The 63,245-nt window shown below is 35.3% G+C and overlaps 2 protein-coding genes across 2 annotated transcripts; one reads left to right on the top strand and one right to left on the bottom strand.

Annotated features, from left to right (window-relative positions):
- Positions 1 to 39,136: 39,136 nt before the first annotated feature.
- LOC133796636 (uncharacterized) lies at positions 39,137 to 41,924 on the bottom strand. Its single transcript, XM_062234237.1, has 3 exons — positions 40,784 to 41,924; positions 40,043 to 40,172; positions 39,137 to 39,924 (listed from the first exon to the last, which is right to left on the bottom strand). The coding sequence occupies exons 1-3, from the start codon at positions 41,528 to 41,530 to the stop codon at positions 39,446 to 39,448; spliced, it is 1,356 nt and encodes a 451-aa protein (XP_062090221.1). The 5' UTR covers positions 41,531 to 41,924; the 3' UTR covers positions 39,137 to 39,445.
- Positions 41,925 to 49,759: 7,835 nt separating this feature from the next.
- LOC133796637 (flap endonuclease GEN-like 1) lies at positions 49,760 to 58,432 on the top strand. The gene is made up of 8 exons (XM_062234238.1): positions 49,760 to 50,161; positions 50,435 to 50,611; positions 51,236 to 51,406; positions 55,937 to 56,121; positions 56,239 to 56,482; positions 56,593 to 56,728; positions 57,110 to 57,576; positions 57,816 to 58,432. Exons 1-8 carry the CDS (start codon positions 49,967 to 49,969, stop codon positions 58,065 to 58,067), a joined length of 1,827 nt encoding a protein of 608 aa, XP_062090222.1. The 5' UTR covers positions 49,760 to 49,966; the 3' UTR covers positions 58,068 to 58,432.
- Positions 58,433 to 63,245: the final 4,813 nt, after the last annotated feature.

Raw genomic sequence — 63,245 nt, forward strand, 5'->3', positions numbered from 1 at the left:
TTCCCAAACACCAATAATTCATGTCCTGTTACCCTTTTTACTCCCGGCAACGTTCTAATCATTAAAACATCCCGAGACTCTCCCCGAGCCTCGAACTTAATCCCGTTATGACTAAACCGCTACTTTAATACTTAAAGATCGTCTCATGCCGAATAGCTCGAACAAATCCACATTATAATGTGGCCTTAACAATATATCACTGACATGCATCCAAACAAACAATTTACCCTCAATGGGCCAAGTTACCATCACACCCCTGTAATAAGAAATATGGACTCACATGCATGCATTTCACATCATATTATAATATAATCAACACATACATGCATTTTATCAATTAATAACATAATTAAGCAAGTATGGCCCTCCCGGCCTACTATTCACGCCGTTAAACACATCGGAGAATTCGGGGCATTACAATTCCTGCCTTCTAAGGTGTCCCTTGATCTTAGCAAATTTCCACAGAGAATACACCACAATACCATTGTCCCAGAAGACCATAAATTCTCATTCAAATAATCCCTTGAATGCTCTGTTCATCTGATCCATAAACACTTAGCGCTAAACAAATTCTCAAAATACAATCCAGCACCTCCCAATGCTTTTATCTGATATAAACACAGTCTTTTGCTTATTCTTTTCCCCTGATCCCTAACTGGTACTAACCAGATCTAAGATCAACTTTTGAGAATTCCATCTTATTCAGTATCTAAGCCTCGAGTTCTTACAAATCTACTAAGCCATTCAATATAATGCCCTCAATTCAACTCTATCCCTGGCACTAATCAAACCACCATTTTATCTCTTCATATAAAAGAAACCCTGTCTAATCCCCTGAAAACACATTCAGGAACTCACAGACTAGCCCAACCTGTCCTGATCCCACTGGCACAATCTAAGTGGTATCCATCACACTAGCTAGGAGTTCTATGCATTTCCCCGCCATAAAACTCTAGCTCTCAAGCCCAAGAGATGCTATTCTTTCCTTACCGTTTAACATTGCCATTCGAAACCAGCTTTATCAAAATCACTGATGAGTCATTTCCGTAACCCAACTTATTTCTTAAGTCACCAATATAGTATCATCTTCCCATCACAACATGACCATGTGATCATCATATCAACTTTATGTCTCTCTATATATGCAACAAACAAAGGAACTAGTCTCGGTCTCAGACTCTGACTGCTCTGGAATAAACACTCGAGTTGGAATCGAGCTGTCTATCCTCTTTTTCTCAAGCTCTCTTAGCCTTGGGCAATCCTTTTTGAAATGCCCGACCATGTCACATAAGAAACATGCACTTGTTCGGCATTCTCCCATATGACGTTTCTTGCATCGAATGCAAATTGGACGAGTCTTCCAGCTTTCATTCTTACTTGCCCCAATAAGTGGAGATACCACTATCTGAGCTTCGTGCTCTGTGGCACTCTTCTTCTCATCTCTGGTGCTTTCAACAGCAAGAGCCTTCTCTACCACCTGAGCATAGGTAGAGACTTCATGCACTGGGGCAACTCTAATGCCCTGAGCTATTCCAGGATTCAATCCTTGAACAAACCTTTCTTTTCGAGCCATATCTGTGGGTACCACGTCTAAAGCAAACTTGGTCAACCCATTAAATCTGTTAACATACTCGGACACCGATGCCTTTCCCTGAATGAGATTCAGAAACTCATTCATCTTAGCGGTCTTGGCTACATCACAATAATCCTTCTCATTGAACAGCTGCCTAAATTCCTTCCAATCCATCACAGCTGTGTCTCATGTCTGGGATATCACTTCCCACCATGTCCGGGCATCATCCCGCAGTACAAATGTCGCACAGATCACCCTATCATGACCTACCAGCCCCATACTGCCAAGAATGGAACTAATCATGCCCATCCATTGCTCAACTCTAAATGGATCTAGGCCTCCCTCAAAAACTGGAGGGTAATATTCCTGGAATCTTCCATAGAGAAATTCTCATCTGCTCTCAACCCTAGGCTGAGCCAAACCTGGTGCAACCCCTGGCGCAACATAGGAAGAGGTGCTCCCCAACAAATTCTGCTGTTGCCTCAAACACTTGATCTTTTCCTCATGCCTCTGCAATCTTGATTGCAAATCTGTGACTATCTGTTGAAAACTCTGAGGGGCACATGAAGAACTCAACCCCTGGCTGAAACTCCCAGCCTCTGTATAACCACCACCAGGCCTCATAATCTTCCTTGGCTATAAACCTGCTCTGCAGTCAATAACTTGACCCATTAGACACAATGAGCATATCATGATTTTTCCCCCACTGAGTCAATATTACCACACCACATTCATAAATCACTACAGTGCTATAAACATTCCCATGGAATTCATACATCAATCAGAATCCCTGCTCTTCCAACATTCACACCATGCCTCAACTCCAACATGCAAATATCACAGTTATGTAATCATGGAGCAGGTAATCAAATGATCATGTTCATAAATATATTCACGGAGCATATAATCAAATAGTCAAGAGCCAAGCTCTATCAGAATCTCATGCTCCCTAATACAATGTGCAGGTAAAGCATTCACAATCTATTTAAGCAGCTAAGCACATAACTACATAAATAGTCACCATCCCTTGAGTGAAGCTATCTTCAGTGATGGGTGTACATGCCCAGCTTGTCTTCAGGAACACATAAACCTTGGCATGCTCTGATACCAAAATTGTAACGCCCCAACTCCAGAGACCGCTACAGTGCACATTGCAAACAGTGCTAAACTCGCTAATCGAGTCATTTGGCCATAAACGTGTAACTAAGTATGATTAGCGGTTTAGGGATTAAAAACTTTGGTTAAGATATAACGTCTCATTATAACGTTTACTGTATACATTGGGATCCCCAAAAATATAATTTTAGAGTCTATTACAAGAAAATGTTTACAACAGGTCGTTCTAAGCGGCAAAACAGGGTTAAACCTTAATTCCACTTTCAAACCTCGCCCAAGTATTGGTCGAGCAGCTGCATATGTACACATCATCACCTAAGCTCTCCAACTCAAGGATGGTCCAGCTTTCTTTTGCCTTTACCTGCACCACAAAGCACCTGTGAGCCGAAGCCCAGCAAGAAAACTCATATGCTCATAAACAGTCATATCATGATATCAAATCATATCTGGCATGCCTAGCAAACACAGCTTTATTCAAGCATGCAAATGAATTCAAACCAATGCTGGGGTATCCAGGATAAGAAATCCTGCCCTTCTGATTGGAGGACTATCAAGTCAATCCTAATTAGATGAGTGTCGCAACACTTGAGGTTCTGGTAAACCATGTTGAGTGACTGCCAAACAAGTCACTAGGGGCTCAGATAAGAAATCCTGCCCTTCTTATTGGATGACTATCAAGTCAATCCTAATCAGATGAGTGTCTCAACACTTGAGGTTCTAGTAAACCATGCTGAGTGACCAACAAGCAAGTCACTAGGGCCTCAGTGCCCAAAGCCATGCATATGATGATCAAAATGATCATATAGAGCTCACAGCTCTGATCAAATGAGTGAATATCACTTTGAGGTCCTGTTAAACCATACTGAGTGAGTGACAAACAAGTCACTAGGAGCCCAGTGCCCATAGCCGTGTAACGACACCGTCACCTAGGCTTTCCTGCAATGGCTCTTATCAAATGAGTGATTGACAAGAATGTCACTGAGGGCCGGTGCCCATAGCCATGTGACCTAACAGTCATAGGGCTCGCTGGCCCTGGCTCTAAATGACTAGCCTTTGGCTAGATAAGTGCTTGTTTGTATTCATCGAACTTGAGGTTGGTCCTGCATTAATGCTCTTTGAGTTATTCAATGCAGAAGGTCGATTAGGTCTAATCGACATGGCTTACGTTGAACACGCTAAGGCCGTCCTGACTAGTGAGTCAGCACAATGTGACCAGTGCCCAGTACCACTGCCAAACTTGACTAGTGAGTCACAGCTTCACAGTTGATACTAACACCTTTGCCAAATCTGACTAATTAGTCTGTGCCATGCACAAGTAAGCAATGCTATCAATATGCCATTCATCCAAGAGTAGAACATTCAGCATGCTTACCTAACAGTTGTGAGCATAATATTGATCAAGCACAAACACAGAGACTCAAGCTCTGACCAATCCCATATTCACCGTTCATGGCATGCCCTAATCACATGTTTCTCGTGCATCACATTTAACCATCCAGCATGCCTCAATAATAATCATATGCAAATGGGCAAGACTGCCAAGCATTCATTATGCAATCAATGTTTACATTTAAACATCCAACATGCATCAAACATAACCATGCATGTCACATATGGGGTGCAATTTTCTTACCTTGGGTTCAAGCAAAAATGATTAAAAGAACGACCCTTGAGAACGATCAACTTTTAGTCCTTTAGCGGTCACCTAGTCATAACCAAATACGGGACACCATTAATAAAAATAATCAACATAGGTTCCCAAACCAATATCTAGCCTCTGGGACATCAATCCACACTTAATCGGGTAGTAGGATCGACCCTGAGGCCTAAAGCTAGCATCCCCAAGTCAAAAACCCATTTTTGGCCAAAACTGCCTCTATGGGCCGCGGCCCTCCCTAGCCATGCCACGGCTCACCTTCAGACAGAGGCAAAATCCTCCCCAGAAACACACGCATGCCGCGGCTCACCATAACCAGGCCGCGGCCCTTTACGCAAACCAGCAAGCCACCAGCTTGCTTCCCCTGCGTTTTTCCTTGAAATCAATCCTTCAAACCAGTCCCAAACCTCATCCAAACACTCAATCCAACCCCTAAACATCATCTATATCAAACCCTCATCAAAACCCAAGTAACGAAACTCAAGAACTTCCATTAATTCTCAACTAACACATCAAAATCCTCAACTGAAAACTTAATAGAAAAACAGGGTATATAAGATTTTCATGACTAAATTTCCTTACCTCAAGCTTGATTTAAATCCCCTTCAATGATTGAACCAAATTCCTAAGCTCAAACCTTGATTTCCTAGCTTATTCCTTCAAATTGGCTTCAAAACTCCAAAGAGAGAAAGAGGGAAAATGGTGCACGGTGAGGGAGAGAGATGAGGATAATGATGCTCTGTTTTTTAACAATTCCACAGCCTTCTAAACTCAAAGGCTGATATATATCTTAGGGGTGAAAAGACCATTTTGCCCCTAGGTCAAATAAAGGCTTCTAAAGTCTCCCAAGGGTAAAACTGTCCTTTCCCAACTATCTCGTTAATTATAATTAACATCCTCAAAGTCCCGCTATTCTCAATATTCTCAAATGCCAATAAATCATACCCCATTACCCTTTAATTCCCGGTAATGTTCTAATCATCGAATTAACCCCGAGACTCACCCCGAGCCCCGAACTCAATCTCGTTATGACTAGACCGAAAACTTACATTTCATGATCGTCTCATGCCGAATGGCCCGAGCCAACCCACATATAATGTGGTATTATTTATAATTCACCCATATGCATAAAAATACACGATCACGCCCCCAATGGCCAAATTACCAAAATGCCCTTTGCAATTAAAATATGAACCCATATGCATGCATTCACCATCATATAATAATATAATTCACATAAACATGCATATAATCATTAAATACCATAATAAATCAATTATGGCCCTCCCGGCCTCCTAATCAATATCCAAAACCTTATTAGGAAATTTGGGGCATTACACTTACTCAATAATTACTAGCATAATTAGGATCATGCATAAACACAGAGGCTCAAGCTCTGAACAATTTCATACTCAATATTCATAGCATGCCCTAATCACATGTTTCTCGTGCATTACATGCATCACATTTAGACATCCAACATGCATAAAGAATAACCATGCATGTCACATATACACAGTGTAACGACCCAAATTTGCTAATAAGGCTTGGTGCCTTGATTAGTGTGCCTGGAGGGCAAAAATTGTTAAACTGTATTAATTTATGTGAATTTAATGAATTTGTGGTTAGAATGCATGTTTAGGTGAAATAAATATGCATGTGGAGCCCATTTGGTTGTTAGGGGCAAATTGGTAATTTTAGCTCGTTGAGGGCATAAATGAAGTATATGTGATGTTGTTGATATAACGGTGATATATTTGTGATGCACGTTCCGAGACGGTCCTAGGGAGCTAATTAGTTTAAATGTCACAACAGGATTAAATACCCGGCTCGCGAGGAGCCTAGGGGTATTTTGGGAATTTTATAAATTGGGTTTGGGGATTTTTGGTTAATGGCTAGTGGTATTCTAGTAGCTTGGGTAACCATAGGTAACCATTGAGGATGGTTACTCTAAGTGAGGAAATGGTATATTTGTAAGAAGTTAGGAAAGGTCTAAGTTGTCCTTGAGGACTAGTTAGAGTATGGGTTAGATGGAAGGGTAATTGGGTCATTTGGTAGCTGGTTGTGATGGGATAAGGCTGAGGGAATCTTAGAACGGTTTAGAAAATAAAGGAAAGAAAGAAAAACAGAACTTCTCAGCTCTCTCTTCCTTCCATGCGATTTCTTCTTCATCTCTTTGGTGATTGGAGACTTGCTGAGTTTTGAGGATTTTGGGCTAGTGATTTGGAGGAATTTGGCTGCTGTGGCTAGGAAAGTTAGCTCAAAGGCGTGCCAAGGTTAGAGGTAAGGTGTTCATCTCTGCTTTGTTTGGGTTTTAAGCTTGATTTTGAGAGATTGAGGATGAAAGCTGAAAGTTGGTTTGTGTGTGTAATGCCCCGAATTCTCCGTTGTGTTTAACGGCGTGAACAGTAGGCCGGGAGGGCCATACTTGCTTAATTATGTTATTAATTGATAAAATGCATGTATATGTAGATTATATTATGATATGATGTGAAATGCATGCATGTGTGTCCATATTTCTTATTACAGGGGTGTGATGGTAATTTGGCCCGTTGAGGGTAAATTGATTATTTGTACGCATGTTGGTGACATATTATGAGACCACATTATGATGTGGGTTTGTTCGAGCCATTTGGCATGAGACGATCAATGAATGTTAATTATCGGTCTGGTCATAACAGGCTTAAGCTCGGGGCTCGGGGTGTTTTAATGATTAGAGTGTTACCGGGCATTAAAGGATAACGGGATGTGAAATATTGGTGTATGAGAATATTGAGATTAGCGGGAGTTGGGAAGCGTTAATTATGATTAACGGAATAGGTGGGAAATGCCAAAATTACCCTTGAAGTGGTTTTAGAAGCTTTATTAGACCTAGGGGTATATTGGTCATTTGGGATTTGGATATACATGGTTTTAGATGGCTGTAAAAACAGAACCAAAAACAGAGTTTACTTCATCCTTCCCGTACGTTCATCTCTCTCTTCTTCCTCTTTGGAGTTTTGAGCTCAAGGTGTGGAATTAAGCTAGGGAACTTGAAGGTTGAGGTTGTAGACATAGCTCAGCCATTGAAGAGGGTTTGGTTTTGAATTTGAGGTGAGTTTTATCCATTATTTTTCTGGTTATACTCTGTTTCCGTTTTAAGTTTTCAGCTCTAGATTTAAGTGTGGAAAGTTGGAATAAAGGGGAGTTTTTGTGGTGTTTTAATTGGGTTATGATGATGGAGAGTTATGGGTGATATTTGGAGGTTTAAATGGGTGTTTGGAAGAGGTTTTGAGTTGGTTTGAAGGGCTGGTTCTAAGGTTAAACGCAGGAGGATGCTTGCTTGTGCGTGCTGAATTCTGGGTAATTTAGCATAATGAGTAGCGGCCTGTCTAGGGTGTGTCGCGGCCTAAGAGGGCTTCAGAGGTGGAAACGCCTCTATCAGGAGGGTGAGCCGCGGCCCAACAGGGCAATTTTGGCCAGAATAGTGTTTTTAGCATGGGGATTCAAACCTAAGGCCTCGGGGTTGAACCTACTACCCGGTTGAGTAGTGTTTGATGTCTCGGAGGTTAGGTTTTGGTTTGGGAACCTTTTATTGTTCATTTTATTGATGGAATCCCATAATTGGTTATGACCAGGTAACCGCTAAAGGACCAAAAGGTTGATCATTCTCAGGGTTGTTCTTTTATTCATTCTTGCTCGAACCAGAGGTAAGAAAACTACACCCCAAGTGTGACATGCATGGATTATTCGTGAGGCATGTTGGTTGTGTAATATGGACATGAATTGAATATAGAATGTTGGGCATGCGTTGCTCACTTGTGCATGGTACTGACTTATTAGTCAGGTTTGGCAAAGGTGCTAGTACCAACTGTGAAGCCGTGATTTATTAGTCAGGTTCGGCAGTGGTACTGGGCACTGGTCACGTTGCACTGACTTGTTAGTCAGAATTGGCAAGGTGTTAGTATCAGCTGTGAAGCTGTGACTTACTAGTCAAGTTCGGCAGTGATACTGGACACTGGTCACATAGCGCTGATTTATTAGTCAGAACGGCCATAGCGTGGATAACGCAAGCCAACAGAGATTAGATCTAATCGACTATTATCATTGAATGGCTCAAAGAGCATTAATGCCAGACCGACCCCGAGGGTCGATGAATGAAAAAGCGCTTGGAGGCTAGTGGCTTACCTAGCAGCCACTCTCCCCCGCTAAGATCATGTGATGTTCACTCGTTTGTTCGAAAGCTTTATGTTCAGTGTGATTATAATGATAATCATTTGATAATGTTATGAAAAGTATTATGCTTTCTTGCTGGGCTTTGGCTCATGGGTGCTATGTGGTGCAGGTAAAGGGAAAGAAAAGCTCACCTAGCCTTGAGTGGAGAGCTCATGTGGTGATGTGTACATATGCGGCCGCTTGACCACCACGGCCAAGGAGTTCTCAGAGGAACTAGGGGGTTTACCCTATTTTCGCCACTTAGGTCGGCGGGATTGTAAATTTCAAACACTAGTGACCATTTTGTACTGAGAACAACTTGTAAACATTTCGTTTAGCTCTGCACAGCAGTTTGTAATAAAAATGTCCATTTCCTTTTTATTGGTTTTGTACCTTAACCTGTTAATTACACTTAGAGCACGTTTTTGACCAAAGGACTCGGGTAGCGAGTCAAATTTCCGGTCCACCGTTCACCGTAACTGTTCTGGGGTAGCCAGGGCGTTACAGTGTGGCTGTTTAGTGGATTCTTGGGGATGAAGCTTGCCTAGGTTTAGTTTGGGAATAAGTGGGATTTTCTTGGAGTTGGACTTGGAGAAGGCTCAGGGGCGAATTTCTACTTGAGGTAAGGGTTTTATGCATCTTTGTTATGTATTAGCTGCTGTGGTTCAAGTATCTGGTTTATTGGTTTAAGTTTTATAAAGTTTTAAGCCAATTTGTGAATTGGGGATTTGATTGTGTGTTTAGGCTTGTTATTAATGTTTTTGAGCTGTTAGAGGGTCTATGTGGGGTTTTGAATTGAATTTGGGACTTAGTTATGCTTTGGGGTTGATTTGGGAGTGTTTTGGCTCGGGGAAAAGGCAGGGGAAAACCCAAAAATCTGGGTTCGCGAAGGGGCACCGCGGCCCTGTTCTTCTGCGTCGCGGCGCTAGGTTGCATCAGGGAAGGAGGCCACGCTGGGCGCCGCGGCCCTAGGCCATTTCTGGGCAGGGGAAAATTCAGTTTTTAGGCTTTTGCTTAAGGGGCTCGGGGGACGCTTCTGACACCTTGTGTGGGGGTCCGAGAGGTCCCGAGAGCTCGGGATTGGTTCCGGGAGATGTTTTTAAATCGGTTAGTAATGGGGATGCTATTTATGTGTTGTGACTAGGTTCTCGGAGAGGCTCGGATTAGAGGACTGTGCTCGAGGGTTCAGTGCTTAAGGAGCTCGAGACACAGGTAAGAGAACCACTGTCTTCCACAGAGCTTGTATGCAGGGCTGAGCCCTATATGTTTGTGTTGCAGGGCGTAGCCCTTTGATTGATTTGTTCATAGTTGGTATTTACTTTATTGTGCTATGTATGCATATGTGTAAATGTTCGGCAAGAGTGGGGAACGGTGCAGGCCGAGGTCGGCGAGGCCGGAAATGGTAAGGGACTGGAAATGGCATTAGGCACGTGGAGTGCAAGTCCGAGAGCGACAAGGGGCCGGGAGCAGCGTTGAGCACGTGGAGTGCGAGCTGCCAGGGCGAGACCCTAAAGGATACCTGGGATATCCTCACGGTGTGGACCGCGAACCCAGGGCATGGTAAAGCGCCTGGGACGGCATGGCCGTATGTGTTTAGCCTATTGGTGACCTGTTTAACTGATAAGTGTTTGTTATGCATACGTTATCTGCTTGTGAGAGTTTTCTTGCTGGGCTTCGGCTCACGGGTGCTCTGTGGTGCAGGTAAGGGCAAGAGAAAAGTCTACCAACCAAGAGCACGGAGATCATGAAGCGGCGCGTACATGTTTGGCCTGCCTGACTGCCATGGCCAGTGGTTTTGGGAGATGATTGTACTAAAACCTAGATTTTGTCGTCTAGTCGACTTAAATTTGTAAATTATATGTTGTAAATATTTCTAAACAGAATCTTGGGATCCCAAGTGTCAAACACTCAATGATTTATAGTAAATGGAACTATTTTCATAGTTTGTTTCTCTATTTATGATTTAATTACACTTTTGACCTAAAACCTCGATTAGCGAGTTAAATGCACGTTTAAAACTCACTTAGTAACGACTCTAAGGAAGTAGGGCGTTACAACTTGGTATTAGAGCGAGCCAAGGTTTATTGGTTCTGGAGATTGACTGAACATGTACGCTCGCTGTCAGTGACAAGCTCGACTCAGGGTTGGTTGGTATGAATGATTGATATGCTTAAATATGTGTTTAAATGCTCTGTTTTTCTGCTTGTTTATATGGAGCATGATGAATGAGTTCACATAGGCATGAGACACTGATAGGGCCTGGCCCTTGACTATTGCATGATGAGATTAAAGCGTGTTGAATAACATTGTTATTGCATGTGGATGAATATTGGGATAATGGTTTGCATGTGGAGTATATGTGGTTAACTACCTAAATTGAATCGATATGATATATCTGTTTATTGGCTTGTACGAAGCATGATGAGTGTGGGTATACTTAGTTGTGATAAAATTCGGTAGCTAAATGTATGGCATTGTGGATTTGGCCTAATATGCTTTATGTATGCATGATAACTGTGGTTATTTGGATCTAGTTGTGGATTGGTTCAGAGTGTGAACCTCAGAGCTGAGGAGTTTGGTCAGTAGTGGCGGATGAACTCAAATTGTTTGTGCCTAGAATGGTTAAGTGGACTTGGCATTGTTTTGTAGGGGGATTCTAGATAATAGTTGGAGCTAGAGACCTCCATCTATCTCTGAAAACTGCAGCAGATGATCGCTAGTGTGTGAGTAAGCTGTGGAGTTTAATAGTTGAGACGGAACAGAGGAATAGCGGGCTTCTCTGGGAAAAGAGCTGCTTTGTGTGCTTGGATAGTAAGGTTACCAGTGTTGGTTTATCGTGAGGGTATGGACAGATAAGTGTAACGCCCTGGTTACCCCAGAACAGTTACGGTGAACCAGAAATTTGACTCATTGCCTGAGTCCTTTGGTTAAAAACGTGATCTAAGTGTTATTTACAGGTTAAGGTGAAAACCAGTAAAAAAGAAAGGATATGTTTTATTGATACATAAAACTGTTCATGGGCCCACAAGAACATTTACAAGTTGTTCACAGCTCAAAAAGGTCATTACTTTTCCAAAATTTCAAACCCCGCCGACCTAAGCGGCAAAAATAGGGTAAACCCAAAGTTCCTCTGAGAACTCCTTGGCCGTGGTGGTCAAGCGGCAGCATATGTACACATCACCACCTAAGCTCTCCACTCAAGGCTAGGTGAGTTGTTCTTTTCCTTTACATGCACCACATAGCACCCACGAGCCAAAGCCCAGCAAGAAAACATAACATTATATGTAAACATCATCAAATGATTATCATTATAATCACACAGAGCTCATAGCTGCCAAACAGATGAGTGAATATCACTTGAGGTTCTGATAAACCATACTGAGTGACTGACAAATAGGTCACTAATTCAATTGGAAGACTGGCTGCTAGGTAAGCCACTAGCCTTCAACAGATGAGTGACTGATGGGTAAGCCACACAAGCGCTTATAATATTCATTGAACTTGAGGTCGGTCTGGCATTAATGCTCTTTGAGTAATTCAATGCAGGATGTCGATTAGATCTAATCTTTATTGGCTTGCGTTGAACATGTTAAGGCCGTCCTGACTAATGAGTCAGCGCTATGTGACCAGTGCCCAGTACCACTGCCGAACTTGACTAATAAGTCACAACTTCACAGTTGATACTAGCACCTTTGCCAAATCTGACTAATGAGTCAGTACCATGCACAAGTGAGCAACATATGCTAAGTATTCCACAATCAACTCATGTCCACATTTACTCAACCAACATGCCTCATGAATAACCATGCATGTCACATTTGGGGTGCAGTTTTCTTACCTTTGATTCGAGCTAGAATGAACAAAAGAACGACCCTTGAGAACGGTTTAGCTTTTAGTCCTTTAGCGGTTACCAAATCATAACACATTATAGGATACCATCAATAACATGATAATCAAAGGTTCTTAAACCAATAACTAGCCTCCAAGAGATCAATCCAAACTAATCCAAGTAGTAAGGACACTCCCAAGGCCTAAAACTAGGTTCCCGGGGTCAAAACGAGCAAACGGGGCGAAAACAGGGCAAGGGCTGCGGCCCTAGCACCTTGGGCCGTGGCCCCCAGGGTTCTCTGAGGCAAGGGCCACGGCGCCCTCCATCAAGGGCTGCGGCGCCCAGCAAGCACAAAAGCCTCACCTGCTTCTTCAAGGCAGGGCTGCGGCGCCTCAAGAACAGGGCCGTGACCCTTCACCCTGGGCCATTCCCAACTGCATTTTTAACACTCCAAAGCCTCCAAAATCATACCTAAACATTCCCCAATCATCAAAACAAGATTCCCAAGCTTCCCAATGCATCAAAACCCTCAAAACCAAAGGTTCAAATGGATCGAAAACTCAACAATTCACAAAGTCCAATTCAAAGCTTAGAAACTCTAAAAACTCAAAACTTTAAACTTAGATTACCTTCGATTAGGTTGTTTTCTGTCAAATCCTTCGGTCAAGAAGCTTCTAATCTTTCCTAGGATCGCTATGCCTCGATCCTCACTTGATTCTGACTCCTAGAACTCAAGATTTCGTCAAATATGCTCCAGGTGGCGAAAATGAACTAACGAAGGGGAACGAGAGGTTTTCTATCGTATGTTCAATCTGATAAGCTACTTCAAGCTTAAGTAACCTCAAATAAAACCTAGTGCTCGGGGTCCCGAAAACACCCTGGGGACATTATAGTCAAAACCTCCAGAATTTCACCCTGATCTCAAATATTCCCAATTTATCATCAAATAAACATTTCTATTACCCCAAAATTGACCCCGTTATGACAAAACCGCTAATCCACTAAAAATGAACGTCTCATGCCAAATAGCTTGAATATATCTCCATAATAATGGAATCTCATTCACAAATCACATCATGCACCCAAATACACAAATTACCCTCAATGGGCCAAATTATCAAGACATCATAATATATCAAATGTGGACCCACATGCATGCATATATCATTATATCATAATATAATTCACATAAACATGCATATATTCATTTAATGACGTAATTAAACAATTACGGCCCTCCCGGCCTACTATTTCCGTCATTAAACCATAACGGAGAATTCAGGGCATTACAGAGTGAGTCTCAGGGTAATTTGGTAATTAGAACGTTGCTGGGAATTAAAGGGTAACGGGATATAAATTATTATTATTTGAGAATATTGAGAATAGCGGGAATTGGAGGGTGTTAATTATAATTCAAGAGATAGGCGGGAAATGACGTTTTTACCCTTGGGGGTCTTTAGAAGCTTTTATTTGACCTAGGGGCAAAATGGTCTTTTCACCCCTAAGATATATATCAACTCATGGACTGTAGAATGTTAGAGAAAAACAAAGCATCCTCATCCTCATCTCTTTCTCTCCTGTACCTCTCATTCTCTTCTTTTCCTTTTCTGATTTTTGACCTCAAATTGAAGAACCAAGCTAGGAGATCAAAGGTGGGAGCTTAGAAACTTAGTTCACTCATTGAAGGGGGGTCTAAATCAAGCTTAAGATAAGATTACATCTATGAATTTAAGGTGTGCCCTATTTTTCTAATAAGTTTTCAGTTGAGGATTTTGATGTGTTAGTGGGGAATTAATGGAAGTTCTTGAGTTTGGTTGCTTGGGTTTTGATGAGGGTGTGTTGTAGATGAAGTTTTGGGGTTGAATTTGATGCTTTGATGATGTTTGGGATTGGTTTGGAGGTTTGGTTTTCAAGGGAAATCGTAGGGGAGAAGACCAGAATTTTCTCTGGTTTGTTGATGGCGCCCCAGCGCTAGGCAGGGCAGATTCTGGGCTTCTCTGACTTTGGGGCAGCGCCCCAGCGCTAGTGCTTTTTCCAGCAACCTATTTTTAGGGCTCGGGATGACTTTTAAGGCTCGGGGGTTGGTTCCTTTACCCCGTTTGGGTAGATTGAGAGTCCCGAGAGTGTGGGATGGATCCCAGGAGTGAGGTTTTAGATTATAAACCTTTTTATGATTTATTTTATTGATGGGATTCCATATTTGGTTATGACTAGGTGACCACTAAAGGATCAAAGGATTGATTGTTCTCAAGGGTCGTTCTTTTACTAATTCTTGCTCGAACCGGAGGTAAGAAAACTGCACCCTATGTATATGTGACATGCATGGTTATTCTTGATGCATGTTGGATGTTTAAATGTAATGAATATGATGCACGAGAAACATGTGATTAGGGCATGCCGTGAATATTGAATATGAGGTTGTTCAGAGCTTGAGCCTCTGTGTTTATGCATGATTCTAATTGTGCTAGTAATTATTGGGTAAGCATGATGAATGCCCTGTATCTGGATATTTGACATATGATATATGTTTGGTGGCATTGCTTACTTGTGTATGGCACTGACTAGTCAGGGTCGGCACTGGTCGAGTATCAACGACCTAACAGCCGAGAACGGCATAGCGTCACGAACGCAGGGCCGATTAAAAAATTAGATCTAATCGATATCATCATTGAATGACTCTAAGGCATTAATGTTGGACCGACCCTAAGGTCGATGAATCTTATAAGCGCTTGACTAGTCTAAGCTAGTTACTCAGAGCCAGGGCCTAAGGCCTAGGTGACTGCTTGTCACATGGCTAGGGAATAGAGTTCCATAGTTATGACTCTAGAGTCATGAGAAAGGTTATGTTGGTGATTAGTCATCATGCACCTATCCTGTTTAAGCTAGTGAAAGGTTCACTTATCTATAAAGCCTCGGTGACCCTATCGTCACATGCCTATTGGGAATAAACCCACCTTAGTAACTATTACAACTGTCACTCTTCTATTTGGAGCTAAAAGCCCTGGATGATTATTATGATCATCGGTTGATTTGTTATACTCAACAATACGTGAATTCATTTGCCTGCTTGACTAGGGTTATATCTGTTAGGTGTGTGCCTTATGATTTTGTTATACCCAGATTTCGAGCCATAGTAAATATGACCTCGAAAGCTGAGTTCGCAATAAATGGTCTCGTAAGGATCAATGATCTAGGGTTGTAAGTCGAGCCTGCAAAGTACGATGTATGATTTCGAATGCGGTGATCTCGAAATGACCCTGATCTCGAAAGGTAGCTCCGAAAACACCTTCATCTTCAGGAACTTCGGAGCATGGTTCTTGAGCTCGTTATCCCATCTCGAAAGAAACGTTAGCTCGGGAGATGTCAGTGGCTCGCACAATGACATGAGACCAGAAATGCTGGAGACTTGAAGATACGCTATAACCACCTTGAATATCTACAAGTATTGTAAACATGAGATGTAATCCTCATTTATTGATGTAAATCCCCAAGAATCGTGGGATATTATTTAGTCAGTTATGCGTTCCCTGATCCTTGGGGGACGTTTCCTTTAATATCTGATTATTGGCATTTAAAGCCATTTATTTGTATTCACAAAAGAGTAACTACCCAAAATATGTGGGATAGTATTCTGCATCCTTCTATATAAATAGAGAAGGCATGCACCATTAAAGGGGGACCGAAATCCTAATTCTTGAGGGAGAACTCTGGAGAATTCTGGCTAAAGAATTGTTTAGAGAGAATCTTGAGATTAATAACAGAGACTCGTGGACTAGGCAGATTTAACTGCTGAACCACGTAAAAAACCGTGTTTGATTCGTTTGTTTATTTTTGGCCATTGTCTTAAATTGTTTACGTGCTCTATTCTTTTATCTGTTGACGAAAAACGGCGTCAACAGATTTGATGACATGTTATTACTGTTCATGAGCATATTGAGTTTTCTTGCTGGGCTTCGGCTCACGGGTGCTACGTGGTGCAGGTGAAGGCAAAAGAAAGCTGGACCATCCTTGAGTTGGAGAGCTTAGGTGACGATGTGTACATATGCAGTTGCTCGACCACCACGGTCGAGGTTTGAAGGGGAACTAGGGTTAAACCCTGTTTTGCCGCCTAGATCGGCTGGTTGTAAATATTTTCTTGTAATAGACCTTTAAATTATATTTTTGGGATCCCAATGTATACAGTAAACGTTCTAGTGAAACGTTGCATCTTAACCCAAAATTTTAATCCTTAAACCGCTAATCATACTTAGATACACGATTTTAGCCAAATGATTCGATTAGCGAGTTTAGCACTGTTTACAAAGCACACCGTAACGGTCCTTAGAGTTTGGGGCGTTACAGCTGAACCATATTGTGATTCTCTCAGACTCTCGTATGGCGGTTAAGGCTGTGAGGACCAATCTTAAGCCTCTAGAATGGAAGACTTGGGTCATTTTCATGAATCTTTCTCATTTAATCTGTAGTTTCATGTTAGTTTCTTTTCACTTCATTAATCGTAAGGACAATCATGTAGCCGATGGTCTAGCTAAAAGGCTAGAGTTTCTAACATACAACTTAGGGGAGAGAATTCTCCCTGTATTTCCCATTGATTTATGCTAATCAATGAACTCGTCGTTCCATAAAAAAGAAAAAGAATATATTGTATGTTATATATTTTTTATTTCTTAATAATATTGATTTGTTATATGAATATTATTAGTCATATAAATGGTATCCTTATCTTTTTTTTCTTTTGTGTTTTAGTAATATTTTATGCATTGATGAGTAAATTAACTTTTTATAGTCATTTCTTAATATCAAGTATAAAAAATTAAATATTCAATAATAATGTGTTTTAATCACTATCCATATATATTAAAAAATTAAAAAAAATCTTATACAATATTAACGTTATGGAAATATAAATTATATTAAAAAGTTAATAATGTAAAAATGCATATATTAATATAATTTATTTTTTAATAATACATATAAACAAGTATTAATTTATATATATTTAATGAGAGAAAAATAAGGTATATTTTCTTTTCTAAATTTTAATTTCTAAAATGTAAAGGATGACATATATTAAATTTTGACTTATTGAGAAAGAGTATATTTTACAAGAAAAATAATGAATGATTAACTAATTATTATATTAGAATTTTTTATTGTAAATTATATATAGTATTAATTATATTTTATGCATCCAAACAAACAAAACAACAATTAGATTAAGGTCTAATAAAAACCAATAGTTAAAAATAAAGAAAAGAAAAAAAAGCAACAAATTATTAAAATTTGATTCAACTAAACTTTTAAGTTTATAGATTAATTTGATTTTTTTAATTTATTAAATTGGAACTAATATAGGTACTTTTCAAAAAAAAATTGAAATTAGAATTATATCATATACTATAGGGTTTATACATTTTTAGATCCTGTGTTTTTCCTCGTTACTTGTTTAGACCATGTGTTTTGACAAATTATTTTTTAGATCCTGTATTTTGTAAAATGGTTCAAATAGGCCCTTAAATATGATTTTGATGAACAAAAAATTGAATATAATAACATATTTCTTAGGCAGAATAACTGTATTTTTGTTTTGAGTTGTTAGTTTGATGAATTATTTGTGATTTTAGTTCAAGAACTTTGATCAAAATCAAATTTAGGAGTCTTTTTGAACTATTTTAGAAAACATAAATTCTAAAAAATAATTTGTGAAAATACAGAATCCAAACTATATATTAGAACATAATCAAAATATCAAAATTTATGCTAGAAAAAAAAAGGCAGCACGTGCCTTGCATGTGCCTAGCACTAGTATTTATATAAATCCATAGATTGAGATGTGACCGTTTTGTCTCAACCCGATTATAATTGTGTGGTTATGTTTGATTTTATTTTAGGATTCCATGGTTATCTTCTTTTTATATATATACATATAAATCTAAACTTTTAAGCTCCAAATCCAAAATAGCGAGCTTGTGGACTTGAAAATTATTCTAGGCAAAAATAATTAATTAAATAAATAAAATATCACGACGTCGGTGGGATATGCAATAATTTGAAATATGTAAACACTAAAATTTGTTAATTAGGCTTGTTTGATTTCGTATAACAAAATAACTAATAGTCGTAATTATTAAAGAATGCTTAATTAAAGGCTTAATGAATTTAGGATTTATATATGACTATAAATTTAACTAAATAAGTTAACTTCACTATCTTTATTCATCCCAAAATGCATGACTTAATGATAATTTTGATGAAGTATTTTAATGTACGTCATAATTATAGTTATAAAAAAAATGCTCATTAATTAGTTGTAAAGCAGTTTTTTCGAGCGTTGTATTCCCTTCACATCCCTACAAGATGTGTAGTCTATGATTCATCATGTTATTATTCTCACACGTCATAAATTAACAATAATTACAAAATCGTATATAAATATATAGGAAAAAAGACCAAAGAAGATTGCAATCAAATAAAAACGACACATATGACTTATTGGTCTCTGTCACATTCACACATCACTATCCACATATCCAACAAAAGTTCAATAAAAAAAACGTGGTATAAAACTATTAATACATTTTACTCTCTCTCTTGTTATTTTCAAAATTAATCTGCGAACACACATGGGATCTAGTAGGACACATGCCCCTACTTTCCCTTGTAAATTCATTTATTTTTCTTATCTTGCTTTCCTACACATTGTTTCTTTATTTCTCAATAATTTTAATCATCTATTTATTTTTCACTTTAATTATCTTATTGCCTTTAATAATCTACACGTTAGACATTTTCATTTTATCAAATATACGTAGTTTTAGTAAATATGATTTTTTTAAAAACAAATTTATTGAAAAATCTGGGCATATTATAAAAATCTAATTATATAAATATATATATATGGCTTTCACTTGAAGAAGTTGTTACCCTAACTTGAGAATTGTTGTTGGTCAGAAAAATAGAAAGAAAACTAGAGAAAAATGAAACACGATAAAGATGATTTATGAGAATAAAATGCAAAAAATGAACTCTATATACCTGCAAGAGAAATTTATACACACTACAACAATTTTCACTTTTAATGACTCTCTATAATAACTTACACCAATGGTGTAAGTCATTAAAAGTTATTGTTGATAACTACCAAGGTAAGTCATTAAAAGTGGTGGGAGACGTTAATTGAAAAATATGAATATAAAATTATTTATTTATAAAATATCATACTTATAAAAGCATCTGACGTCTCCCCTGGGAAGACGTGCCAGACATCTAACGTCTCCCCTGGGGAGACGTGCCACATGGGACGTCTCCCCAGGGGAGACGTTAGATGTCTGGCACGTCTTCCCAGGGGAGACGTTAAATGTTTGGCCTAATATATATATTCAGTCTTTCTTTCTTCTTCCCCGAGCGCACGAACCAGAGGCGGAAAATGGCGATTTTCTGGGCGATTTCAAGGCAATTTTTTTGACGATTTTGGCCGATTTTAGGCTATAAAGTCTCATTTGAGGTAAGTTTTTATTATTTATAAGTGTTGTTTAATAGTTAGGATAATTTTCATGTTTATTGTCTCTAGTTATTAAGGAATTGATATTGAGATTTTAGGGTTTATGAGTTGCGGTTTTGGGTGATTTTTGGCTCAACAAAGTGGATTTAAAGCATATTTGAGGTAGGATTTCAAGATTAAACAATGTATTATAGTTAGAATGGTATAAAAATTTATTTTTGTGCATTTTTTTAATACGATTTGTGGGTTTTATTAGAAATATTAGTTTAAAGTATGAAAAATAATTTTTATGTATATTTGAGATACTATATTGTTTAATTTTAAGATGATACCACATTGTTTACTATTTTTAATTTTTTATTACTATTTAATCTGAAAATTATACATTTTTTAATTAATTTTTAATGTTTGCTAAGTATATATATGTAAATATGTTTTGCTAAAATGTATTTAATAATTGTCTAAAATAAGAAAAATAATTTAATTTGAATTTTACATACAAAATAGTAATTCAAGTTTATAATGTTTATAATTTTTTTTAATTTATATTATTATTTAATTAGAAAATTATATATATATTTGTAATCTTTATTAAAATTTAAGTAGGTTATTTATATATAGTTATGTTATTTTATTGATTTAGTAATCTTTTATTAATTAATTAATTAAAAAATTTAAGTTGTGGTTTTAACTGAAATTTTTGCTTCAAATTTTCGATTTCAAGCACACATTTGAGGTTTTTAAGTTTCTAAAATTTCAATAATAAATTATTGTTAATCTAATTATTTAATGAAGTTTGTTTATTAATATTTTATTTACTAATTAATTTAGTTTTGTAGGTTGTGAATTTAATAGCAAAGTGCGCTCTTTGCAAAGTGAAGTAAATCTTTTAGCAAGGACTATTAATTGCAAGTGGTACATACATTATCTTCTTTCTTGTTTTAGTATTATTAAACTTTTGTTAGAGGGGTTTAAATATCTTAAATATTCATCCATAGTGAAGTTGGTTCTGAGATTAAAATTGTGTGTTTCGGTGATAACAGAAGGTTGAGAATTGTGTGTTTTAGTGAAGTAGGTTCTGGAAAATTTGTTTGTGTGCTACGGAGCTATAAGAAAGAAACTTATTGTGTGTTATTTGAATTTTTTGACTTGTTGTTCACAGATGGTTAGATCACTATTATAGGGGAAATGTTGCTCGATTTTGTCTAGAATTATGTATTTTATTATTTTATTATTATATTTGTATTGTGTTGTACTTATTCGATTGGATTTGATTAGATTGACAGATGGTTAAGTTACTAATATAGGGGAAATGCTGCCCAATTTTTCGTATGCTTATTTAGTATTTTTTTTAGTTTAATTTTTCATAGACATAGTAAACAATTTATTTATTATTAAAGTATATATAATTAAATAATAATTAACTAATATATTTTACTTTGTATTTTTTTGTAGCTAAACACTACGCCATATACACCAGCACATATTAATGAGCTGCGACAACACTGGGCGAACCATATGCTACCGATAATTCAAGGTCATCGTCCCACATATTAGGTTTTTTTTTTACATTTTATTTCTTACCATATGTCTAGCTAGCTAGAGTAATATTTGTTAATTTTGTATGTTTAACAACAAATATTACAATTTTATATATTTAGCTAGCAAAAACATATTATATACACATTTCGGTTTTATTAATGAAAATTCACAATTTAAATTTGCATATAATTTAGATTTTTTAATTAATATATTTAATTCTATTTCAAAAAAAATTAATATATTTAATTCTATTAATTAATATATTGAAAATAAATATTTAATTATTTTTTAAAAAAAATTACAAAAACCAATGACGTCTCCCAGGGGGAGACGTTGGAAGTCTACAAAGTCTCCCCATGGGAGACGTTGTAGGTACCTATGATGTCTCCCATGGGGAGACTTTGTAGACTTCCAACGTCTCCCCCTGGGAGACGTCATAGGTTGTACACGTACACCCTATGACGTCTCCCAGGGGGAGACGTTGGAAGTCTACAAAGTCTTCCCATGGGAGACGTCATATGGCCACTTTAGATGGCTCCTGCAACAACGTCTCCCCTAGGGGGAGACATTAAATGTCTACAATGTCTCCCCCATATAGCCATTAAATGCCTATTTTGTTGTAGTGACATAGAGATGTAAATGGGGTGCGGCGGGATCGAGGATGACTCCTTTATTCCCGTTCCATCTTGAGATCAGGGCCTCATCGGGTACTCGTTTAATAAAAATGCATAATTTATTTTTCTAAAATTGATAAAATAAATTAAAATAAATAATACTTTTAATATAATATAATTAATTATACCATAGGAAATATATATTTTTATATAAATTATTATATTATATATTTTTAATAATATTTATATTAAAAATATAAATTACAATGTAAACAGGACGAGTTTGGGACAATGGTCATATTCCCCGCCCCGCCCCGCCCCATTAGGGGTGGGTCCCCACAAGGACCCTATCCCGCGTGTTAAATGGACTTCCTTATTTATACAAGAAAGCTACACTGGTTAGAATTAGACCACCAATTAACCACACTAGACTAACTACAATTAGTTACAATAAGAGACTATATTAACAAACCAAACAACATTTGTAACATAACTAACAATTCGAACAAACAGTAAAGTGATGACTAAGTGTTGTCCTTCAGAGAATACTCAATATCCCCCTTCAAGCTGGATTTAGAAGGTTCTAAGAACAACTTGTGGCAAAAGTACTCAAACTTTGGTAGTGTAAAAGCCTTAGTAAAAATGTCTGCAGGTTGGATTCCAGTAGGTATGTAACAAACATCAAGTCGCTTAGAAGTGATGAGCTCACGAACATAATGAACGTCTATTTTTATGTGTTTGGTCCTTGAGTTAAAGATTTGGTTTGAAGCTAACATCTAGGCACCCTGGTTATCACACCATAAAACGGGTCATGTAACTAAAGTAATGCCAATCTCATAAAGCAACGAATGTATCCAAACCACTTCAGTTGCAGCAGTAGACAAGGTGCGATATTCAGATTCCATACTAGAACGTGCAACAACCTTTTATTTTCTAGACCCTCATGAGACCAAATTTCCACCAAAAGTAACACAAAACCCAATTGTAGATTTTTTAAGGTTGCATGCCCAATCCGCATCAGAGAAACCTTTCAAGGTGAGTCGCGAAGCTGGTTTGAAGACTATACCTATAACGCCTTACTACCTAGGGACCGTTACGGTGTACATTTTATACAATGCTAAACTTTCTAATTGAGTCATTTGGCCATAATCGTGTAACTAAGTATGATTAGCGTTTTAGAGTTAAAATTTTTGGTTAAGATACAACATTTCACTAAAACGTTTATTGTATACAGTGGGATCCCGAAAATATAATTTAAAGGTTAATTACAACAAAAGATTTACAACCAGCCGACCTAAATGGCAAAATAGGGTTTAACCCTAGTTCCTCTTTAAACCATCGGCCATGGCAGTCAAGCAGTCGCATATGTACACATCGTCACCTAAGCTCTCCAACTCAAGGATGGTCCGACTTTCTTTTGCATTTACCTGCACTACATAGCACACGTGGGCCGAAGCTCAGCAAGAAAACTCAATATGCTCATGAACAGTAATACACATGTTACTAAATCATAATGTGCTTACTTAGCAATAATAGCCCTATTCATGCATGCAAATAAGTTCGGATAATGATGGGGGATCCTGCCCTCCTGGATGGATGACTATCAAGTCAATCCTAATCAGATGAATGATTAACACTTTGATGTTCTGATAACCATGCTAGGGCTTGTAGCCCTAATCAGATGAGTGACTGATCAGTAAGTCACTAACTTGAGCCAGATGAGTGACTGATGAGTGAGTCACTAACTTGAGCCAAATGAGTGATTAACACTTGAGATTCTGATAATATGCTGGGGCGTGTAGCCCTAATCAGATGAGTGATTTAACACTTGAGATTCTGATAATAATGCTGGGGCGTATAGCCTTAATCAGATGAGTGACTGATGAGTGAGTCACTGACTTAAACCAGATGAGTGACTGATGAGTGAGTCACTAACGTAAACCAGATGAATGACTGATGAGTGAGTCACTAACTTGGGCCCATAACCATGTGACGATGCAGTCACCTGGGCCTTCTGGCCCTAGCTTTAAGTGACTAGCCATTAGGCAAGACAAGCGCTTTTAGTTTTTATCGAACTTGAGGTAGGTCAAGCATTAATGCTCATGATAAGTCATTCAATGCTTATGTTGATTAGATCTAATCATTTTGGCTTGTGTTGAACACATCAATGTCGTTCTTGACTCTTAAGCCACTACCATACGGCTCGTGCCGATTTCTGACTCATGGGTCAGTGCCATACACAAGTAAGCAAGATTTGCTAAGCATTTGATATGCAATCAATGTCCACGTATACATCACTCAACATGCCTCAATAATAACCATGCATGTCACATATGGGGTACAGTTTTCTTACCTCTGGTTCGAGCGAGAAATAAAAAATGAAGGACCATTGAGAACGATCAATCCTTTGATACCTTAGCAGTCACCTAGTCATAACCAAATATGGAATCCAATTAATGAAATTAATAATAAAAGGTTCTTAACCTAAACCTCACTCCCAGAACCTCGAATTGTACTCAAACAATTAGTAGATTCGATCTCGAGCCTTAGGAATTGAAACCCCGAGCCAAAAACCCTCAAAATTGCCCAAAATATGCATAAAAAAGCAGGGTAGTGCTACAGTGCTGCCCCCCTAGCGCCTCAGTGCTACAGCCAGAGCTGTCTGGCCCTAGACAGCGCTGTAGCGCCCCCCTTAGGCGCTACAGCGCTAGGACTAGGCTGAAACAGCCTTGGTTCTTACTCCTTCGAGTTCTCCAATTCCAAGCTTCAAGAATTGATCCCAAACCTCATCCAAACTTCCAAATGAACCCAAATATCCACTCTACAAGTCCTAAGCATCATAACCCGAGCAACCTTTGTCAAAAACTCTCATTAATTATCACTATCCAAACTAGAAATCAAGCTGAAAACCAAAAGGAAAACAGAGCATAAACCTGAGTTTCAATGGCTAGAAACTTACCTCAAGCTTAGAATCACACCCTCTTTAATGGTGGAACACAACCCTAGACCCTCAATGCTCAATTCCCTAGCTTGAATCTTCAATTGGGATTCAAAAATTCCAAAGAAAGAAGGAGAAAAGAAGAAGAATAGGAGGAAGAAAGAAAAGACTCTATTTTCTTAAGCTTACACAACTTTCTTATGGCTAATCTCTATCCTTATGTGAAAAGACTAAAATGCCCCCAAGCTTAAATAAAACCCTAAACAGCCACCAAAGGCAAAATCGTCATTTCCCGTCTATCTCGTTAATCATAATTAACACCCTCTAATTCCCGTTATTCCCAATATCTTCAAATGCTAATGAATCATATCTCATTACCCTTTAATTCTCGATAATGTTCTAATCACCAAATTACCCCAAGACTCACCCCGAGCCCCGAAATTATCCTCGTTATGACCAAACTGATAACTTGCATTCAAAAATCGTCTGTATCGAAAAGCTCGAACAAATCCACATATAATGTGGTCTTATCCGTACTTCTCCAACATGCATGAAAATATACATATGTGCCCTCAACGGGCCAAATTACCAAAATGTCCTTATAATGAAAAATGAACTCATATGCATGCATTTATCATCATGTAATAATATAATTCACATAAACATGCATATAATCATTTAATGACATAATAAATCAATTATGGCCTTCCCAACCTCCTAATTAAGGTCCTAAACCTTATAAGAAATTTGGGTCATTACAATACCTCTGTCAAGTGTGCCCCTGAGGTACCTTAATATTCTTTTGCAAGCACACCAATGGGTTGTGGTATGAGCTTGCATGAATTGACTGAGTTTGCTCACTGCATAAGACAAGTCATGCCTTGTTAAGGAAAGATATTGTAGGGCCCCAATGGTACTTCTATACACAGTAGGATCTTCTATAGGATTACTGTCATTAAGAAACAATTTGTGACCAGGGCATATTGGGGTAGAACAAGGTTTATAATTCTCCATATTAGTCCTTTTTATAATATCCATAGCATACTTCGATTGTGACAGGTGAAGCTTAGAGTTGTCCTAGCAGCGTGCTTCAAAACCTAAAAAGTAGCTGACTTGCCCCAATGTTTTTAAGGCAAACTTAGTGTCCAAATCATAAATTAATTGTTGAATATCCTTTGAATTGGCACTTGTAATGAGGATATCATCAACATAGACAAGTTATAGTAGAAGATTATCATTTCTCTTTAAGTGAACGAAATTGGTATATATATACATATACATTAGTGAGGATAAATTCCACGCTAATGTTAGGTCTCCTCACTATAGCTAAAACGATGCGTTTCAATTTAGGATAAATTACAATCTTCATGGTAATATTAAAAAAATATCATTTTTTACAGTAAACTAAAATAATTACACATTTACAGTCAAATTTATTCTTACTTGCCGTATAACACATTTGTTCCCCTTAAAATTTATTTGTTGTCAATTCCAATATTTAGACTAATATATTATCTATATATAAATAGATGTCTATATATATTTATATAATACATGCAACTAAATAATTTTTGTTTGCTAACTGGCCATTTATAAACTGCAAAATAAATAAATAAATATATATTTATACATATATAATAATATCTCACTTATTTCACTCTTTTTTTTCCATTATTTACACTTCTGTTATTTTTTTCTCGTCACTAATTTTAGTTCATCTATACTTTTTGTATGTTAATAATAATAATTATAAATTAATTTATTTTACTTATAAATATTTAAAATGAATATAATTATTGATATTAAATAAATATTTATGCTTATATAAATTATTATATATTTAACAAAAATAATTATCTTTATTAGTAGTTACAATTTAAAAAAAATATATGATACTTGTTTAATGTAATTTAATATTTTTGTATATATTAGTTACAAAAACAAAATTATATCTTTTAGTTACAAATTTAGTTTTATATATTTTTGTTACAAATATGTTAACTTAATTCACAACTTATTTTTATAAATATTAAAATTAGTTCTGTAAACCTTTGTTACAAAAATTTAAAAAAATAGCAAATAATTATTTTATAAATGTTGTTTACAAAAATATAAAACTTGTTTACAAATTTGTAAAACTTTGTTATATATTTGTAAATGTTATTTACAAAAATATTTTTTTTACGAATCTCAAACACATGTTTACGAATTTGTAACAACTATTAACAAAAAAAATTGTATTTAATTGCCACTCCGTATTTACACTTTTGCCCTTCCGTGTTTTTCATAAAAATTCCGTATTTTTGTAGGCTACCGTATTTTTCATATATTTTTCTAAAGTTAATGTATTTTTGTGAATTTCCCTTCAATTTAGGGTTATAAGTTTAAGAAATTTTAAGAATTTTCATTACGCATCTAACTTTAGCGCCAGAATAAATATTCGCTAAACCCGTTAAAAACAATAATAATTTAATTGATAAATGATTATTTTAAAGTGTTCGGAAATATATAATTTATTAGTGAGGATTTTGAAAAATCCTCTCTGTAGCTCAACTATTAGCGAGGATTTTAATTTCCTCTCTGTTGTTGTCCTCGGTATTGCTACAGTTTGTTGTAGTGCCACCATTAGGAAGAAGAAAAAACCCACCAATAATTCCAACTAGAAAATAAATTTTACTATATAATTCAAAATCAATGCATGTACATTGGAAATGATTTTTGGATAACGTCTTACAATTCTGAAGTAGAAGTTCTAATATTACTCTTATACCTCCAATATATAAAATAAAATTTATTGTACTATTAGATACATTAATATGATGCTTGTGTTAGGATTATTAATAACTCAAGCAACGTGCATAGATATCAATATTTCAATACATAATCTCAGATCCTAATTATATTACTAAAAGTGGTTCAATATAAAATCTTAAATCATATTTTTATAGATCATTTGCTAAATCAAAAAAGAAGATGAACATGAGAGTGGAAGCACTAACTTGAAGTCGTTGTTGGAAATTTCACAAAGAGTTTAGATCTTCCAATATTATATGTATCTTTATGAGAGAATAGTCTTTATCTTTTTTTTTTCTTTGTTATGATTGTTGACAGAATAGAATGATACATAAATATAGGAGACCACAGTCCTAATTTATAATTAGTGATTTCCAATTTTGTCCATTAAAAAATTAATAATTCATTTTCTTGTTTCTACACATTAAATCAATGACACTTTAATACCTTATCACATAATTATGATTACTTAATTTTGTATCACACTTTATAATAACATTATATATTATACATAGCTGCCCATAAAATATAGGATTTTAATTCAACAGTTTGTAGTATATATATATATATAGTACTAGTATGATCCCACATAGTACTATTCTACTCATACTTTGTTTATTAAGTTATTACACGTCCGATTAATTTGTTGTATATATATAGATTTCAAACAATTTTATTAGTATCAATTAAGTAAATGGACTACTGTCATGATCATCCTTAATGTTTTTCTTATTATATATAATAGTGTTATTATACATCATAACCCCTTAAGTTATACGTCGTATGTTACTTATTATAACCATCGTCATCTCACGATCAGATGTTGTATAATGACAATTCACGTCATGGAGATTTTGGAGTGTTAGAGTGTAGACATAGTTTTAAATAACATTACATCAATATATCTAGCATTTAATTATTACATACGTACTTTCAATTTGATGACCTTTTTTTGTTGGTGAAATTTAAAATCGTTCCAATAATTAAACCAAAACATGTAGAGGGGCTACTCAGAAAGATACAAAAGATATCCCTAGGGATAGGCTACACGGGAATATCACTATAGTCGTTACCAAAAGAGGCCCATTTAACAAGATTTCGGGCACAAATTAACATTAGATTCTTTAGAAACAAGACAAAAGGAACAGCAGTGAAAAGAGTTTAATAACTTATTATATAAGTTGGGGGGCACATTTCTACTAAAATTCAAGAAGCATGTATAATTATTAATTAATGTGATATAATTTTAAAATGTACATTTATATTCAGTGTAAAAATTATATCTTAATTATTGTTGATAACATTTATATAGTGGATTGGCTGCTAACTTTACATAGTAATAATATATATTTAGGCTTTTAATTAACTTAGATGGAAGAGTTCATTAACAAATCATTACGTTGACCTCATGCAAAAGTTATATGGATAGCCTGCAGAGACATATATTAATGCTTAAATGAACACTTAATCACACGTTTTCTTAAAATATGTGTGTGCATGTATATATTTTCGAGGCCCTTCCAAAAAAGAGCTTTATAGAATATTGCAGAGAAAATTATGTATTTTTTTGATCAAGTGGCCGTGGAGCAAAAATAATTTTAAAAAGCAAAATTAATAATTAACAATGCTCGATCATTGGGCGTAATTGACCCGTAGTCACCAATAATTTTCAAGATTCTTGCCTTGAAAGACTACAAAAATGATTATTTGGAAGAAAATAAAAAAGGGGGTGAACAACTATATATAAACAATTTGTAGTTTGATAGGTTGGCATTGAGATTGAGGTGATTCTTTGTGTTTTGGGGCCTAACTAGCGCTGGATTTTGGGAAAGTTCCGCTCCAATTAAGTTGTTCATACCGTGGGAATACCATTACGTATATAATTCTTGAATAATCATAATATAATAAATATGATATTTATATCTACTAAGTTAAAGATACATAAATATTATAATTATAAATAACTTATAATATATATAATAATATTATAATTATAAATAATATAATATAAATAATTTATAATATATATACCAACATAATATTATAATTATAAATAATTGGGATATTTGCGGCAAAAATACTTAAGTTTTTCAAATTATGACACTTAAATACCTAATTCTATTTTTTTGCGGCTAAAATAATTTCCGTTACACTTTCTTGGCATCCGTTGGTACCTCACCTTTATCTAACAGGTCAACACCTACGTGACAATTTTTGATTGGTCCACATTATTAATAATTGAATTTCTATTTAAAAATTCATTTAAAAATTTAAAAATTAAATAAAACTCATTAAAAATCTAATAACAAATTAAAATTTATTTAAAAATCATACTTTAATTAAATTAAAATTAAAAATCATTATTCAAAATACCTAAAACTAAAAATCTAATTAAAATATATACTTTTTTTCTCTTTCTCTATCCCGATTCTTCATCCTCACTGTTCTTCCTCTTCTTCTTTTTTCTGGGTTGCTAGGTGGGATTGCTTGGACCGAAGGAGGACAAAGAGCACAGATTTGGGTTTGCTTGGATGGAGCTCAGCAGTCGGCATGTAGGCTGGAGAAGATGGATCTGCGATGCCGATGGGGCTAGCTTCAGACGGAACTCCGACAACCCTTGAGCATGGAATGGCTAGTGATGGGTCTTCATGCGCCTCTTCGACATGGGGCAGAGATGGAGACTGAGAAGTGGCCGTGGTTGGGCTCCAGTGATTGAGGCAAGCTGGGCATCTCTGGAGAAGATGGATCTGCGATGCCGATGGGGCTAGCTTCAGACGGAACTCCGACAACCCTTGAGCATGGAATGGCTAGTGATGGGTATTCATGCGCCTCTTCGACATGGGGCAGAGATGGAGACTGAGAAGTGGCCGTGGTTGGGCTCCAGTGATTGAGGCAAGCTGGGCATCTCCCGATGCTACATCTTTAGTTCAACAGGGCAGATCTTCAAGGGTGGCTTCAGTGTGAAGCTTCGCGACAGAGGCATGGATGCGAACTTGGCTTCTCCGAGATCTGGGGCTTCGTCTTCGTGGAGATTTGGGGCTTCGTTGAGACAAAGGCGTGGATGGCTTTGCGACTGGGTTGCTTCGGAATTGTGGATTTCTTCATATTTGGGTATTGTTTGATTGATTTTGTAATGTTGTTTGTACAGATTTTGAGATTAGCTTTGATTGAATGTTTGAATATTTGTATGGATTTGAATTGTTTGAGATCTGAGATCTGAATTGTTTGAAAGTTTGTATGGATTTTGAAATTTGTTTTGATTATGAGATTGGATTGAAATGTTAATTTTTTTTATGATTTGGGAATACAGACTTTGTAATTGTTCTTAAGTTTGGGTTAGCTTGGATCTTGTAAATCTAGGTTTGTAAATCTGGGTTTTAGATCTTACCAGCTTGGGTTTGCAAATCTTGGAAACAATGTCTTATTTAGTTCTTAATTGTTTTAAATTTATTTTAATTTTGATAATGTTTTAATTTTAATTAGTTATTAATCAGATTTATGTTTTATTTTTAATAAGATTTTTATTTTTAGGGATTTTAATTAATAATATTTAATTTTAATTTAATTAAAATATGAATTTTAAATCATTTTTAAGTTTTTATTAGATTTTTATTTAATTTTTAAATATATGAATGAATTTTTTAATTAAAAAATAAAAAATATGCACTTAGACCAATTAGAAGCCACCACATAGGCGCTTTCCTGACACTTAACGGCCAGGTACCCACGGAAGCCAAGAAAGTGTAACGTTAGGTATTTTAGCCGTAAAAAAAAGAATTAGGTATTTAAGTGTTATAAAGTGAAAAACTTAGGTATTTTCGCCGCAAATATCCCTAAATAATTCAATATAAATAACTTATAATATATATATAACAATATTATAATTATAAATAATAATATATAAATAACTATAATATAAATGACAATATTATAATTATAAATAACATAATATAAATAATTATAATACAAATAGTAATTATAATTAATTTACACAATAATTATAAAGAACAAAATAAAAGCCGAGGCCTGTGTAACACACAGTTTCCTTATTACGGATTCGCCGCCTCTACGAGGTTTCGACGTTTATCTTCCAGGATACAACGGTAAACGACAAGTAATTCAATTACTTCGCTGAACAAAATATGCCTGAACTCTATCACACTATAAAAGATCTAAGAACCGACAAGTAATTCAATTACTTCGCCGAACCAAATATGCCCGAACTCTATCACACTACAAAAGATCTAAGAACTCTAAAGAGTAAAAAGAGAAAAAAACAATATTAAAAATATATATATCTTAATCTTCAATGGAAGACAAATATATATATATATATGAATATAAGTTTTTGGTGTGTTTGACTAAGACCACTTATGATCTCTATATATAGGCTATTCTTGAGAGGCATAACCACTCACAAAAAATGTGGGACAAATCCCAATTGTTTTTTTTTCATTCAAAATATCCAACAATCCCCCACATGAATGGAAAAACTGACTCAAGAAAAACCAACAAAAGAAATAGACCTAGGTGATAGAGTTCAACAGTAGAAACCTGCATAGGATAGGTAGGTGTTACCCTTTGAACCTTCCCTTGTGTAAGTATATTTACTTTACTGGCTGATCAGTAGATGCGATGTCTTTGAACTGTTCTGTCGTTCGTGTAAACGATGATATACCACACACATGAATCTTTCCTGACATATATTGGTTCTCAAGATTATGTTCGTTTTGGCCCTGAACATTTCCCTGGTTCTGCAAGAGATATTCTATGAATTGAGCCCTTATTCAATCCTATAGAAGCGGCCCATCTTCTCTCTCACATAGGTGATTTTCTTAATTAAGAGTAACCCGTATTACTCTGCTCGACATTTCGACGCATAAGAAATCATTAAAAGCATAGCTTAACCTTTTCCTTACGGTTATCACTGTTTCATCATAGGAATGGACAATGAGGATAACCCCCACAGTGATCCAACATAGTCTTTACAGTCATAGTTGTCCCTTTGAACCTAGATCTTGGGATCTCCAGTCAACTAGGTGGGGTGTCTACTGTATTGACTTTATTCATTCATGGGCTTTAGACCCATTCCCCTCGATGATTTTTCAACCAACTCTCTATCTAACCCTTTGGTTAGCGGATCCGCAATATTATCCTTTGACTTCACATAGTCAATAGGGATAACTCCAGTTGAGAGTAGTTGTTTAATGGTATTGTGTCTACGACGTATATGTCTAGACTTACCATTATACATATTATTATGTGCCCTACCAATTGCAGATTGACTATCGCAATGTAAGCCAATAGCTGACACTAGTTTAGGCCATTTTGGAATATCTTCTAAAAATTGACGAAGCCATTCAGCTTCTTTGCCACACTTGTCGAAGGAAATAAACTCAGATTCCATCGTGGATCTAGCTATTACCATTTGTTTAGAAGATTTCCATGATACAACTGCACCATCGAGTGTGAACACATATCCACTCATAGATTTTAAATTTTTCATGTCAAATTTCTAGTTCAACATACTCTAGATAGATTTGATCATCTTATCACTGCTTCCAACAATGAGCATGTCATTTACGTAAAGACAAAAAAATGACATAGTCATTATCTTTTTCTTTAACATAAATACATTTATCGCATTCATTGATTTTGAAGCCATTTGCCAACATAGTTTGGTCAAATTTCTCATGCCATTGTTTTGGTGCTTGCTTTAAACCATATAAAGATTTCACCAATTTACATACTTTTCTTTCTTGACCTGGGGAGGAAAACCCATCGGGTTTGTAATGCCCCGAATTCTCCGATAAGTTTAACAGCATGAAGAGTTGGCCGGGAGGGCCATACTTGCTTAATTATGTTATTAATCGAGTAAATGCATGTATATGTTGATTATATTATGATATGATGTGAAATGCATGCATATGAGTCCATATTTACAATTACAGGGGTATGATGATAATTTGGCCCGTTGAGGGTAATTTGTGTATTTGGGTGCATAACTTGATTTGTGAATGAGATTCTATTATTATGGAGATATATTCGAGCTAAGCAACATGAGACGGTTATTTTTAGTGGATTAGCGGTTTTACCATAATGGGGTCAATTTTGGGGTAATAGAAATGTTCATTTGATGATAAATTGGGAATATTTGAGATCAGGGTGGAATTTCGGAGGTTTTGACCATAATGTCCCCGGGGGTGTTTTCGGGACCCCGAGCATTAGGTTTTATTTGAGGTTACTTAAGGTTGAAGTAGCTTATCAGATATAACATACGATAAGGAAACCTTCCGTTCTCCCTTTTCAAAGTTTGTTTTACCGTTTAAGCCTTTTTTACGAAATCTTGAGTTCTAGGAGTCGGAATCAAGTGAGGATCGAGGCATAGCGATCCTAGGGAAGATTAGAAGCTTCTTAACTGAAGGATTCGACGGAAAACAACCCAATTGAAGGTAATCGAAGTTTAAGTTTTGAGTTTTTCCGAGTTTCTAAGCTTTGAATTGATTTTGTGAATTGTTGAGTTTTCGGTTCGTTCGAGCCTTGGGTTTTGAGAGTTTTGATGCATGGGGAAGCTTGGGAACTTTGTTTTGATGATTGGGGAATGTTTAGGGATGATTTTTGAGGCTTTGGAGTGTTAGAAACGCGGTTGGGAATGGCCCAGGGTGGAGCGCCGCGGCCCTGTTCTTGAGGCGATGCGGCCCTTCTTTGAAGAAGCAGGTGGAGGCCTTGTGCCTGCTGGGCGCCGCGGCCCTAGCCTCTGGGAACCCTGGGGGCCGCGGCCCAAGGTGCTAGGGCCGCAGCCCTTGCCCTCTTTTCGCCCCGTTTGCTCGTTTTGACCCCGGAAACCTAGTTTTAGGCCTCGGGAGTGTCCTTGCTACTTGGATTAGCTTGGATTGATCTCTTGGAGGTTAGATTATGGTTTGAGACCCTTGATTATCTTGATTATTAATGGTATCCCAAATGTGTTGTGATTAGGTAACTGCTAAAGGACTAAAAGCTAAACCGTTCTCAAAGGTTGTTCTTTTGCTCATTCTAGCTCGAATCAAAGGTAAGAAAACTGCACCCAAAGTGTGACATGCATGGATATTTGTGAGGCATGTTGATTGTATAAATATGGACATGGATTGAATACGAAATCGACAAAAGTGTTAGTATCAGCTGTGAGGCTGTGACTTATTTGTCAGGCTCGGCAGTGTTACTGGACACAGGTCAGGAAGCGCTGACTTATTTGTCAGAACGGCCTTAGCGTGAATCACGCAAGCCAACAGAGATTAGATCTAATCGACTACTAGCATTGAATGACTCAAAGAGCATTAATGCCTGACCGACCCTGAGGGTCGATGAACAAACAGAGCTTGAAGGCTAGTGGCTCACCCATCAGCCACTCTTCCGCTACAAAACAGAGCTTGGAGGCTGGTGGCTTACCTAGCAGCCACTCTCCCGCTAGAAAAGAGAGCTTGAAGGCTAGTGGCATACCCATCAGCCACTCTTCCGCTACAAAACAGAGCTTGGAGGCTGGTGGCTTACCTAGCAGCCACTCTCCCGCTAGAAAAGAGAGCTTGGAGGCTAGTGGCTTACTTAACAGCCACTCTCCCGCTAAAATCATGTGTTATTTATTTGTTTGAAAGCTTTATGCTCAGTGTGATTATAATGATAATCATTTGATAATGTTTATGAAAAGTATTATGTTTTCTTGCTGGGCTATGGCTCATGGGTGCTATGTGGTGCAGGTAAAGGGAAAGAAAAGCTCACCTAGCCTTGAGTGGAGAGCTGATGTGGTGTTGTGTACATATGCGGCCGCTTGACCACCACGGCCAAGGCGTTCTCAGAGGAACTAGGGGGTTTACCCTATTTTTGCCGCTTAGGTCGACAGAATTGTAAATTTAAAACTGTAATGGCCATTTTGTACTGAGAACCACTTGTAAATGTTTTGTTTAGCTCTGCTAAGCAGTTTGTAATAAAATCTCAATTTCCTTTTTATTGGTTTTATACCTTAGCCTGTTAATCACACTTAGAGCACGTTTTTGACCAAAGGACTCAGGCAATGAGTCAAATTTCCGGTCCACCGTTCACCGTAACTGTTCTGGGGTAGCCAGGGCGTTACAGGGTTGTTCCATATAAATTTCTTCATTTAAATCCTCGTTTTTAGAAAAGCAGTTTTCACATCCATTTGATGTACTTCAAGATTGCGTAACACAGCAATAGCAAGTATCATCCTAATGGAATTTATTCTTGTCACAGGAGAATAAGTGTCATAGTAATCAAGGCCTTCACGTTGCTTATAACCTTTAATTACAAGTCGTGCCTTATACTTATCGTTAAGTTGATTCTCAACTTCGGTTTTATAGAGAACAAAATTTCTCTATAGCCTCAGTTTCGCTTTTTAGCAAATACACATAGCAATATTTAGTGTTATCATCGACAAAAGTAATAAAATACTTATTGTCACTCCTTGTTTAAACAAATTTAAAATCACATACATCGCTATGTATTAATTTTAGGGGTTTATTATTCCTTTCAATCGTTTTGAATGATGATCTTGTTAGTTTTGCCTTAACACAGGTTTCACACTTATGATTTTGAATCAATGTGGAATTATGGTATGTGATTCAAGTTAATTAATCTATACAAAGTGTCATAATTAACATGTCCTAGTCTACCATGCCAAACATAGAAAGACTCAAGCAAGTAAGTAGAAGAGTTATTAACTTTATTGATAATTGGTTTAACAACCATTACACTGAGTTTAAACAACTCATCAGTTACATAACCCCTTCCCACATACATTCCACTTTTGGACAGAACAACTTTGTCTGACTCAAATACAATTCGGAATCCGTGTTTGTTCAACAGTGAACCAGACACTAGGTTTTTTCGGATCTCTGGTACGTACAGTACGTTGTTCAGAGTCAGCTCATTTCCAGAAGTTAGTTTTAGGATCACACTTCCTTGACCTGCAATTTTAGATGTGGCAGAATTTCCCATGAAAATCTTCTCGCCATTATTTACCTGTTCAAAAGATTTGAACAGACTCTTGTCTGAGCATACATGCCGAGTGGCACCAGTATCAATCCACCACTCCATTGGGTTGGATTTGACTACGTTTATCTCAGACACCATGATTGATAGATTTATTAGATCAATCTTAAAGAAAATTCTTAGGTTAGCCTGGAAGGGTAAAAAACCTAACCATTCGTGGTCTAGCCTCTCGTAAATATTTCTATTAAGTATTTCTCTCGTAAATATTTCTATTAAGTATTTATCCAGCCTCAAATATCTCTACTAGATAATTTCCAAAGAACACTAGAAGAAGGGTCTAGCCCCTGCCTCAGCAGTCTAGTTTCTTTGAAAATATTCAGTTCCCAGAACTTCTCTAGTGAGATTTAAGTTCAAACGAACTTTTCGCAATAACAATATCTTTCAATATATAGATATAGAAATATCACTGATAGATATATTAAACATTATAATAATATAAAATATATCTAACATTCAAATATTATATTTAAACAATAATCTGTTTTAAGATTGGAGGAAAACCATAACGTATATAATACTTGAATAAACGCAATATGATAAATACAATATTTATATCTACTAAATTAAAGATACATAAATATTATAATTATAAATAATACAATATAAATAACTTATAATATATATAACAATATTATAATTATAAATAATATAATATAAATAACTTATAATATATATACCAATATAATATTATAATTATAAATAACAATATATAAATAACTATAATATAAATGACAATATTATAATTATAAATAACATAATATAAATATGCCCGAACTCAATCACACTACAAAAGAATAAAAAGAGAAAAAATAATATTAAAAATATATATATCCTAATCTTTGTGGAAGATTAATATATATATATATATATGAATATAAGTTATATATATGAATATAAGTTTTTGGTGTGTTTGACTAAGAACACTTATGATCTCTATATATAGGTTATTCTTGAGAGGCATAACCACTCACAAAAAATGTGGGACAAATCTCAATTGTTTTTTTCATTCAAAATATCAAACACATACTATGGAAGCAATATGTGAATCATGATAAACTATGCATGTCCATTTCGATGTTTGAATTGGGAATGACAAATTGAGTCCAAAATCTCACACAACCTTTGGCGTGAATGTCAAATTTAATTTAGGGGTACGTACAATATTTCATGCTCTTCTATATTTATTTCTTCAAGTCTACATAAAGGAAACCAAACTTCCTACCTAAGCAATCAAAACCATGCAGGCTTCTAAAGGCATGTGCTCAATTGCTGGCTTTCATAATTCTTTATATATATATATATATATGTGTGTGTGTGCTTTTCTTTCTTTCTTTCTTTTGTGATATAAGAGCATTATTGGACATGCCCTAAAACAAATTGAGAAAAATAGATAAACAACAACAAATATGAAAGTACAATGTATTCACTATGTTATTATATTTGAAAATAATATACGACTACAGTTTCAAAATAGCTCTTAAAATGTTTCATAAACTTAGCTTGTAGTGTTTGACTCGACCATTTTAGATAGAGTTTTTGAGTTTGTTAAGTGGAAAGAATTGACTCCAAAGAATCTGCACAAGTTATGAAATGATAAAAGAGTGCCCATTTGCCAACCATACATTGGTTTTATATTATTTTCGAGAGAGAGAGAAAGAGCATACCAGGGGGTTGGAATATAATTCAAGCAAAAAGCACATGAGTGGTCCGGGGCCAGCGCCCGCCCTGGCTATAGTTTCGGATATTTGACTTTATAACTTGGCATGTGACAAGTTCTATATTACATGTTAAAGAATTTCACAAGCTCTATGAACGAAGAATATATACATCTAATTGGTGGAAATAAAGGAATGTTTCTGTTGTACATGATTTGCTTATGACTTGTGAGAATGAAATAATGAATGGAAAGTGATTGCTTAATCCTTTAGGAACAACAATATACTTTTGGGTTGCTGCAAAAAAAAAAAAAACTTTTGGGCTTATATTATGGGCTACACTTACTCTCGTTTGACTGAATAAGCCCAATAAGCAGATTATATTTTGAGCCCATATCTCAAAATCTGTTGTGGGGATGGGCATTGCTTGAAGCTAGTAATAGTCTTATACTTCATTTTTGAGTAAAATATGAGATCCTCAAACAAACCATTGTAAACCATTTTGCACTTCGAAATATGAGTAGTGTTCTTGATACTATTGCAATACATTATAAACTACTATCATTTTCTTTAGATGAAAGTTTATTGACATTTTTAAAGGTTTTTATATGGTGGCAAATACATCCCCGCTTTATTTATTTAAGTTTTTCATGTCTGCATTGGTAATTTGGTATTGGGGCTCGATACCTACAATAGGAACTTGTGTTTTTGGAAAATCACAAATACATTGACAGTTCAATCTCAACCATGGATAAATACAATGGTTAAGAATGAATACTCCACCAAAATGAAGTGGCGGCCTACATAGCCGCTTGCTGCACCAAGGCTCTACAAAATTGAGCATCAAAATTGAGCATGAGCAAATGCCCATTCAAAGTCTTTATTGTCCTATTTTTACAATCCAAAAAATCAATTAATTTTCTGAATCACACTTTACGCCCTAACTTACAAGTTCAAACCCAAAGGCCATGCATCATGTATCACAATAGGGTTTTTTCTATAGATGATCAACCAAAACCTCATCTATCAATTGTTCAAACATTCCGGCCTCAATTTCCAAAGCCAATTCCTCTTGCTCAACCTCAAACTGGCTCCACTTTCCCTCTTTATGCATCTCCCTGATATACACCTCCTTGTTGTAGTCTAGCCCCCACCCAAGTACTCCCTTTTGTTCCCTATTTAACCAAGATTTGGCTAAGCTCACCATCTCCGAATTGTATTCATCATGACTCTGTTTTGCCTTCATTTCATCTCTAAAAAAGTCAAGTAGTACTTGATCTTCTTCACTCTTGCATCTATGTGATGAACTTGTCTCCTTGACATAAACCAACAACTCTTTTGCCATTTCTTCTACTAATTCATACTCTTCTTTTTCATCATCTTCGTCATTGTTGTGTTCTTCTTCAGAACTGAAAGGCTCCAAGTTTGCAAGACTCTCAAATTGGTTGATATTCTGAATAAGTGTTTGCCTTGCCCCTATTGGAACATAATAAGAGAAAATTAGTATTACACAAATGAAGATCTTCATCACGATGCTTGTAAGTCTTGTATTGTGAACTTAAAATGAAAGGGAATAATAAAATAGAGAACATACTCTCCACATTGGCAAGACTTTGATCAAAGGTGGAGAAGTGTTCTTCATTTTCTCTCAACTCAAAATCAAAAACTGAAACCGGACTTTGTTGTTCATCATCATCTTCTTCGTAGAGGAGCATCTCTCTATCCTGATTTTTTTAATCATCAGTAGTCACAAAAATTAGCCAAAATCCTTTAAGAAACATAAATGATGATTTAGCAAGTAAAATATTGATCGTAATTAAATTTTTGACCAAAGTTATTTTCTATTTTTATTTAAATAGACATTCAACACGTGAACGTGAGGAAGATATATGTGAGTGTATATTCATTAACATTATAAAATTGAGCAAATCATGACAAAAAAATCACTATACTTTCTTATAATGAAGTATTAGATTTAAGTAATAATTATTATGATGTTTCTAATCTAGATAATATAATAATAATAACTTGGTTTCCTAGTAGCTTCTTTCTTGTCACATTCGATAAACTTCAACTAATTTATAATATTACAATATAAACATATGTTGCCAAACTAAATGTGGTGCACGAATGAGACCAAAACCAACAAGGTCAACCTAACCTCAGACTCTGACAGTAGACACATTACTATTACTAATACTATAGTCTACAGCTATAATTATTAAGCTTCAAAAAAAACCAACAGCAGACACTTCAATAATACAAACATATTTTATTTCATACAAAAGTCATTAAAATAAAATAATGTAGATGCGGTTGCAGAAGATAATATCACCTGTGGGCCCACATTTTCTGTCTGTGTTGTAGCATCCACAGGATCCACGCCGACACAGGATAAGTCCTTTTTACCCATCTTAACTTCATTCTCGTCAGAGTTACCACTCCAGCACGGTAAAAGCTCCGCCGTAAAATCACTCTCGCACCAACTTGAGCCATTACTACTATTGAAAGAAGAGTCAATTGACCTAGTGGTGGTGGTAGTGGTGGTGTAGTGATGAGGTGAATTAGTGAAATCCAACGGTGGAGTTATCTCCTCAACTAAGTCACGGAACGATGTCCACCGTAGGATGTCTTTGACTTTCACTGAAATTTGGACTTGATGATTTTCCTTCTCTTCTTGTTCTGGTTCCTGCCTTTTGGACCTGGAATGGTCTCTCTTTGTTGACAGCTTACGAGAAAGGCTTCTGGGTAAGAATGAGGGAGATTTTCGGGTGGTAAATGGGATGTTTTTTACCGCGTTGATTACAGCTTGAATGGCTGAGATTGTGGTTGAGGTTGACGATGAAGATGAAGATGATGATGTTTTTGGTCTGTGTTTTCTGCTGGGCAATTTTATGGCAAATTTTGGGTTTGGATTTGAGATTTTGGAATGTCTTGGGAAAGAGTTGAACCCACTTGAAGAGCATGAATTATTGGTGTCGTTGAGGAAATCTTTGAGGAGTTTAGGCCTGCGCTCGATTGAAAAAGGCTTTCTTTGTTGTAGATTATTCATGTGACAAAATGAAATGCTTGAAGAAGCCATTGTTATGACTCAAAAGAAAGAACTGAAATGTTGAATTGTGAAAGGAAATAATTAAGAGAGGAGTAGAAGGAGAGAGATTGATGAGAGAAGTTGGAGAAGAAAATAAGCGATCAAGACCAAGAGTGTGATTAATACAAGGGAAAAAGGAGAAGCTTTATATCTAAAAATGGTGAAAGGAGAAGAAAGAGAGAGGTAGTTTCTAAGTAGTAGAGATCTCCACAATAATAATTTTTAAAAGCACCCGAAAAAAAATAGTAAGTGTGAGAAAAATGACAGATTAGATGTACGAGAGTGGAAGGTTGTTTTCTACTATATAATAATTATTGAAAGGAGTGAGTGAGGCTGTAAGTGAAAGACTGAGATTCGGGGAGATCTTAGGCTGTTTATGTTGGGACAGAAATCACAAGAAGCATGTCTTTTAGGAAAATCAGTTGACTACCCTCTCTTACTTACAATTTTGCAGAGTTTAATAATGAGGGAGTTTATGTATTATTGTAGGCTAAAAAAGATATTTTGTTTACTATATATGAATGTTTCTATAATTGTCTATACAATTACCCATGGTGAAATATTTTGGTTTCAGTTAAATAAACTGAGATAGAAAACGTTTCTAGAAGTGAATCTTGATTTTGTTATTTTGTCATGGGGGATAGAAGTGCCTTTGACAAATATACCTCAGTGATTGTTTCTTTAAACAAAAACTAGTTAGACTAAAGTACACGTAATTGCATATTATGCTGAAAAAATTAACCGGTTAAACCGGTTCGTTCAATTATAGTTCGAACCAAGTTTTAATTTGTGTCTAACCACCTTGTTCGACTGAGGCATGAGCTAGGCACAAACTTTTTAACAATTCAAAAAATAAAATTAAAATCTATTTTTGTAGCATACCCATAACATGAAACAACCCCATAATTAATTTACTGTGAACATCGGACCAATATCTTCAATTTTGTAAAAAAATTATAACCAATCAATCTCAATATTGTCAAAGAATGTTGAGTTACAATTTTTTATTTGCTAGGGAAGAGATAATTATTCTATATATATAAAGACACATTACCAAAATGTTAAGTTACCTATTAATTTGAATTAAGAGTCTCTTAAACTTACAATTTTACTTACAAACCACTTGGCTCTTGTTTTAGGTCGTTAAAATTTTGGTATATTGCAACAACTACTTCAAGTTAACATTGGGCTTAGTCTATGCATTTACATTTCGTATTTTTTGTTAGTCATTTAAATGAAATGTTTTTCTACAATTTTAGTAGAATGATTATTACTCCTAATTAAAAAAGAGAAAAAACTATTCAAATGTATAATATTTTTTTTGTTATGTTTCTCGTATTAAATTTTATTTCATTATATTTTTATTCATATTCTCATTTCTAAATTTTATTACTCAATTTTACACATGCCTTTTCTCAAAAAAAAAAAAAAAATTACACATGCCTTTTCTCAAAAAAAATAAAATAACACATGCCTAATTGTTGCCCATACTATGTTTGATATTAGGGAGGAGATATGGGTAGATGGAAATGGGTGGAAAGAGATGAAGGGAGATGTAGAATTTTTTTCTTAGGCAATATTAGGAAGAAGATCTTTTCCGTTCAAATCTTTAAAATTTAATCTCTTTATTTTTGGAAATATTCAATAAAAAGACAAAATAAATAATATTAAAATATCACAATTATCCTTTAAAAAATATAATATAATAATTTTAACAATTAATATCCTCCCATCCTTCTAACATTACAAAGAGAATTATGAAACTCTCTATCCATATTCTATCCTACTCTTCTCCCTTTCTACCTAGAGAAATTACATTCTAATAGTAAAACGAAAAATATATTTTTTTTTTCAAAGAAAAGAGAATGACAAGTTATAATTTTTTTATTTAATAATATGTGTTATGATTGGTCACTAAATGAGGCTCATAATAATTGCTAACAGTATAAACAAACTATCTGTTATGACAGTTAGTTTATTGTTCCCGTATTATGTAAAGCTATATATATCTAGCTCATTAGTTTTTCGGGCACCAGTTTTTAGAGAGAGAATCTTTTGAGTGATTTGTAAGTAAGAGAAAGAGAGAGAAGGAGGGTAGTATTGGCTTGGTGTGTATCTGATCACCATTGCCACAAGTGAGATCAACTGTAGCTAGAAGCAAAGCTTCTCTGTGTATGAGTCTGAGTACTCTTGTCCATACTCTTGTAACTCTGTTCTGATTAGCTCAATAAAGATTCTAAGCCATAGGGGCTGTTCTGGCCAAGGAGTAGGCAGGTGATGTGTTTTCATCATACTGTTCGAACCTCGTAATCTTTGTGCTCTGTTTTATAGTTTTTAATTCCAGTTGTTTAATTTCAGTTCATCAATTGGTGTTATTAAACTTGTCATCTAATCATTGTTTCTGTCTTGTTTCTATTTCTGTTCTTGACTGAGGTTACATTCACAACAAGTGGCATCAGAGACAGGTTCGAGGGCCATCAAGAACAGATCCAAGACTTCAAGAAGATCAAGATTTGATCCGCAATGGCTTCCGCACGTTTTGAAGTTGACAAATTTAATGGAGCAAATGATTTTGGTCTGTGGAGGATCAAAATGAAAGCATTCCTTGTGCATCAAGGGATATCAGAAGCAATAGATCGAGAAGAACTTAAAGCTCTTGGAGATGACAAGAAGAAACAGAAAGAGGTTCAGACAAAGGCACACAGTGCTATACTACTGAGCTTAGGAGATGAAGTTCTCAGGGAAGTTTCAGAGGAGGAAACAGCCGTAGGTTTGTGGGAGAAGTTGGCTTCAATCTATCTGAAAAAGTCCCTTGCCAACAAACTCTATCTGAAAAAGAAACTATACACGCTAAGAATGGATGAATCAAAGGATCTAAGAAAGCACCTTGATGAGTTCAACAAAATCATCTTGGATCTCAATAACATAGGGGCCAAGATTGAAGATGAAGACCAAGGTATCCTACTGCTGAGTTCTTTACCAAAGAGTTATGAACATTTTGTGGACACAATTCTGTATGGAAAAGAGACTTTGACCATGACTGAGGTCAAAGCTGCGTTAAACTCTAAGGAAATTCAAAAGAAAAATGATGGAAAGTCAGATGGTTATGGAGAAGGTCTGTTCGTGCGTGGTAGATCAGAAACAAGGGACAACAGAGGTGGAAATCACAAGACAAATCACAAAGGCAGTCAGTACAAGGGTTCAAGCAACACTCACAGATCAAGATCAAAATCAAGAACTGGCAAACAATGCTATTACTGTAAGAAAGAAGGACATTTTCAGGGATGAATGTAGAGCTCTTAAGGCCAAGTTACTCAAAGACAAAGGAAAAGAAAAAGGTGATGCTGGTGTTGTTTCGGATGGTTATGAATCAGCAGATGTACTAGTGGTTTCCAGTCAAGAATCAGGTGACTCTTGGATACTTGACTCAGGGTGCTCATTCCATATGACACCAAGGAAGGAGCTGTTCAGTAGCTTCAAGAAAATGGATGGTGGTGTAGTTCTACTAGGTGACAATAAAGCCTGCAAGGTTGATGGCATTGGAACTGTGATGATCAAAATGCATGATGATCAAGTCAGAATCATCCAAGAAGTTAGGTATGTTCCTGAACTAAAAAGGAATTTACTTTCACTTGGGAAACTTGCTGAAAAGGGTTGTACCATTAAGATTGATAGCTCACTAAAAGTTCTAAAGGGGTCTCTAGTTGTTATGAAGGGTGAACTAAGAAATGGTATTTACCATCTAAGAGGTAAAACCATTGTAGGAAACAGTGATATGGTGGTTAAGAAACCAGATATGGATAACACGAAATTGTGGCATTTGAGACTAGGACATGTCAGTGAAAGGGGCATGTATGAATTAGAGAAACAAGGGATACTCAAGGGAAAACTAGGTGACAAATTGGAATTCTGTGATGACTGTGTATATGGAAAATGCTGCAAAGTAAAATTTACTACAGGCAAACATACAACAGAAGGAAAATTAGACTACATACACTCTGATCTGTGGGGAGCTTCAAGAACAAAAACACTAGGAGAAGCCAACTACTTTATGAGTATAGTAGATGACTATACAAGGAAGGTTTGGGTTTTCTTACTCAAGACAAAGAATCAAGCTTTTGATACTTTTGTTACATGGAAAAAGCTGATAGAAAACCAAACAGGCAGGAAGATTAAGAAGCTTAGGACTGATAATGGGTTAGAGTTCTGTTCAGATGAGTTCACCAAGTCTTGCCAAAATGAAGGGATTGATAGACACAAAACAGTAGTAAAGAATCCTCAACAAAATGGCCTTGCAGAAAGGATGAATAGAACCCTATTAGAGAGGGTAAGGTGCATGCTTAAAGGAGCAGGTCTTGAGAAGAAATTTTGGGGTGAAGCCCTAAAAACAGCATGCTATCTTATTAACAGGTGTCCATCTACTGCTCTAAACTTTAAAACACCACAAGAATGCTGGACAGGTCACACACCAACTGTTGAACATCTCAGGGTCTTCGGGTGCACAACTTTTGCACATACCAGACAAGACAAACTTGAACCAAGGGCACTCAAGTGCTTATTCTTAGGATATCCTAAAGGGATTAAGGGGTACAAATTATGGTGTCTAGAAGATGGTTACAGAAAGTGTATTATTAGTAGAGATGTGGTCTTTAAGGAACATGAAATGGCCATGAAAACTACTGCTGCATGTGACAAACAAGAAACTCAAATTGAAAAGAGAGTCCGGCTACAACTAAACAACGAAGGTGAAGTAACTACTGATCAGGTGGATGCTCAGACCAATACACGAGAAGGAAATGAAACAGAAAATGAAGAAGAGTCTACAACCACTAACATTCAAGACTATCAGCTTGTAAGGGACAAAGAAAGAAGAGAAATTAAACCCCCTGAAAGACTTGGTTTTGCTGACTGTACTGCTTTTGCATTAGCCTCAGCAGAAGAAGTGGTGAGTTCAGCTCCTAGAACCTACCAAGAAGCTGTTAACAGTAAGGACAGAAAGAAATGGCTTGCTGCCATTGATGAGGAGATGACATCACTCAAGAAAAACAAGACGTGGGTAACTGTACCTAAACCACCTGGACATAAATTAATTGGATGCAAATGGATCTTTAAGGAAAAGGAGGGTCTACCAGGTGAAGAGATCAGGTACAAGGCAAGGCTAGTAGCTAAGGGTTTCAGTCAAAGAAAGGGAATTGACTTCAATGACATATTCTCTCCAGTGGTAAAACAGTCCTCAATCAGAATCATGATGGCAAAGGTAGCAAAATTTGATTTGGAAATGGACCAAATGGATGTTAAACCAGCTTTCTTACATGGAAAGCTTGAAGAAGAAATCTATATGGCAGAACCAGATGGATTCAAGAGTAACAAGCCAAATCAAGCATGCCTATTACAAAAATCTCTTTATGGGCTAAAACAAGCTCCAAGGCAGTGGAATATGAGATTTCATGAGTTTATGACTGACATAGGTTTCACAAGAAGTGACTATGATCCTTGTGTGTATTATAATGATGAACCAATTTGGTTATTATTATATGTGGATGATATTCTCATCATAGGGAAGAAAAGACAAGCTATAGACAGATTAAAGATGCAGCTAAGCTCAGAATTTGAGATGAAAAATCTTGGGGAAGCTAAGAGAATACTTGGGATAGACATTAAGAGGGAAATACCAGAAAAAATATCTCTGTCACAAAGAGATTACATATAGAAAATTATTGACAAATTCTGTATGAGCGAAGCTAAACCAGTCACCACACCTTTGGCTCAACATTTCAAGCTATCTCAGACTCAAGCTCCGAAAACAGAGGAAGAGAAGAACTATATGGATACAGTACCTTATGCTTCTTGTGTTGGGAGCCTAATGTACTGTATGGTATGTACAAGGCCTGATTTAGCCTATGCCTTGAGCATGGTAAGCAGATTTATCTCTGACCCAGGAAAAGAACACTGGACTGCAGTAAAATGGATACTAAGGTATCTAAAGGGTACTATAGGTATGGGGCTTGTTTATAGCAACAAGATGGAAAATGAGACTGAAGTGAATGGCTATGTAGACTCAGACTACGCAGGGAGCATAGACACACGGAGATCAATAACAGGTTATGCTTTTACTGTTCTAGGTGGATGTGTTAGCTGGAAATCCAATCTTCAAAAGGTGGTTGCTCTATCATCAACAGAGGCAGAATATATGGCTGCTACAGAAGCCATAAAAGAAGCAATCTGGCTTAAAGGATTTACCAAGGAGTTGGGTTTAAAATCAGACAATATCACTATACATTGTGATAACCAAAGTGCTTTGCACTTAATGAGAAACCCAATGTTTCATGAGAGATCAAAACACATAGACATCAAACTTCACTTCATAAGAGAGGTTATTGCAAGGAAGGAAGTGTGTGTCAAAAAGATTGGAACTAAGGAGAACCCAGCTGACATGATGACCAAATATGTAAGTTTGGCCAAGTTTAGACTTTGTCTAAACTTGCTAAACATTCTCAGCTGCTGTTAAGGAGGTAAGACCAGTTCAGTCCCAGTTCTTATGGCCTAGACCTCATTTCGATGACCAAGGTGGATGATTGTTATGATTGGTCACCAAATGAGGCTCATAATAATTGCTAACAGTATAAACAAACTGTCTGTTATGACAGTTAGTTTATTGTTCCCGTATTATGTAAAGCTATATATATCTAGCTCATTAGTTTTTCGGGCACCAGTTTTTAGAGAGAGAATCTTTTGAGTGATTTGGAAGTAAGAGAAAGAGAGAGAAGGAGGGTTGTATTGGCTTGGTGTGTATCTGATCACCATTGCCACAAGTGAGATCAACTGTAACTAGAAGCAAAGCTTCTCTGTGTATGAGTCTGAGTACTCTTGTCCATACTCTTGTAACTCTGTTCTGATTAGCTCAATAAAGATTCTAAGCCATAGGGGCTGTTCTGGCTAGGGCTGAGCATAAAATCCGAAAAACCGAAAAAACCGTGTACACCGACCTACCGAACACCGAAAAAACCAAAACCGTTTAAACCGAAAAAACCGCCGACGGTGCAAACCGCCACTGTTCGGTCGGTTTGGAAATTTTGTGTGAACCGACCAATAAAACCGAAACCGACCGAACACAATAAAATAATAATATAATATTATATAATTATTAATTATTAAAAATTTTAATAATAAAAAAAAAAAGACTTAAGGCACTTATAAATGTAATTATGTTCTATATATTTATGTTTTAAAAACATAAAAAAATGGATTCTAACAATCCAAAATTTTTAATTTTTTAACTAAAACTTTCAAAAAAAAAATTTAAATAAATAAATAAATAATCAATTCGGTTTGGTCGGTTTAACCGACCAAACCGCGGTCCAAAACGGTCGGTTTTTTTTTTAAACTGGTTTGGTTCGATCGGTTTTTGGATTGCACCAATCCGAACCGAAAACCGAATTCTGGATTTTTTTTTGTGAAAAAACCGCCCAAACCGACCGATGCTCACCCCTAGTTCTGGCCGAGGAGTAGGCAGGTGATGTGTTTTCATCATACTGTTCGAACCTCGTAATCTTTGTGCTCTGTTTTATAGTTTTTAATTCCAGTTGTTTAATTTCAGTTCATCAATTGGTGTTATTAAACTTGTCATCTAATCATTGTTTCTGTCTTGTTTCTATATTTCTGTTCTTGACTGAGGTTACATTCACAACAATATGCTTAATATTTTAATTTTTAAATTCAAAAATTAGAAAGATTAAAAACGTTGTCCAATCTGTTTATAATTCAAAAAGTTGGATTAGAATTATAAGTAAAAAAAATGTTAAATACAATTTATATTACAATTTTATTCTTTTTGCAATGTCTTAAATGAATGATATTAATAATTTAAAATAATATTAAAATATAAAAAATTGAATAATATCCACGTAAAAGTGTAATAAAAGATGAAATAAAAAGTTTCCTCAACACTCCTACGTAAGTAATTGTATTTTTCGGATTGTTAACTGAAGACGATAATGGAATTAAACGGATTCTAAAACTTTAGGCTCATTCAGTCGGTGAGTGTTTATGCGCATTAAAGGAAACAAGTGAATTTTCACATTCAAAATAAGTTGGGCCTTTTGCCAAAAAAAAGTTGGGCCTATAATGCCCCTATCAGAGCAACGGGCCGAAGAAAACGGCTGTCCAATTCTCTCGGTATTGTTTATAACGGTCGAAAAATTAAACGACGCCGCTAATCTTCTAATTTGGTAGGAAGCTTTCTCAGACAAAAAAAAAAAAAAAAACTAGGCCAGGCCAACTTTTTTCATAAGCCTCAATCTCTTCTCTTCTTCATTCTGCCATGGATGTTTGTGAGTTTTGAAATCCCCTTTATTGTTTCTTTTCCTTTTTCCTTTTACTTTATGTCTCCAATTCCTCGTTCAACTTTCATTTCGAAACCTAAAAGCAATGGGGGTTGGAGGTAAATTCTGGGACTTGCTTAAACCTTATGTCCGAAACGAAGACTTCGACTTTTTGAGGAACAAGCGGGTCGCCGTTGACCTCTCCTTCTGGATCGTCCAGCACGAGACCGCAATCAAGGCCGGTGCTCGAAACCCACACCTCAGGCTCACTTTCTTCCGTACTATCAACCTCTTCTCTAAGGTTCTCTATTTCACTTTATACATATTAACATTTGTGTGTGCGTAATTATTATTGTATTACCCGCTTATCTGTCTGGTTCATGAGAAAAAGGAATTTTTTAGCAGTCCGCTTGTGCCATTTATCTCTTGAAGTGTTTCTAAACTGGGCAGTTCATAGAACATTGGATACTGCACTTAATTTTTCTTTTTCTTTTTCATTTTAATTTTAATTTTCACTTTAACATAGCTTAGCTTTTTAATTAGAATATGGATTATGGGTCGACTATGCTTGCAGTTTGGAGCATTCCCGGTCTTTGTAATTGATGGAACTCCATCGCCATTGAAATCGAAAACTAGAATTGCAAGGTTCTATCGTTCTTCTGGCATTGAGTTGTCGAGCCTGCCTGTGGCTGAAGATGGTGTTTCAGTTGAGAGGAATCGGGCATTTTCGAAGTGCATTCAAGAATGTGTGGTGGGTTACTTTTGACATCATTTTTCTGCTGTCCTATAAAATATGGTTTACATTTTGACTTTTGAGTTTCAAGTTTCAACTGTCATGTAGTAATGTAGACACTTACGTTTTATGTATTGTTTAGCGTTTATTCCAAACTGCCTAATTTTAAGTTGTTGAAGGGGGACTTAAATAGTGATTCAAGTTTCCTAACTTCTTTCATTGTCGTTTATTTAAAAAAGACTATCCCTTTAATGAGATGAAAACAGGAATAGAGTTTCATGAACTTATGTTATCATAAAACTTCTAAGAGCAGTCATATTATTATATATGTTCTTTTGAAACTAGGCGCCCTGCCCAACTGTACAATTTTGGGGGACCTGGAAACTATAGCAATTGCACAAGAGGGGCTTGAATATGTTACCATATATTTTTTTAGAAGAAAGAGTAGAATGGCTGCAGATTTCAAATTCGAGAAGAAAATATCTTTGTTTATTTCAGTGAAAATTTTACTCAGCTTGTTAGACCAATGTAAATGAGTGATGCTTTTTGTATCTTGGTCCTTTACATGTTGATGTTGTGATTACCTTATTTATTGGTAATGCTTGAGGAATGATTAAACTAATTAAAACTTTGGATTTAAAGGAACTACTTGAGCTCTTGGGGATGCCTGTTCTGAAAGCAAATGGAGAGGCTGAAGCACTGTGTGCCCAGTTAGATGCTGAAGGACATGTTGATGCTTGCATCACGTCTGATAGTGATTCGTTTCTCTTTGGGGCTAAGTGTGTTATAAAATGCATTAAACCAAACTCAAAAGTAAGTGATAGTTTCTCAGTAGGTTCCTAATGCTGCGTTTCAGGATTGGTTATGCATCTGCTTTCATTTGAGTCATTGACCAATATGATTTATCATTGTGAATTCTTCAATTTGTAGCCGCTTGTATAAGTATCCAAGTAAAACAAATAAGTGGGATATTACGTTTGTAAAGACTTATAAAACAGAGAGCCTTTGTGTAAGTAATTTGTATATTGAATGAATAATCATAACTATACAAAGAGAGTAAATATATATATATATATATATATATATATATACTGAGCTCAGCTCAACAGAAAACAACTCAAACTAACCGACCCAGAATCTAACAACCCAACTGATTTACAGCTAAGCATAACAAAATTTAGTTAGGATTACAGGCCTTTGTTAGACAGTCAGCTAGTTGGTCAGAGGCAGGAACATGGAGCGAGTTAGCCTGGACCTTCTCACGCATAAAGTAAAGATCAAGTTCGATGTGCTTGGTGCGGGCAGGAAGAACTGGATTCGCAGCAAGCATGGCAGTACTCCAATTGTCGCACCACGCTGCTGGAACAGAGGGAAGAGTCAATTAAAGCTCAGTGAGAAGGGTTCGAATCCATGTAAGCTCAGTTGTAATTGTGGCTAAACTACGATACTCAGCCTTAGTTGATGACCGAGAGATGGTTTGTTGCTTTTTGGACTGCCAAGCCACCAAATTGGATCCATAGAAGATGCAAAAACCACTCGTAGGACGCCAATCATCCGGGTCCGAAGCCCAATCCGCATCACAAAAGGCCACTAAATCAAGGCCGAAATCTATTGTACCTGAAAGGTACCGTAGAATTCTCTTGACAACACACCAATGAGACTGCAATGGAGCGTGACCACTCTTCATGGGTGTGGAGCAAGGCTTGGAAAATTGCATTTAGCCCGAGCTAAGAGATCCTGAAGGTATTTCGTTGGAGTGAGCAAAATTCATTGACTTGTGTAATGTGCCTCAATACCGAGAAAGTAATTCAGATTGCCAAGGTCCTTGAGAGCAAAGAGATTATTGAGTTGATCAATCAAGCTTGAAACTTGGGAAGAAGAAGTGCCTGTCACCAATATATCATCAACATACACGAGAATATAGATTGTGTGACCATTCGTAAACTGAACAAAGAGAGATTGATCAGCTTTAGAAGACACAAAACCAAAAGAAAGAAGAGTTGTAGTGAGCTTTGCGAACCAGGCCCCGCTTGAGACCATATAAAGCTTTGTGGAGTCTACAGTGGTTATAGGCTTCACTACTGGGCTAAATGTTTTTGTACAGTCAAAATCGGCTTGTTGGTGAAAGCCCTTTGCGACAAGACGTGCCTTATACTTGTTTAATGAGCCATCAGGATTTTGCTTCAGCTTGAAGATCCACTTACACCCGATGGGTTGTCTACCTTCAGGAAGAGTTACCAGGCTCCAAGTCTTGTTCTTGGATAAGGCTCCCAATTCATCTAACATTGCTTGCTACCAATGATCAGTAGCAAGAGCTTCTTTAACAGAGGAAGGAACTAACGCTGCCATATTACACCTTAGGCTTCTGAATCCCACTCTTTAATCGGGTTTGCATTGGATGCACAATTGGGAGTGGTGGAGCAGCTAAAGTTGAGACTGGCAGCATTATGAACAATGATCGTAGGACCTGGACCTGCAACAATATCATGAGCTACCATAGAGTTTGGGTTAGATAAAATATTGATTGAAATTGCATCAGAATTAGTTGTTTCACATTGGTCAGGTTCGGGTGGGGGGTGAAGAAGAATGTGAGGAAGAAGATGATGGCGGAGATTAAGATGATGAGTTAAAATGGGAGGAGTTGAGAGAATTAGAGGGAGAAGGAAGATCAGAAATGGGAGACTTGCCAACATCTAGAGGTATGGCAGACGAAAAAGAAGGAGGTGCGGAAGTATCTATGGTAGTGATGGTAGAAGTAGATTGGAAAGGAAAGGACAAATAAGACATCTCTTGACAAATACAATCTACCTGTTGAGCTAAGGCATTTATAGCCCTTGTGAACTAGACTATAGCCAAGAAAGGTACAATCTACCTGGTGAGTTAAGACATTTATAGCCCTTGTGAACTAGACTATAGCCAACATAAGTACATTTCTCAAACCGAAAATTGAGTTTATTTTGTTATATGGTCTTAGGTTGGGGTCAGCCAAATGTTTTGAGGGTGGAGTAATCTGGTTGTTTGTGATATAAGATTTGGAAGGGACAGATATGGTTGAGAGTGTGAGAAGGTACCCTATTGATTAGGTACACGACTGTGCGAAAAGCTTCATCCCAATATGTGATGGGCTAGGAGTGGAAGACCACTCTCAACAATATGACGGTGTTTCTGTTCTACAACATTGTTTTGCTCACGAGTGTGAGGACAAGAGAACTTGTGGATAATGCCATTATCTTGTAAAAAAATTGTTAAATGCTTTAAATTCACCACCACAATCGGATTGTACAAACTTAGTGGGAAGACCAAATTGGAGTTCAACTTGTTTTTTGAGGGTGATAAAGGTGGGGATAGCCTCAGATTTGGCACGAAGCAAATATAACCAAGTATATTGGCGGTAGGCATCAACAAAGCTGATATAGTATGTATAATCACTAGAAGATGGTTGTGGAGAAGGTCCCCGTTGATCTATTTGGATGAGTTCTAGAGGTTGATTGTACTCTGTTTGTGTCCTATTAAAGGGTTGCTTATGTGCTTTACCAAGACAACAAACTTCATAGAAATCAAAGACAGTTTTATTACTTGGAGAAGCATTACATGAAGCCATTATAGCTTTTACAATAGAAGTAGTGGGATGACCCAATTTGTCGTGCCACAACTGAAAAACAGATGGTACGTTATTAATGCTCAAGTGTACAGATGAAAAGTGAGAAGAAATAGATAACAAACATGAAGTTGGTGGATGATGGGAGGAGGCAGATTGTTCTTGAAGAGACCCGAGCTGAGTTTGATCAAAGACGTATAGCCCATCCTTAAGCTTGCAAATTAGTAGTATCGTCTTGGTGTCCCTGGTCTTTCACAAAGCAAATATCAGCTTGAAATCCAAACAAGACATTGTTGTTGTCTTTAGCAAACTGTGACACTCAAAAGATTTTTTGTTATAGAAGGAACATGGAAGAGATTGCGTGTAAGAGTTTTTGGTTGAAAAGGAGATTGAAAGGTAGAATGACCAATGTGAGAAATGACCAAACCTGATCCATTGCCAACCATTATTTGATCTTGACCATGAAACTCTGAGTTGCTTATGAGGTTGTGATGGTTCGATGTAAGGTGGTTGGTGGTGCCGGAGTTTGGATACCAATTCGGATCAATCATGTTAGGAGTGGCTATATTGGCTTGCTTCAGAGTCGAAGTGGTAGCTTGAGTGGAAGAGGCACCATAGGATTTGTCGAACTTGTAGAAGCATTGAAGAACAGTGTGGCCCTTACTTCTAGCAAAGTTGACACATAGGTTTTGTTTGCCAATTTGAAGGAGTCCACCGACCTCGACCACCTTGAGCTCTACCAAAGGAGTTGTTGGAGCGAAAGCTCGATCAACCATCGTTATCACTGGTTGTGGATGAGCTGCCATAGTTGGGAGGGGTAGACTCATTATAGCCACCAGAATAGTTTCCTCTGAAGTTGGAAGAAAGTCCTCTTTGAAGATTGCCGAAGGGGCGCATGCAAGCAAGATGAGCTTCGGGGGAATTGATATCCAGATCTGTAGACGATTTGTCTAGTCGAGCTTCTTGAGCCATCTGCAAGGCTTCAATTTCTGCTACAGTATATGGCTGGGTACGGGGGTCACCGAAGTGATGAAAGAGTCATCTCAGCCAAGACCATTGAAAATGGCCTTAATATGATCTGCAGTGGAAACTTTGTGACCAATGGAGTTCAGTAAGTCAACAAGATTCTTAACCCTAAGCAGATAGCTGTTGATAGAGAGGGAATTTTTCGTTTTTCGAAGCTGGGTCTTAAATTGACTTGTCTTTGCGGAGGTTTGGGCAGTGTAATTCTCTTGAAGTACTTCCCAGATCTGAGCAGAGGTTTCATTTCCAACCATCCGTGTGAGGATGTTTTCCTCCATGGATGAAAGCAGTCAAGGAAGGAGTAGCTGATCTTGTTGTTCCCAGTCTTTGTAAACTGGAGAAACACGATTGAACCGACGATTTGCATCGGAATCGAATTGAGGAGGAGTAGCTTCTGAATTGAAGTATTATTGAAGACGAATTCCTTTGACAGTGGCAAGAACTTGGTGTTTCCAAAGAAGGAAATTGTGCTCATCAAGTTTGATTGACAGTGAGTGTTTGAAAACAATGGGGGATTTTTACTCATCAGAAATCCATCTGCATTTCCGTATTTCGAAGTGCATATTTACTCTTCTGAATCAAATGTTTAATAGTGTCACTGGTATCTTTGCATTTCCTTTTCTGGACTTCATTTTCTTGCAAACTTATGCTTCTTATTTTCAATAGTTTTCTATGCCAAAGTATCACCTTTGTTGCAAGTTTGAAAATTTCATTGTATGCAGGAACCATTTGAATGTTACTATGTGTCGGATATCGAAGCTGGTCTTGGTTTAAAGAGGAACCAGTTGATAGCAATCTCTCTATTAGTTGGGAACGACCATGATATAAATGGGGTGCAAGGCATTGGGCTTGAGACGGCTCTTCGTTTTGTCCGAAATTTTAGTGAAGATGATGATATATTGAAAAGGTGTGTTATAAGTTAGTTGAATATATAATAATTGCTATGCTTAATTTGGAAACTTTTCTATATTGTAATATCCTATCAAGATTAGATACTTTGTGAACTTAAGATGGTGTTCTACAGATTACATGAAATTGGCAACAAGGTTAGTTCTCCATTTCAGTGCAATATTGAATCTTTCAATGATTTTACATCCAATTCGGAAGCGAGCTCACCAAAGACAAAGTCTACTCATTGTTCTTTCTGTGGGCATCCGGGTAGCAAAAGTTCTCATGTCAAGAAATCTTGTGAATATTGCTCTGCTACTGATGGGGGTTGCAAGAAAAAACCTGAGGGGTTTAAATGTGATTGTCTTTCATGTGGTGAGGTATATTATCATCTTGGACTTTTTTATAGACAGATGTTGTAGTTTTTCATTTGAATTCTCTGGAATTTTTTTTTTTGCCCTATCTGTAGTAATAGTGTTTTGAATGGTAGGGTCGGGAGGAAAAGGAGCGGAAGAAGCAAGAATATTGGTTAACAAAAGTTTGCTCCAAGATTGCTATGGAACCAAACTTCCCTAATGATGAGATCATTCGTATTTATTTGTGTGACAACCATGGTTCTTTCACAGGTGTGTTTATTTCTTGGGATAAATTTGCCTTATTTGTTCAAACTGCTTAAAAATATTTAGTAGCCTTTTGTTATCGTACTAGCACAAGATTTGCAATTTATTTTTGTAAAGTCATTGAATCGTTCGTAAGATTATTCTTGGTCAATGAATGTCAATGCCATGAGGAAAGGTTCGCAAAATGGTGATGGATTTTATAAACCATCAACTATGGTTTTACAGTCCAAGCCTTCAGGATCTAAACTGGAAAGAAAAGGCTACAAGTGCCATCTTGGTCAATGATTGACCAAGACTGTATATCTAGCTTTAGTTGGTAAACTTTTGTGGGAATTTTGCTACCTTGGTCAATGATTATGTTTTCTAATTTTATTTTATATTTTACAGGAAAGAATGGACAATGTATATCATGGGAAAGTCCAAAAACTGAACTGCTGGTTGATTTCTTAGCATTTCATCAGCACTGGGTTCCATCTTATATTCGTCAAATGTTATTTCCCATGCTGTCCACCATATTCTTGAGAGAAACAGCCAAGCATTCAGTCAAAAGTTTATTATATGGGCAGTTTGACTTTGACTCTGTGGATCGTGTGAAGGTAAGACAAGGGCATAAATTTTATGTAGTCAAGTGGAAAAAAGCCGTAACTCCCATGTGTAGTGCTACACCCAGTTCCGAAGAATCTAATATGCACCAAGATATTATGGATATTGATGAATCTGTTAATTTACTAGACGAGTTAGATGCACCTATGATTCATAATGATGAAGGGTGTCAGTTTTTGTTGACGGATGAAAATATGGAGCTTGTTCATGCTGCTTTCCCGGAGGAAGTAAACAGATTTTTGAGAGAAAAGGTATGGTTGTTTTTTCTTCTTTTTATTCTGGTGGCATTTAGTTTTTTGTTCACTTTTCCAGGCTTATTCTTTGATCACTCAATAATTGGATGGAGAATGTTATAATGGAAAATTTGTTTTGACATTGTTTGAGTTAAAGTCACTTGCATTATAATATTAGACTAAGAGAATTTCTATGAACTGCTCTTGGTATTGTGAAATTTAATCCAAACTCATAATTGTGCTTGAAAAACTCACAGGAATTGAAAGAATCAAAAAGAAAGAAGAGTGAGGGAGCTGATAAATTGTTGTTGGAAACACCAAAGCAGAGGGATGTCCAGCTAAATATTACCGAGTTTTACCGTTCAACCAAAGTCCAATTCCAAGCAGGGGATGAAGAAGGTTCAGCTAAGGATTATGACAGTCAGAGTGACAGTAATTCCAAAGGAAAGAGGAGAATGCGAAATCCGAATCTGTCAAAGTCTGTAAGACGACGACTTTTGTTTGACTAAGGCTACTTTTTTGTCATTTTGGTTGCATATTATTTACTCTCGTCGGTGTTGAAGTTGTAAATGACTCTCTTGGAATAATCCTATGATGGGGGAGTTGTATGCTGGCTGGTGTATATTTTGGTAAACGTTAGGGGGAGTTGTATGCTGGCTGGTGAATATTTTGGTAAAATTTAGATGTTAGGCAATAGGCGTATAAACTTAGGATTCAGTTTAGTGCATTACAAGCTTTTAGGCTATGCTCTGCTTTTTCCTTGTATGTTAGTTTCAGTTAGGAGGTTATGTTCTCTGTGTATGTGTGTATATATAATTGAAATGGAATGCTTTACCTATGATAGCAGCAGCATGTGCTAAATCAATTCTTTGTATTTCCTTTTTAGTAATTATATTTTGTCAATAATTCGTTTAGCAAGAAAAAGTTCAGATTCCGTTTGGTGAATCAAATTTGATTATATATTTTTTTAACCGGCTACTATGTGTATACATATTATGTAGTATACAATCCGAAATAAAACGAAACAAGAAAAAAAATTACGGACAACATAAGCTGATAAATAATTCAATGAAAATTATGGAATCACCATAATATTTACAATAAACAGAAAGAAAAAATCATAGTCATGACAAATTCGAGAGTATCTATAGATTTGGTAAGATTAAAAAAAAATTCACATATATACATTGTTACCCTACATTAATAATATCATTTTTCTATTTCATAGATTCATACCTCTGTACCTATTTTCCTAGTATACGTATTCATATTATATACGTATAGTAATATTAATTATAATTAGGGTGCCGTACGTATTGCTGAATTGTCGTTCTCGAATGGCTCAACCTTTGGAGAACGAATGACATCATTGATGAAGACAAGACAATTGGCGATGAGATGAATGACTAGAAGGAAGAAGACGAGGAAGCAAAGCAAGAGTGCGAAGAAGGCTTCATAATCCAAATCGTCGTCGTTTTGGGGGTGTTTAGTATTGTCGTTTTTCATATTCCTCACGGCCTCAACGATGAAATACATGACGCAACCACCTACGCACAAATCCATTATCACCTTTATCACGAATCCACAGATCTTCTTCACCTTCTCGTCGTAACGACCAGCAATTCCTTCTCCGCCATTGGTATCCATATACACACAGTACAGAGATGATCACCGGACTGTACGTGTCATATAGTGCTGATATATATATATATATAGAGAGAGAGGTTAATCTTATATGAGTTTGAACAAGTAGTAGCTATATCCGTCTTTCTTGTAGGCTGAAACCTCTACCAGAATCCCTCCAACTTCTCTTGTGTAGACACGTGTTTAATTAGTGCTAGTATATTATGTTTGAAGAGAAATTTTTGCAACTTATTCTTGATTTTAAGCTGAAATTTTATAAATTAGCTTAATAAACTTAATGATTTATAATTAGTTGCGCCTCTTTGGCAGCAAACGAAGGTTATGATGGATGGATACTTATTATGTATTTTAATAAGGTGCTGTCAGAATAGATAAAATATTATTAGTGGAAGTAATTTGTCACCTAAATGTGTGCAATATTTAAGTATAATTTATGTGCCCACATATATGTTTGGCAAGGAGTGAGATTATAATAGATGGATACTTTAAGAATGATAGAGAGAATGATGGATGAAGATAATAGTTGCTATCATTTATGTTATTTGATATTATGAATAAAATTGGAAGGATGAAGAGTAAATTAATTATTTTATCTTTTTAATATAAATATATATTTTTTTTAAGGCTATGATTTGAAATGACAGAAAATATAATGAATAGAGATAATAATATATTTTCTCTATGTTGTTTGGTATTGAGGAGAGAAGGGAAATGATAAGTATAAAGTTTAATTTGCAAAATTAATATGTTATCAATTATAAAATATATATTTAATTTTTTTTGGAAGAACTTAGTTTTTAGGATTTGGAGGGAAAGCTCTTCCTTTTATCTTTCCTCTCCTTCTATTTTTCTATCCCACCAAATTATTGATTGTTACTCTCATTTCACTATTTTCCCTCCTACAATTTTCATCATTCTAAAAAAATTTATTGCCAAACATATTGTAAAAAGATAAATATGACATTTTATATTTTTTTATCTTTTTCTTGGAACCTTCCAAAATTGGAAATTGATTTTTTAAAGTTTGGAGGGAGGAGTTATTTTTCCGTCTCTCCCACCTCTTATTTTCTTCTCTTTTTATTACTCTTCATCCACCTCTCTCCATCCACTCATATCTCCGCAAAGAAGTCATCAATTATTTTGCATTAATCAATACTGTTTTTTTGGATTGATTAGATTTTCCAATTCTTGGACATCACTATTTCCGGCAAGCAAGTGAACGTTTTCAAGGTGGGTGATAATGATTTTTCTTACGTTCACATCTTTATTTATTGGATCTATTATGTTAAAAATATAAATTTCATTAAAAAAATGTTTGAAAGCCTTGCAATAAAACAAACTTCCGTCATTTGAGATGATTGTGTTTTATGGAAAAAAAATTTGTTATGAATGTTCACAAACTATAAATAAGTAAAAAAATGTTTATAAAAAATAGGATTATTAGCGACAAATACTCTGATTTTTTGACAGTATAGCATTTAAGTCCCTGATTTATTTTTGAAGGCAAAAATCTATAATCTTTTGATATAGTAGCATATAATCTTTTCATATAGTAACATTTAAGTTCTTAATTTTTTTAAGGCAAAAGTTCATTAAGTTAACATATTGGTGCATCTGTTCTCTAATGATTTATTAATTATTTTTAAAAATTATTTTAATTGATTTTAAAATTATAAAATTCAAATAAAATTATACTTTTTTTATTAATACTAGATATAAACACGTGCAATATGCACGTTTGCTTAGTTTTATTTATAAAATTTATTAATTATTTTTAATAAATTTATATTAATGTTATATAAATTTTGAAATAAATATCCTATTTTTAATTAAATTATTTATTATTTTTTTTTAAGTTTATGTTTGTTCTAGTTTTTAAATTTGGGAGTGACAACAAGAGATTATATATTATATGTTTCATGTAATATTAAATATTATACGTGGATTTTAAATATAATTTTCTTGCTAATTTTTAAAAAAAAAAATAGTTTGTTGCTAATTCACAGTAGATTATATTATATGTTTAATATGATATTATTTTAATAAGTAAGTTTATAAGTTTAGTTAAATTTTATTTAAGTTATAAAACGTATGATTTTATTATTTTTAAATAATTATCATTGTAAAATATCTCAAAAATATCATATTTTAATTTGTTTAATTATTTATTATTTTAAAATAATTATCATTGTAAAATATCTGAAAAATATCATATTTTAATTTGTTTAATTATTTATTATTTTTAAATAATTATCATTATAAAATATCTAAAAAATATCTTATTTTAATTTTTTTTAATTGTTTATTTTATTTTATTTAAGTTTAAGTGCTTGCAAAATATAGTTAAATATAAGAATATTCTATTAAATATAAGAATATTCCGTTAAAGTTAACATTAAAAAAATAAAAAACTGTTAAAAAAAAAAATTTCCGTTATCTACACACTTATTATATAGAAGACATACACATAAACTAATTTGTTTATTACCACTAAATAATATACACATAAATAAACACAATATTATATTGATTTTATCCCTATCTAACAATATAAGTAATATCTCTTCTATATAATAAGTGTGTAGATAACAGAAATTCTTGGTTTTAACGGTTTTTTATTTTTTTAATGTTAACTTTAATGGAATATTCTTATATTTAACAGAATAGTCTTATATTTAACCGTAATTTGTAAACACTTAAAATAAAATAATTAAAAAAATTGAAATAGGATATTTTTGAGATATTTTACAATGATAATTATTTAAAAATAATAAATAATTAAAAAAAATTAAAATATGATATTTTTCATATATTTTACAATGATAATTATTTTAAAATAATAAATAATTAAACAAATTAAAAGATGATGTTTTTGAGATATTTTTTAATGATAATTATTTAAAAATAATAAAATCATAAGTTTTATTACTTAAATAAAATTTAATTAAACTTAAGATCACTTATTAGAATAATATCATATTAAATATATATTATAATTTACTGTGAATTAGCAATGAATTGTTTTTTTTAAAACTGGCAAGAAACTTAAATTTAAAATACACGTATAATATTTAATATTTAATATTACATTAAATATATAATATAAAATCTATTCTTGTCACTCCCAAATTCAAAAACTATAATAAATATAAACTTAAATAAAAATAAATAAATTATTTAATTAAAATAGAATATTTATTTCAAAATTTATATGACATTAATATAAATTAATAAAAACAATTAATAAACAAAACCAAACAAACGTGCAAATTGCACGTTGCTTGTACCTAGTAGATATAATAAGAGTAATGCTACACATACTTAAATTATACATACCTATTCTAAATTTTAATTATAGATAATTTTAAGTGGAGATCATAACATTTTAAAAAATGGTGATACCTAAACTTTAAAAGTTTTGTGGTTCCACTTAAAATTATCCAAAATTAAAATTTAACCAACATGATTATGTGTAAAAAAATTGTGTGCAATTTATGTGCCTAGCATTTCTTGGTATGATAATGAACTAAGAGCACTCTTAATGGAAGAAGTAAAATGTCTAATTCTTTATAATATAGAGAAAAAATTGTTAAATAGTATTCCAATGAGTGATGTAAAATTATATTTTTTTACCTAAATGAATAATATTTATTTATATGTAGTGAAATACTATTCATCAAGCTATAAATATTTTATTATTTTTTTATAAATTTTTGTGTATATATATGAGTGTGATACTATTATATTTAATTATTTTATTTTTTAAAATGAATAAAATATTTTTTAAAAATATAATATTTAAATGATATAGAGAAATTGATATATGGTATAATGTAAAAGTTTGAGGTAAATTATAAAAAAATATATTTTGGTGATGTATTTTGTAATACACTTTCTCTATAATATTTAGGTGAAACTCACAAAAACATATTCCATCAGCTCTTTTATACATATATTTATAATAGCTATGCACAAACTCTAATTAATTCATATCTACATTTAGATAATATTTACATATCATTTATATAATATTTTAATATTAT

The sequence above is a fragment of the Humulus lupulus genome, chromosome 8 (assembly GCF_963169125.1).
Source record: "Humulus lupulus chromosome 8, drHumLupu1.1, whole genome shotgun sequence".
In the NCBI taxonomy this organism is placed as follows: Eukaryota; Viridiplantae; Streptophyta; class Magnoliopsida; order Rosales; family Cannabaceae; genus Humulus; species Humulus lupulus.

What these genes read in the sequence shown, in the direction of transcription:
- LOC133796637 (XM_062234238.1), top strand. Translation starts at nt 49,967, where the DNA reads ATGGGGGTTGGAGGTAAATTCTGGGACTTGCTTAAACCTTATGTCCGA. An exon ending in CTATCAACCTCTTCTCTAAG is followed by an intron (nt 50,162 to 50,434) that starts GTTCTCTATTTC and finishes CTATGCTTGCAG; the next exon opens with TTTGGAGCATTCCCGGTCTT. An exon ending in AGTGCATTCAAGAATGTGTG is followed by an intron (nt 50,612 to 51,235) that starts GTGGGTTACTTT and finishes TTGGATTTAAAG; the next exon opens with GAACTACTTGAGCTCTTGGG.
- LOC133796636 (XM_062234237.1), bottom strand. Translation starts at nt 41,530, where the DNA reads ATGGCTTCTTCAAGCATTTCATTTTGTCACATGAATAATCTACAACAA. An exon ending in CAGAAAATGTGGGCCCACAG is followed by an intron (nt 40,173 to 40,783) that starts GTGATATTATCT and finishes TAAAAAAATCAG; the next exon opens with GATAGAGAGATGCTCCTCTA. An exon ending in AAGTCTTGCCAATGTGGAGA is followed by an intron (nt 39,925 to 40,042) that starts GTATGTTCTCTA and finishes ATGTTCCAATAG; the next exon opens with GGGCAAGGCAAACACTTATT.